The sequence below is a fragment of the Trachypithecus francoisi genome, unplaced genomic scaffold (genome assembly GCF_009764315.1).
Source record: "Trachypithecus francoisi isolate TF-2019V2 unplaced genomic scaffold, Tfra_2.0 Lachesis_group1, whole genome shotgun sequence".
Taxonomy (NCBI): Eukaryota; Metazoa; Chordata; class Mammalia; order Primates; family Cercopithecidae; genus Trachypithecus; species Trachypithecus francoisi.
Genome location: NW_022681454.1, coordinates 51,685,855 through 51,757,943, shown reverse-complemented (window position 1 = coordinate 51,757,943; position 72,089 = coordinate 51,685,855). Strand labels below are relative to the sequence as shown.

The following is a 72,089-nucleotide window of genomic DNA, read 5'->3' as shown; positions in this document are numbered from 1 at the left end:
GACCTAACTGAAACTAGAAGCCCTCCCTTTGGAGTGCATTAAATCTGAAATTCTAGTGGTTTTTTTTTTTTTTCCAGCATGCCAACTATATTATCAATATGTATTCATTCTGTTAAATATTCTTGGTCATCCTCTCTTCTCCATCCTACTACTCTCTTGTTATAGATTTCATTATTTTTTGTCTGCACCTGATTTGTCATTACCTCCAGTCTCACCTTGCCAGTTTTTCTTCCTCTGGCTATTGGAGTGACAATTTTCACAACCAAATATTGCAGCCAACGCCATCATCCACCAGTTAAACCCAACTGGGCACAGACACATGAACAAGCCTAGTATAGACCAGGAGATGAGGCTGGAGAAGCAGCAGAGTTAGTTTACAGGGCCTTAGATTTCACTGGGAGTGAGAAGAACTGACCAGGTGAGTTCATCCCAAAGTACTAACTCACAGGTCCATGAGCTAAACTATTAAGTTTTGAGGCTGAGACTACATTGAGGGAGGTGAAGCACCTAGGGTGCAAAATTCAAGGAGGCCTCATTTGCACTTCCAAGGCATAAGAGTAAATGTCTCTTTAAATTGTGTGCCCCTGTTGCCACACTCACCTCACTGGCCTCACCCTATTCACTTACCACTTGCATGGCCCTGTGAAGTTGGTTCCACAGCCATGGATGACTGATAACAAGTATTTTTTTGTCCTGGCTCCAGAAAAACTTATTCTGGTCAATCATGGCATATGGACTATGGCCACTACTCACTTTCTCCCTTTAATCTCCCTGTTATATCCAATAACATATTAATCTGTATTCCCAGTAATAGCTGATGGCCCATAGCCTCACAGTTTTCTAGCAAATTAAGAAATGTGCTGATACAAAATGTTCTGCTCAGACTAGGCCAGTGATGATTTGCTAGGTCAACCTCAGATTTTGAATCAGAAAAGGTGGGAAAAAATCTTTCAGAGAACTAAAATGATAACCCATTGGTCCTCTCATGAGATACCTACAGCACCTAGACCCTGAATCACCATCCAGAAAAGCCTCCATGAAGTATCAGTGTACCATAGATTTTTCCCTAAGATTTCCATGGGATTCCTGTCTCTCTTGAGACAGCCTATTGAAGGAAATTTTCCTGGGCACCACAAAAGTCAATCACTTTAGCTCTTTAGCCTTTTTCTTCCTATTCACTGTATTATTCCAGTAAAATTGCACCTATCCCTCTAAGCACACATCATATTCCACACCCTTGCTTGGCTGGTTCTTTTGCTAGAAAACCTGTCTCTTTCTCTTCTTTCTCTTCCTTTCTTTTTTTCTCTTTCTCTTCTTTCTCTTTCTCTTCTTTCTTTCTCTCTTCCTTCATTCCTTTTTCTTTCCTTCCTTTTCTTTCTTCTTGTCTTTTCTCTTTTATTTTCTTTTCCTTTCTTTTCTTTTTCTTTCAAGACAGGGTTTTGCTTTGCCACCCAGACTGGAGTACAGTGGTGTAATCATAGCTCACTGCCTCCTGGGCTAAAGAGATTCCCCCCCTCCCTCAGATTCCCGAGTAGCTGGGACCACAGTTGCATGCCCCTACACCTGTCTACTTTTTGTGTTTTTTTTTTAAGAGACAGAGTCTTGCCATATTGCCCAGGCTAGTCTTCAGCTCCTGGCTCAATCAATCCTCCGACCTTAGCCTCTCAAAGTGCTGAGATTACAGGCATGCACCACCACACCCAGCTAAGGCTCTCTTTTTCACGTCCCCAGTAAAGGACACTGATAACGTGCTTTCACCAGATCTCTTTAAGCATATCATGTATTCATCCTCCACCTTCTTCATGCCTTGCTGCTAATGCCCCTCACATCCTATACCTAAGACCTTCAGAGCATTGCTCTGGAGATGCCCTGCCCCTTGTATGCCTGGGCGTTTTGTATTCCAGTCCTCCTCCATCAGGGTAGCCCATAACCATGAACAGACTGGTGTGGGAGTACAAAAGTTCAGCTCCTTTGCTTCAAGGGGAACAAACTCTGAGGTGTAAATTATGCTACAGATTTCCCCAGGGGATCAGGCTGAGTCTGGGACTTCATCTGAAATTGTACCCTGATAGAGTTTGGGTCTGTGTCCCCACCGAAATCTCATGTCAAATTGTAATCCCCAGTGTTGGAGGTGGGCCTGGTGAGAAGTGATTGGCTCATGGGGGTGGATTTCCCTTGGGTAATGTTCTTGTGATAGTGAGTGAGTTATCACGAGATCTGATTGTTTGAAAGTGTCTAGCAATTCCGCGCTCTCTCTCTCACTTCCTCCTGCTCTAGCCATGTAAGACGTGCCTGCTTCCCCTTTGCATTCTGCCATGATTGAAAGTTTCCTGAGGCCTCCCTAGCCATGCTTCCTGTGCAGCCTGCTGAACTGTGAGCAAATTAAACCTTTTTTCTTTATAAATTACCCAATTCCAGGTATTTATTTATTTATTTATTTATTTATTTTTTTTTTTTTTTTTTTTTTTTGAGACGGAGTCTTGCTCTGCCACCCAGGCTGGAGTGCAGTGGCCGGATCTCAGCTCACTGCAAGCTCCGCCTCCTGGGTTTACGCCATTCTCCTGCCTCAGCCTCCCGAGTAGCTGGACTACAGGCGCCCGCCTCGTCGCCCGGCTAGTTTTTTGTATTTTTAAGTAGAGACAGGGTTTCACCGTATTAGCCAGGATGGTCTCGATCTCCTGACCTCGTGATCCACCCGTCTCGGCCTCCCAAAGTGCTGGGATTACAGGCTTGAGCCACCGCGCCCGGCCTCCAGGTATTTATTTATAGCAGTGTGAAAACAGACTAACACGCCCTTACTTGGCTTCTTCACATCCTCATATGATATCCTTAACTATTTTACTAGTTTCTCCAGGGAGCATTTTTCTACCACTTATCCCCCTTAAAAACTCTTACCTATGCTTCTAAGTTATGCTTAATTATCACTTTAGTGAAATATCCCTGACCACCTAGGGAGAGAGAATTAATCACTCCTTCCTCTGTGCAACTACAGACTCTTACAGCTACTTCAATGATTGCATGTAAGCAGATCGACATTTATAATTGAGCTGTCTCTCTCACTGGTCAGAGAGTACTTTGAAAGTAGGGGCATGGTTACGCAACTATTCACTGGAATATCTTCTGTAATCATTAGGGATGCAGGACTTAATTGCTGATTAGAAAATATTTACATTGACTTGAAATCTGCTTCCTTGTAATTTTCACATATTGGCCTCAATTGTTCCATTTTACACAGTAGAGTAAGCCTAAATAAGACAATGATTAATTTTCCAACATCCTTCCTTCAGACTTAACAACTCTGGAGCCAGGAAGAGGCTTTCATATGGCTTTAGTTCCTCCAATTCACCACCCTTATCACTGTCTTCTTTGTGCTCTTGAGTTTGTCAATGTTCCCTTTAAAGCTTGTTATTCATAACTGAAAACAATAGGATGACAAAACAATGGGATTAAATAAAAGAGATACGGTTTAGCAGCCCAGTTCACCTCTATTCTTCCTCAATCTGGATAAGGAGTTTTTCTTAATGAGACTAAGATCGTTCCTAAAAACACCTGTGTGATGTCACACTCTGGGTCCACATGAAGAGAAGGGTCAGTTAAAATCACTAGGTTTCTTTACGTGAACTTTTGTAAGAAATGTTTTTTTCCTGGCCAGATATGGTGGCTCATGCCTGTAATCCCAGCACTTTGGGAAGCCGAGACTGACCAATCACCTGACATCAGGAGTTCGAGACCAGCCTGGACAACATAGCGAAACCCCATCTCTATGAAAAAACGCAAAAATTAGCCAGGCATGGTGGTGCACACCTGTAATCCCAGCTACTCCAGAGGTTGAGGTGGGAGGATCACTTGAACCTGGAAGGCAGAGGCTGCAGTGAGCTGAGATCATGCCACTGCACTCCAGCCTGAGTGACAGAGTGAGACTCTGTCTCAAAAAAAAAAAAAAAGAAATGTTTTCTCCCCACTGAATTTACAAGATTGAGTTTTGAACCTAAATGTAAAGTTTAACTTTAGTCTGCCAAGCTTCATCTGGTTTGATTTAATTCATTATTGCATCAGAATATTTTTTGAATATTGATGCCACATCAGTTTTTTGGCCTCGCCAGTCTTCATCCTGGTCAATAACATGAGTGAGAGCAAGACCAGGCCAGAGCCAGAACCCTGCCACACCATTACAGACCTGTATGGAACTGGGTAGTGACTCTGTGGGAGCTGTTGCTCAGCAAGCTCTGCATTCTCCTAACTGTGCTCTCATACAGTCCGAATTTGTTTGTCAATAGGATGATACAAATAATTATTATTAAAAATTGCAAAAATCAAGTTTTACTATGTCTTTGGAATCTTTCTAATCTGTGGAGCAGACTTACATAGCAATTAAGAGGATAGCTTAAGAGTCTGGCAGACGGATTCATCTGAGTTCTGCCGCTTACCAGCTTTGTGAACTTAAGCTCATTTTAATATCCCTAAGCTACAGTTACTGTACTCTTTAAATAAGAATAATAGTTCCCATTTCACGGGATAGTTGTAAGTAAATGAGGTTATTTATTATATATCAAGAGTTCAACAGAGAACCTAACATGTAATAGTAACATTTTCTCTTATTATTCCAAACTAATGGGAATGTTGGAAAGAGAGTAGCTGATTTAGAGGAGACCAGAGGCCTCATGAAGAAGGAAACATACGAGCAGAGAGATGAAGAAGAGGGAATGAGCCACAGAGCTGCCTTGGAGAGATGTTCTAAGCCAAGGGAATGGCAAGGGCAAGGTCGAGCATGTGCACGATCTAGCAAGGGGAGTGTGGCTACACCTGAATTATCACAAAGCAGGATCGCAGGGGATGAGGCTGGAGAGGCAGCAGGGTTGGATCTTACAGAGCCTTGGGTTTTACTTGGAGAAACCATTATAGAAATATGAGTAATGGGATGAGTGACACAAGTGGACTTGTGTTCTGAACAGCTGTCCTAGCTGACATGTGACAACTAGACCATAAGGAAGGCAAGGCTTTAGAAGGCTGTTGTGATAATCCAGCAGAAGATGACAGTGTCTTGACATGGAAGTGGTGAGAAGTAGTCAGTTTCTAGATACATTTGAAGGTCTCTAGGACTATTGATATGCAGCGAAAGAAAGAGACACCAAGGATGAGACCATGTAATTTGTCCTAAGCAACCAGAAGACTGAATTTGTGTTTACTGAGATAGAAAGCCAGGAAGAGGCAGAGCTTTGGGAGGTGTATCAATCAGGATAAGAGGATACACTAGGTTATGCTGTGGTAACAAACAACTCCTAAGTCTCAATGGCTTAACCCCCAAAAATCTCCTTCTCGCTCATAGGACATTTCCATTGCCAGTTGGCTGGGACCTCCACTCAGAGGATTCACTTAGGAACCTAAGGGGTCTGAGGCTTCACTTTGACACTGGTTGCCTTCACCACCACAGCAGCAAGAAGGAGCATAGAGAATTGCACTCTGGTTCCCAAAGTGCCTGATGGGGAGTGAAGCTCCTTCCACTCACATTTCATCAAAGTAATCACAGAGCACTGCCTAACTTCAAAGGGGATGAAAGGAAGCACAACCTACTGCATACCTGAACATAAGAAAGTTGGAAGTATTTGATGAATAGCACCAGTGACTGCCACCGATTAGAAAATCAGGAGTTTTTTTTCTGTGTTTTGGATGTGGCCATTCCTGTGGGGGTGTAGTGTACTAGTCTGAAGTTCAGGGGAGGACAAGGAGTGCATCCAGGCTTGTCGTAACTGGAGTGTATATATTCTGGGGGGAAACGCCTTTAAGATAAGGAATGCCAGACCCTATAAAAACTAAATACAGAGTCTTAGGAGAGTACATGCAAATGAAAAATAAAATACTTAGAAACATACCCAACCAAGGAGGTAAAAGACCTATAGAAACTACAAAACACTGCTGAAGGAAATCATAGATGACACAAATGAATGGAAAACATCCCACGCTCATTGATGGCTAGAATCAATATTGTGAAAATGACCATATTGCCAAAAGCAATCTACAAATCAATGCAATTCCCATCAAAATACCATCATCATTCTCCACAGAACTAGAAAAAAAAAAAATCCTAAAATTCATCTGGAACCAAACAAGAGGCCTCATAGCCAAAGCAAGACTAAACAAAAAGAAGAAATCTGGAGGCATCACATTACCCAACTTCAAACTATACTGTAAGACCATAGTCACAAAAACAGCATAGTACTGACATAAAAACAGGCACGTAGGCCAATGTTCTGGGTTCTCTATTGGGTTCCATTGGCCAAATACTTACAAATACTTACAGCCAACTGGTCTTTGACAAAACAAACAAAAACATAAAGTGGGGAAAAGACACCCTATTCAACAAATAGTGCTGGGATAATTGGCAAACCACATGTAGAAGAATAAAACTGGATCCTCATCTCTCACTTTATAAAAAAATCAACTCAAGGTGGATCAAAGACTTAAATCTAAGACCTGAAACCATAAAAATTCTAGAAGATAACTTCAAAAAAACCCTTCTAGACATTGACTTAGGCAAAGACTTCATGACCAAGAACCCAAAAGCAAATGCAACAAAAACAAAGATAAATAGATGGGACTTAATTAAACTAAAAAGCTTCACACAGCAAAAGAAATAACCAGCAAACAGACAACTCACAGAGTGGTGGGAAATCTTCGCAATCTATGTACCCAACAAAGGACTAATATCCAGAACCTACAAGGAACTCAACCAAATCAACAACGAAAAAAAAAAAAACACACACAAATAATCCCATCATGCAGTGGACAAAGGGCATGATAGATTCTCAAAGAATCTTTTGATAAATTCTCAAAAGAAGATAAACAAATGGCCAACAAATGTATGAAAAAATGCTCAACATCACTAATGATCAGGGAAACACAAATCAAAACCACAATATGATACCACCTTACTCCTGCAAGAATAGCATAATTAAAAAATAAAAAATAATAGATGTTGGTGAGGATGTGGTGAAAAGAGAACAGTTTTACACTGCTGGTGGGAATGTAAACTAGTACAACCACTATGGAAAATAGTGTGGAGATTTCTTAAGGAATTAAAAGTAGATCTACCATCTGACCCAGTAATCCATTCCCAGGTATCCACTCAGAGGAAAAGAAATCATTATACGAAAAAGATACTTGCATACACATTTGTAGCAGCACAATTTGTAATTGCAAAAATATGGAACAAGCCCAAATGCCCATTAATCAATGAGTGGACAAAGAAAATATGGTATAAATATACCATAGAATACTACTCAGCCATAAAAATGAATTAAATAATGGCATTCACAGCAACCTGGATGGAATTGGAGACCATTATTCTAAGAGAAGTAACTCAGGAATGGAAAATCAACATCATAGGTTCTCACAAGTGGGAGCTAAGCTGTGAGGACACAAAGGCATAAGAATGATACAATGGACTTTGGAGACTCAGGGAGGGGTAAGGATGGCTGGGAGGCGAAAGATAAAAGACTACACATTGGATATAGTGTACACTTCTTAGGTAACAGGTGCACCAAAATATCAGAAATCACCACTAAAGAACTTACCCATATAATTAAACACCACCTGTTCCCCCAAAACCCACTGAAATTATAAAAAAGAAGGGGTTGTGCAAATAAGAGGCCCTAAAGTTTAAGCTCCATACATTTAAAGGTGAATTCACCTCTTGGTGAGAAGGCCTAGGGCTGTAAATGGAAGTCACCAGGTAGTGGAGGATTTTAAAGCCATAGGAATGAAAGAAGTCATCTATAAAGTGGATATAAATAAAAGAGTCCCTGAATCCTGGGAGAATCCTGTGTTTCAAGATTTAGGTGTAATCAGAAATGGAGATTGAGAAATGACCAGTGAGATAAACTTGATAAAATAATTTCACTTTCTCTTTACATTTACCTCATGCTTGCTGTCCCATAGGCTGCCATTTATTTATTTATTTATTTTTATTAATTTATTTTTTTGAGACGGAGTCTCGCTCTGTCGCCCAGGCTGGAGTGCAGTGGCTGGATCTCAGCTCACTGCAAGCTCTGCCTCCCGTGTTCACGCCATTCTCCTGCCTCAGCCTCCCGAGTAGCTGGGACTACAGGCGCCCGCCACCTCTCCTGGCTAGTTTTTTGTATTTTTTTAGTAGAGACGGGGTTTCACCGTGTTAGCCAGGATGGTCTCGATCTCCTGACCTCGTGAAAGCCAGGATGGTCTCGATCTCCTGACCTCGTGATCCGCCCGTCTCAGCCTCCCAAAGTGCTGGGATTACAGGCTTGAGCCACCACGCCTGGCCGCTATTTATTTTTATTACACCTTTTAATCTACTGCAGGATGGAGAGTCTCTGATCATTTGACTTTCAACATCTGTGTTTAAAAACTGGGAGTAGCATCAAACTAACTCAGTTCATAGTGAAATTCAGCATTAAATCAGCAGTGTAAGGAGAAAAAACTGTTTCCAGGTCAAGAGATTAAATCTTCACTTCTAGCCCTGTCACCAGTTTCTCAAGACCTTTTTGTATGCATCAATAAAATGAAGAAATATATTATTTTCTCTAGAGTCCTTTCCGACTCTGCCATTTGGCCTAGGCATTCCATCTTGAGATGGGCTGGGCCTCAGGACTAGATCACATCAGTTTCCAGGATATGTGTTTAATTGCATTCATTGATTTAAGTATACATTTCAAATTCCCTATTTGCTTTACATTGATTAAGATGTGATACAATTGAAGGTAATAAATAAACGAAATATGAAACCTTCAAAGGATATTTGGCAATAAAATGGAATGACTGTAGTTGAGCTCAAGGTCAAGTGTGGGAAGTATTGTTTAATCCCCTTATATATCTCCCCTTTATTAAAGGGATTTAATTAATCCAAGATTTTAGGTAATAAATAATTTAATCATAAAGAAACAAACTGTATTAGTTTTTTAGGGCTGCTATAACAAAGTACCACAAAGGAAGTGGCTTAAACAACAGAAATGGCCCGTCTCCCAGTTCCGGTGCCAGCTGTCCCAGAAGGTGTCTGCAGGGCCGTGCTCCCTCTGAAGGGGCTGGGGAATTATCTGTTCCAGCCCCTCTTCTACCATAGGTCCAATCTTCACACGGGTTCTCCCTGTGTCCGTGTTTATGTCTAAATATTCCCCTTTGTTAAGGTCACCAGTTATATGGTTTTAATACCCACACTAAAAATCCGTATTTTAATTTCATTACCTCTGTAAAGACCCCACCTCCAAGTGAGGTCACATTCAGAGGTGCGGGGGTTAGGACTCCCATATACCTCTTTTGTGAGGACGCAATTGGACCCACAGCACTGCAGGCTGAGAAAACGGCATTCCAAGCTGAAGGCCTCAGAAGCAGTTTCCCTCTGACCTCCTGGCCTCTTATCTCTCAACTCCCAGCCTCCCACCAAGGCAAGCCATAGAAACCAGAATCCTTTTCCCCAAAGCTAGCCATAAAACCTAAAAATACTACTCTAACCTTCCCCTTGCCTTTCTGTGCAACAGCTGATCATAAAGACATCCAGACCCTCATTTCAGAGACCCCATACCTGAGAGGAAGAAACGCTGCACAGAAAGGCAAGAAGAACCTAAACAGACGGGCTTTGCTGGCTTCCCGGCCAGTCTATTAGATTGTTCCCTTTCGTCCAATTGCATTTCTACACCATTCTCCCTGCTTCATCAAGCTGAAGCATAAAATCAGAAGCTTCCCTTGTACCTTTGGTTCTTCATTCTGAAGGCTCCTGTGTCATGTGAAACTATAATCAGGTAAATTTGCCATGCTTTTCCCTTGTTAACCTGTCTTTGTTATGGGGGTGTCAGTTGTGGCCCTTGTGGTGAGGAGGGAAGAGATCACCTGCTTTCTGCCCTACAACACAAACCTACCTACAATGGCTGCTGCCCAGCCTCAATTCCTCTTCCTCCACAAGAGTGCCCACATGGTCCTTCACCCAGGGCTTTTATCTCTACTGTCTCAACATTTTGCAAATCCATTTCCTCCTCTTCATCCTCCCTGCTTTAGCTCAGAGCCTCCTAGTTCATTGTCTGGTCTAAGACAAGACCCTCCTATCCAGTCCCTCTAATTTATTCCATGACCCTCCTTCTCCAGCTACCACTCAACCTCCACTGGGCAGCCAGTGCTATCTTGCTAAAATGGACCTCTGACTTTGCCACTTCACTGCAAAAAACCCTTGGGTGGTTTTACATTGATCTTTAAAATAAAGTGCAGTTCCTCAGCAGAGAGTCAAAATCTGGCTCCTAACCACCTCTTAAGCCTCAACTTTACCCTGTTTTCAGCCATCAAAAACATGAGGTAGTTCTTTAAATATAGCATTTCGGTAGTGTCTTTTTGCAAGGCTGCTGCTAGCATATCAAAAGCCTTTGTGCCAATTAGGAAAAGGAGCCTCCTCAGGGAGGATGAATTACAATCAAGTACCCTTCCCTCTGGTGGAGGCTGCCTCAGGGCAGGCTCAGTACAAGGCTGGAGGACTGGGGGACTGGTTGGATTTCAGTTCCTAGTCAGCCTCCTCCACCTTGTGCAGGATAAACCAACATGCCAACATGTGGCTGCCTGGCCCTGTACTCACATGCAGAAGGAGTTCCCCAGGAAAGCATTTGTGAAGTCTCAGGTTTGCAACCACCATGAAAAATCCCTGACCTTCTAAGCCGAGGAAGCTAAGATTAGAGGATTCAACAGCAGCATGGAGGAGAGATTGATTCTGAACACCTGCTGCACTGCAAGGGCAATTTCTTCAGGAGAAGGTGAGCTCCTTCAACACAGGAGCTGGGTGTTCATCACATCTCAATAGCTCTGACGCGATGCGTCGTATGTATATATAGGTACTCAGTCAATCTCAAACGAATTCCATTTTTCCTTGATAATTAGAGAATCTGTGAATTCAAAGGTACTAGAATAGCTGAAAACACTAAGAATTGCTTAGGAGAGTGAAACTGAGCAGAATCCCAGGCAGGCTGGCCTACTTTGTAGGGAATCTGCTTAGTGCAGGAGAGTAGTTCCAGATTGTGGTTCTAGTCCCAGGCTAGTCATCAACCAGCTCAGTGGCTAAGTAAGTCAATCACTTGGTAATACCTTTAAACCTCTCAGAGTTGGGGGCTTTACAAGGTCCTTCCATATACTCTTCTCCCCTTGCTGCCTGAATTTTTAAATTTCACTCTATCATATGCTCTGAAACTCTAGCAGCTAGAAAGCTGACATGAAAGGATTCTCAATCACATTACAGTATGAATTAGACTAACAATTTTAAACCACCAACTTTTTCAAATTCCTTGCTAAGATGGGTAGACCATGAGGAAACAGACGTCTCGATTTGGAGAGAAGACTGACAGGAAGTTTCAAAACATACAGCATGTTAGGAAGTAGGATGAGAGCTGGGAACTTACCAGCCTCACTGGAAATGGTGTCGTCAGTTATTCGCAGGGCTGAGTTTTCTCTCTTTATCCCCCAATCTTCTGCAGATGTGGATAGGTACATGCCCACTGACCTCCCGGGGCCCAGACCCAGGAAGCAAGGATAATAGATAGGACTCTTTGTTAAGGCAAAGAAAAGAGAGGCTCTCTAGATATCATATCACTTGGGAGTCATGCTGTAAAGGGTAGCCAATCAGCATTAGAACTCTCCTCCTTCATTCCTTTCACCTCCTGTAGAACCATAGTACTGCTAGTTTCATTGAGTAGAAAAAGAACCTGGAAATTGAAGGTCCACAGCCTACACCTGGGCCTGCAGGAAAGCTGAGTAAAGACCTCTTCAGGCTCATTCAAGATTCACAGAGTCAACCTTTGGAGAAAAACCAAAGAACTGCCTTCACCATACTGTGAACTCTCTGAATACAAGAAGTTCTACTAGTAAGAATATTTTGGTAATAGACCTGCACTCTCACCTTCCTATAAAATTTAGTAATAGACCTGCACTCTCATCTGCTCTTATAAAATGTAAGAGCAGAGCTAAGGGATCACATTTATTCCACTATAAACCTGGGCCATTGTAGGTTGGATTAATCTGTAAGCCAAATTTTGTAAAAGTATCCTAAAGGAAAGAGCATTTTACAATTCGGGAGTGTTTTTGGGGAGGTGCTAAGAACCTCCTAGGTTATTCTGTGTACTAAGTCTGAACTGGTTGAGAGAGCAAGCGCTCCATCTAGTTCCTCTTTGCCCTTCACAAAGGCCTTGCTAATTTTTAAATAGGTAGAAAGGGGTTGGTGATACCTAGTTTCCAGAATTTTATGAAATGGATTTTATTGAGTCAGTTCAGTGAGTTACTGTAATTGAAAATAATCCCCCTAATTATCTAGTTCAGTTCATTTACCTAATATATATTTATTAGCAAATAATTTGTGATCTCCCAAGAGAACATATTTCCTAGCTTCATTGTTTTCTTATTAGATTTGAAATGAGTTCAAATGTTTCAGATGCTTGGATACTACTGTCATACCTCCTCTTACTCTCCCTTGTCAAAAGCTATTTAATTTGTTATTTATATCTCCTCAACATTTTTCCTTCTCTTACTAGTTTTTGTCTTTTTCCTTTGATCATTCCTCTTTTGCAGAAGAGGCCTACCTGGAGTAGGATTCAGAGAGTATTTATAGCCCAAGGAAAGAAGGTATTCACCCACTTGGGACTGATACATGCCCTGGTTTCTTTCACTGCAGGACTCTCCCTAACATGTATGTCAAATTATTCAGCTTACCCTGACTGGACAGCCTTCAAGGAGGTCCCCGCTCTGGCCTAAGAGTGAAAGTTGACAAAATGCAGAAGTTGGCTCTGACCATCACTTCTCTAAATCTTGGTCCTTCGAGCCAAGTAGTGACTCATTTGCAAATGACTAGGTGTGACCAGGCAAGTTATATGTTATCTGTGTCAACAAGCACAATTACAACAGCTGCTATGACAAAGATGTAGTCTACACAACAACGCTATTTTTGCAGTCTTTAAAGACTATGCTTTCTTAATGTAGCACCTTTGAAATCATACAACTGACCTTTCACAAAGGTTATTTTCTAATTCCTGGCCTGGGTAATAATCACTCTTTACCATTGAGTTGTGTGACTGCCTGCAACTGGAGGGGTAGGGGTGAGTGAAGCCTTTATCACTCCATTGTGTCCTACCGAGTAGCAATTAGTCTCTTATCCCTTCCCTCTTCAAGTACAATTAAAGCACAAAAGAGTCAGACAGGAAGAGGTTGGAGGCACACATGTAGGATGCTGCATTTACTTGCTAATTTACCTTTTAATCCAGCAAACTGAGAAAGTGCTTTCCCAAACCACAGAACCCTGAAGCCCATTCCATCTCAATTAGTCCAGACCCATTACTCACAGATGAGGACCCAGAAGTTCAGAAAGGTGGGAAGGTTTCCACAAAATCCTAGAAACCTGGGGAGAGTGAGGTTTAGCACTTCGTTCTCACCTTCTTAGACAAGAGTTCTCACAGGGAGGGACTTCGCATTTATCCCATGACCCTAAACCATATTGGTCCTCGTTTTTTTTTTTTTTAATGATGGCTTTTCATATTATTGTTAGAGATGGATTTATTGTCTTGATTATTGGTACTAAATATAAACAGAAGAGTATAACAATCTAGTCAATACTCATAATTTTTTAAAAACCCTCAGTGGCTTGTATTCCCTTTGTTGATTTCTGGGAATAGTGCCACCCATGGCAATGGATTGGGATCACTTAAATTTATACTAATTTTCAAAATCCAGATGTTTCAGGGGCACATTTGAGATTTGTTACAACATATAAAGTGAAATTTGTGAATCCCCAATGATAACCAGATTAATAACTGCCTTGCTTATGCATTCAACACATATTTACTGAGCATACATTAACTCCTCACCACAGCTCACCTGCACTTAGGACTCCTAATTGCACTGCAGAACATTTAATAATGTCAGTTCTCCAACTGCCTTATCTCAACCAAGTTGACAGCACATTCTGCTAAACTTATTTTCCCACAATGATTCATCTGGAGAAAGGTGACTTTTGCTCACTTTCATTTTCTCCAAGCAGTGTGGGTGGAAAGAAAGCAAACTTTGTTTCATTGTAGAAAACCCACTGGTTTGACATCCATCAAGGAGTAATTTTCCTTTTTATTCTCAGAATTATCAGTTTCTTTTTTTCTTTTCTTTTTTTTTTTTTTTTTGAGACAAGGTCACACTGTCACCCTAGCTGGAGTGCAGTGGTGCAATCTTGGCTCAATGCAACCTCCGCTTCCCAGGTTCAAGTGCTTCCCTGCCTCAGCCTCCCAAGTAGCTGGGATTACAGGCACACGCCAGCACACCTGGCTAATTTTTTTTTTTTTTGTATGTTTAGTAGAGACGGTGTTTCTCCATGTTGGCCAAACTGGTCTCAAACTCCTGGCCTCAAGTGATCTGCACACCTCGGCCTCCCAAAGTGCTGGGATTATAGGCATGAACCACTGTGCCCAGCCCCTTCTCCTCTTTAAGTTTCTAAAGTATAAGCTACTATTACCTAGAAATCCTAAATTGGGTGATGTGCACATTTTAAGTATTCTAATAGTTAAGATTATTCCAAAACAGCTTCTTCATACTGTCCAGAATGTGATTATACACATTTGGATGTTTAATCTCCTGTTAGTAGAATCTTAGAAAAGTAAAGCAGGGTTTCAGGTTTGCAGGGCAGAGTTTAAGCTTGCTGAAGGCTGCTAGCACTATAAAGAAAATTGGCTACTTGGGAATTTCCTCATTGCATAAAGTTTAAAAATGCATCCTTTAAGAGGAATTTATTCTTAGTACAACAAAGGCAGTAGTCTATTTTGCATGGGATCAGCCTTGTTTGCAATTTTGAATGACAGGCCCACAGACTGAAAGGTTTGGTTAATAAACCGTGAACCCCAACATCTCTTTATTAGCACTGAGTAGAGTCAAGTGATCTCAATTACATGGAACAGAGAATTGAGGCAATTATCCAATCATTCAAACCCGGAAAAAAAAAAAAGTCTTTGGCTTGAATTATACAGAAAGTGCCCCAATTTCCTATTAAAACTTTAGAAGCCCAACTCTGACAAAAGTCTTTCCTTTTAAAATGTCTTAGGGGTAAAGCTAACAGAGTCGCCATCAGAGTATTGAGTTTTATATGTTGTTAGTAGTTTCCAGGTCACTAACCACATTTTTTTTTCCCCCAGGAAATGAATTCAGGAATTTCTTTGAACACTTAGCTCCATTGGAACATTAGTCTAAGCTTCTTTTTTATTCCCAGACAAGCATTCTTTATCGGAATAGTAAGACACCTTTGGAACAGGGGCAGGTATTGTTTTTTGTTCGGACTAAGGGGTAAACAAATGGCACCAAAGGAAGGTAGAGGATGTTAACAATCTACGGCTCAAAATTCTTACATAGTTTAGCAACGAAAATTCTAATGGTGGTATGTTTTCTTGGGATTCTACACACAGGTGGCATGTGGACAGCAGTTGGAAAGTACAAAAAGAAGTTAAAAGTATGCTAGGAAGAAAAGTAAATGAGGAAATGACAGAGGTGCCAGAGCCAGGTGAAGCGAAGAGGTAAAGCAAAAACCCTTCAAAGATAAAGACGATCAGATTTCAATTCTGCTGTCTTTGTTAGATGAAAGGTAGGTCACTCCTGTGTCCTCAAAATGAAGGGACATTTCAAGTACTAGAAGGTGCACTCTCCTGGTACCTTCCTAAGCCCAACCAGTTCTGAACCCTGCCCCCCACCTTCCCGGCAGTCCCAGCTCCAAGCCTGCAGCTTTGAAATGCAGGCCTTTGGAATGTACGGCAGGCCTGGACAGAACACATCCTGAATCGCAGTCTACCGACTGGCATTGCCTGATGCTGTTTATGCTTGTATTTACGCAGGCTTCTATCCAGCCACATAAATTATAAACTCATCTTTACACTCGCTGGGGAATCCAATGCACACACGGCACAAAAGAGAGAATATGAAATATTTCCACAGGTAAATTAATATAGGATTTAAAGCTCTGGCTTACGTAGATATTAAAATGAGTATGAGGATGTAACTCTTTCTGTAAAAACTTCTTGTTTAAATAGCCCTAGAATCACTTTTTTTGGCCTAATACCACTTTAGGAAATTTATTTCAGCTGCTACATTTAGCTATCTAATACCATAATAGAGCTCTCACAGCATTTCTCCAAACTATCTTTGCAATGCTTAAAAGAAACACTTAGATCAGGGGTCAGTCAAGTTTCCATCAAGTCCCATAAAGTAAATATTTGAGGCTTTGTGGGTCATACAGTCTGTTACAAGTATAAGACGCTGCAGCTGTAGCAGAAAACAGCCACAAGAAAATATATAAATAAACGTGTGGCCATGTTCCAATAGAACTTTACTTAAGGACACTGAAATTTGAATTTCAGATAATTTTCACATCATGAAATCTTCCTTTGATTTTTTTTTTCTACCATTGTTACCCTGTGGGCCATACAAAAGAAGCAGCTGGCTAGATCTGGCCATCAGCCCATAGTTTGATGACCCCTGGTGTAGGTGGTTGAAAGATCAACCTTGTTGCTGTCACAATAAGCAAAGTGGTAGAGGGATCAGGGAAAGGCAGTGCAAGGAGAAAGGAGGCAATATTGTGAAGTTGCATTCATCATGGTTTTTTTTCTGTATCTTATGATGTTCTGGTATCTTATAAATTTTGCTGACAGGGAAGAGACTCCCAGGACTAGCTAATTCTTAGAGACAGCAAAGGACTTGGCCCTGAGCATACCCAACTATTGTCAAGAACATAGCCCCAACCTTCCCCTTTATCTAACTCTCACACACCAAGCCAATACAGAAATTGCCCTAACTCACCCGAGGGTCCGGGTACCAGGCAAATGGAGACCACCCCTCCAGTCCAGAGCCTGCTGGAATTATTCAGACTTGCCAGTCCAAAACTGTTGGCCTTGCTCTGCCTTGCCTCCCTGCAGAAACCTCAAAGCCTATGCTTTCTTCTTGCTCCTGCTTCTGCCCCCAGCTGACGCCAGTGCTTCCCCTGTGGCCCTGCAGGCTTGGCATGGCATGTGCCCTTTTCTCTTGGGAAATTGACTAATATAAAGATTTCATTGTCACTGGCCTCTCTGTGTTATCACTTAGCTACTCCCATAAATTAAAATCTCAACAGGTATCATGAGGCAGAAATGCCTTCCTACTCTCAGCGGGATCCCAGGACCAGCAGCATTAGCATCCCCTGAGCCCCAGCCTAAAGCGACAGAATCTGCATCTGCATGTGAAAAAGATCTGCGGGTCATTTGCAAGGATATTGAAGTTTGAGGTGCTGTGGTGGTGTGGTTTCAAGCTTCGGGTCTGGAATTAGAAGGCCCATTTCATGTATTTGTGCCTCTCATTAGCTATGTGGCCTTGTACAAGTTATTATTATTTCCACCCCTAATAAGTAGAGATGAATCCATGCTAAACACTTAGAAAATGCCTGGCAAATAATACTATCATTCTTTTTTAAAAAATAAATGCCCATGCACAAACTGTTGAGGCAGCTTCCTCTGATACATTCTTAGCCAGTCTCTTGAACTGATCCACTGCGATTATAGCCCATGCCCGCCCCCAACAATTCCACCCATAAAAGAAAAGAAAGACGCCACAACTCCTGGCCGCAGAGTGTAAAATATATTGATGGTTGTAAAGGGACAACTTGGGGATATTTTAGGTCTGCTGAGATGATGTACAGCATACATACATGCTCTAGTTTTTGGAACCATGTCATTAAGTTTTCAAATACATCTGTGTTGAACATGGTATTTTGTTTTTTTCATTAGCACGAATTACTACTCTACAGTTTCTTCTAGAGTAAATAAATATAATGGCTGTTTGCAGAGCGACTACAGACTTACTTAGATGTTTAACAAGGTGAACAATTTCACAATTAGATCAACCATTAACAGCAAGGTGTTTTTCATCTGTTTTGTTTACTGCTATAGTGGGGGGGTGGTAACTTTTCCAATTTATTCTTTGTTGACATCTTTAGTTACCAACAGACTCCCAAAAATAATGAAAAGTCGGTTAAAAAAATTAAATTGTAATTATGCCATGGGTTTTCCCAAGATCCTTAAAGTCAGCTCATTTAAATTTACAAGAGGAAAAAAAAAAGGCATCATGGAAAACAAAGTAACAAAAAACTACTGAAAAATACATCTGTAGAACACAGTGGTCAGCTGTAAAAAGCTCAGAAGGGGAAAAAAAAAAGTCCTTCTAGCATGTTAAGCAGTCCAATGACAAACTCTGCTTTTTTTTTTTCTTTCTTTCTAGTGGCTATTTTCCTACCACAGTGTTGAGCTTCATTATTATATTAAATAACTTATATGGGTAAAAAGGAGTTTGCTAACCAGCAGCCAACTCAAAACCTTGTAGGAGGAAGGAGGAGAAAAATTTACAACACAGCACACACTAAGGGGAAACCAAGTCCGCAGTCAGCTTCCAACCAGTCTTACCCCTCTCTGGCAATACTGATTGAGCTGAGGTTTGGGATCTAAACGGGGGGATGGGGAGGGCGCGGGTTTAGATCCCCTCCCTCCACTCCCTTCTTCATTTAAGTTAACAAAAGAAACACGGGCTTCCTCAGAGCCAGCACTCAGCTGGGCAAGTCCCATTAGCAGCAAATGTTCAACCAAATAAAAAAGAACACACACACACACACAAAAGAAAACTCCATCCAGGTGCAGAGCTGTGATTCACATGGAAATTCCAGGAGATGAATCATGTGCAGAGCTGGGATTTTTAGAGGATTCTTTCTCAAGTGTCTTCAGTGAACATTTCAGTCTCACAAAATCTGAGTCTGTCAGCTGCAGGAAATAAGTTCTCCATCTGGTCTTGAGTGAGCTTGCATGCTTTGCTGACCGGGGTGCTCCAATGACTGCAGGGTCTTCATGAGTGTTCTGAGTATGAGATGCCAGAAAACAAAGGCCAGCCCCTCCATGATCTGCAGGAAGCAGCAGCAACAGCAGCAGCAGCAGGCAGGCAGCTCCCACGTGTTAAACTCTGCCTAAGAGGCTCGACCTGAGTAGTAAAAGCAACACAACCTAAGACAGAATGTAACAGACTACTTGAACTAGGATGAAAATGCCTTGTGTAATACTAATTTATCTATCCTGTGTTTTAAGTTTGATTTTACAAAGTTAAACCAGGAAAAAAAAGAAATTCAAGCTTTTAAGTTATATTGGCTCTCTGGGAAAACTGCTAGTCACTTTAAAAAACAAACATTTATTAATAGAGATGGCAAAAGCTTAAACAGATAAGTCTTCATCTTGAGTAGGTTTATATTATAACAAAAACAAAAACAGCAAAGATCATTAATAATAAAGAGCTTTTAGGTATAGGTTATCATAGGTGGGTTTACTTGGTAGATATAAGCATCTTCACCACACATTCCATGAACATTGGGAGAGTTTAAACAAGTGTTGACAATAAGGGTGTCTGCCATCAGAGGTGTATTTGTCATTGCCACTGATGAATCTACGTATCTGCAATGAATGGCTCTAGGACCACCAAGAAAAGCATCTACGTAAAAATATCTTACTGCCTTCAAAGCTAATGTACAAAAGTTTTCAGGTAGGTACAATGATTCCAGAATATAGTCAGCCTGTTCTATCTGTGGGTTTTGCACCTGTGATTTCAATCAACGGCAGATCAAAAATATTTGAAACAAAAAAGGTGTGTCTGTATTGAATATATACAGACTCTTTTTCTTGCCATCATTCCCTAGGTAATATGGTATAACAACTATGTATATAGCATTTACATTATACTAGATAAATCTAGAGATGATTTATGGTATGACACTATTTACACAGCATTTACATTATATTAGGTATTATAAGTAATCTAGAGATGACTTAAAGTATAAGAGAGGATGTATGTTGTTATGTTCAAGTATTATCTATTTCTTATTTTGAGTTTACCCTAAGAGGTTATGTTTTATTGAATCAGTAAGATTGATGGCCACAAGAAAAGAATATTTCTTCAAACAACAGCAACAGAAAGTTCCATTTCATTATACCAGGGACTGGAGTATCCTCAGATTTTGGTATCTGCAGGAGGTCCTGGAACCAATCCCCCATAAATACCAAGGGATGATTATGCTTAATCTTAGTATCCACTTAATGTATGTATTTTGTAAATTATAATAGCCTGTTTTATTTTGTTTTAACTTTTTCGTGGTTGCTATGCTTTGGCCAACACCTGCGATAACCCAGTACCATTCAATGACACTACAGGAGCACGGGCTGAGGAGTAAGAGAGAGCAAGACACCCTGTCCAGAGCTGGGGCAGACATTAGGGGAAGACCCTGTGCCTGCCCTCAAGGGGCTTACATAGCAATAGGGGAAAGAACCACAAACACTACACAAAACCGCATGGCTGGTAATGAGAGAGAAAGACTACCTCCTGACTGTATGAGTTCTGGAGAAAGTCTTTCTAGGGAAAAACCGGCCAGGGATGGGGGAGGCATTGGAGCTGGGCCATGAGAACAGCCAGGATGTGGAAAAGGCAGAGTGCGTGGCTTGAACACCAACACAGATGGGAGTTGTTCTTCAAAGCTCCTTAAAAAACAATTTTAATGTGGAAACTGTCTTTTATACCAACTTTCATTTCAACCAATTGATACGGGAGTGCTGGGAGGGGAAGAGCATAGTCCCTTTAAATAATACAGAATGGGAGAAGGGAAGTGCTGGGTAGAGAAAGGCAGGTCCCTGGCTAGGGCTCCACCCCCAAGGACCTAGGTGAGGACAGACTTTCCTGCCCAAATGTTGCATTTCCCAAGACCACCCTGGCCCGCCATGCTCCCATCCTGGGCCTATAAAAACCTGAGACCCCACCAGGCAGACACACAAGTAGCTGGACGTGGTGAGGAACACATCTGCTACAGAAGACACAATTGGCTCGTCATCGAGAGGACACTGAGGGGAGCGCACTGGTAGAAGGGCATGCCGGCAGGGCACACCAACAGACGCCAGCATACCGGACTGACTGGCGGGATGAGGCAGAGTTTGGCAGGGGCCATCTGAGGAGAGGTTGGTCATCGAGAGGACACTGAGGGGAGCACGTTGGCAGACAGGCACACTGACAGACGCCAGCATACCGGAAGGCCACTGACTGGCGGGAAGAGGCAGAGTTTGGCAGGGGCAGTCGGAGAAGAGCCCGGGCCACTGAGTGGCCCCACTCCAGTGTAAAAACATCTCCCTTTGGGCTCGCCCATCGGCGGAGAGCTACTTCCACTGAATAACACTTTGCACTCATTTTCCAAGCCTATGTGTGACCCGATTCTTCCAGCACACCGAAGCAAGAGCCCTGGGATACAGAAAGCCCTCTGTCCTTGCCATAAGGTAGAGGGTCTAATTGAGCTGGTTAACGCAAGCCACCTATAGATGACAAAATAAGGCAGCACCCTCTAGAGGTCTGAGCAGCAGGGCACTGAAGAATCAAGCCACACCATATCCCCATTGCATGCCCTGGGAGAGGCACAAGGGAACCTTTCCGGTTTCACAATCAAATGTTAGATGTCATATGTTACGTGAACAGTACAGATGTGGGAAGACATTATACAATTCAATCTTTAGCTTTTAATGTCCAATCTCTGACTTATGAACCTTTCCAATCTAACCACTGGTTAAGAGCAACACGTCATAAAATAATAAGAACTAGAAAATAATTTTGTAGGTAGGTCTGGATTAATTTAAAATGTCTGGAGATCATAGGTAATGCAGATACCAGGTATCATTCATGTGTAGCCAATCTGCTTACCAATTTTTAAAAAATCTACAAGAAAAGTAACAAAAGCTAAGCTATACCCAGGGATCCCACCAAACTTACTGTTTTTAAAATTACAGAAAGGAGGGATTAAAAAGGACACATATGGAAGGCAAAATGTATCAAAAAAGGATAACTAAAAGGAGTGATTCTCAAATCTTTTATCCAGCAAGATACGCACTCTGAGGCTCATGTTTTGCACATGAATAATATTAAATAGCACAGTGAAATATTTTAATACAAACACAGAGTAATACAAAATTTTAATTGAAATGTGCCACTGCCAGGCACAAAATTATATATATATGTATAATTAGTCAATGCATTTTAGTTCTATACATATATATAGGCATCAGCCCAACAAGCCTGTTATATCCCATGGCTTTAGGCATTGGCCAAACCTTCTTTATGTTTGAGTCTGGGGATACAAGAAACATCTCCAATCCTTCATCAATTACTATGATATCCTAAGGATAAGAATTCCAATGCCTTCATACCTTATCCCTCATTCACTGGGAGGTACAAAGAAGGCCTAAGCTTTCCCTTGAAACAAACACAACCACACAAAACCAAGTATATCTTAGATATCCTGGTTCATGAAATCATTATATCAAGTATAATGAAGGCTCTCAAATGATTCTGGGACCACAAAAAGAAGAGAAAATGTGCTTGTAAACCCTAGTACAAAAAGGTATACATTCTGAGTTTCTCAGTAGGACTATAATGATAACAATTTTGATATTATACCCTGGGCTGCTTGTGCCTATTAAAGTATCTCAAATGCTTAAAATACAAATTTAACCCTAGTTTTGTTCAAAAATACTCATAGAATAGCAAAAGTTGTAAATCTGAAAAATCTCCAGATTATGTTTAAAGTCCCAACTCTCTCAAACAAAGAGGGGACTGAGATCCACTTGGAAAGTCGCAAACCCAACTTTATAAAGCCTACTGGTACTTCTTTTTTTTTTTTTATCTTAGGTTAAATAAAATTTTACTGTTAGAAGAACTATTCAGAAATGAAGTCTGAACTGATATTTTAGACAAAGTCAATGCATTTTTTTTTTTTTTTACCATACTTTGGTTCAGCTCCTCATTCTGTTAAATAATGGGAGAGAAAAAGAACAGTCTCTGTATATCTGCCAGTAGAAAAAAAAAAAGAAAGGCAATAAAGCAGAATGATGGCAGTGAGAATTCTGAGCCACAAAGATTTGGTGTACAAGAGATAAGGTGCAGAGGACTTGGAACAGATAGACAGCAGCTCCCTATAGAACGCATGTGGCTTTCTTCAAGTAAAGCCAATTTCCTTCAGACTTGTGCAGCAATGAGAAGAATGAGACCCACCTTAGAGACTTCCACCTGTCTTTCTCTATATGATTTTCAGGTCCTTCACTCTCATAAGAAGCCAAGTAGAGAGCTACAATCAAACAAAAGAAAGTGCATTAACATCAAAGCCTTCTCCTGATATATTATCTACCGCCATCCATCCCTTGTTCAACTTGAGCCAAACTCCATAGCAACATACTCTTCAAAATATCAGGTCATGACCAAGAAGCTTCACTGTTTCATGAAGAACACAGACTATCACTTTGCCTCTGACTGACCATCTCAATGAAAACCCAAGGGCTTCTAAGCCAAAAACGCACTTAATTACCTAAGAATGTATGAGGCAAAAAAAGCTTATAAAATGTAAGCCATATGACGCTGCCATACACTTAAGACTTAATGTCCTTTACAAAGAAAGGGGTGAGGGTTCTTTCCTGGTAGCCTGAGTTGTTTTTTCCTTTTTTCTTTTTTTTTAAAACTCTTTACTTAGGTAAAAAGCCAGGTTTCTTAGGCCAATTTTCCATCCTTCTAATATTTTTCTTTCTTTTCAAATCATAAAGACTCTTCATTTAAAAATTCAAGTTTGTTATTAATCCTCTTTATAAAAGAGATTAAAAAGAATCAAATCCCCTCTGGCATAGGTGATATTAATTCAAAATGTTCTCCTGGTTGGGCGTGGTGGCATAATCTCAGCACTTTGAGAGGCTGTGGGCAGATTGCGTGAGCCCAATAGTTGGAGACCAGCCTGGGCAACACGATGAAACTCTGTCTCTACAAGAAAAAAAAAAAAAGAAAAGAAAAAAAATTAATCGGGCATGGTGGTGCACGCCTGTACTCCCAGCTATCTGGAAGGCTAAGGTGGGAGAATTGCTTGAGCCCAGGAGGTCGAGGCTGCAGTGAGCTGTGATTGTGCCACTGCGCTCCAGCCTGGGTGACAGAGTGAGTCGCTGTCTCAAAAAAAAAAGTCATTATTGTAAATACTATCAATCTACTATGAGACATTGTTAATAGGTGCTATTAATTTCTATAATATTAGGATATATCAAATCAATAAAATCAATCTCTAAATATTTTATGAGCTCACTTCTCTTCTGATGATTTTGTTCTGTATCTAATCACTTGTTCTGCTTCAAATTCCCTCATGTTTTAACAGGTTAAAATGTTCCAGTACTTTTTTAAACAGCAGGGGGTAGCAATTTACTGTTTTTGTTTTTTTCCTCCAAATTACATGGACTATCAACATGCCACAAAACACCTTTTGTCTATTCAAGTAAGTTCAAACAAGAAAAAAAATTATCCCATTTGTGGCCATAGCTTTGCAAATCTGGTATTATAAAGAATACTTAAACACAGAAACATACTGTTTGTAGGTGAATATTAAGTGCAAATATTTTAGGGACAAATCATACATTTTCTGTGACACAGAAAACTCTTAACATGAAACAGATCAGAGGACAGGCCTCACTACTATATGAGTAACCAAGCATTTCTATACTAACATCCTAAACAAAGGATTTGGGGATGCTAGTGGTAGCTCCCACTGAATGGTCTTACCATCTTCACTGAAGACTGGTACTGTGATCAGATACTGCAAGATCTTCCGGTCCCTCTCAAATGGACACTCCACTTGTTTCCATGTCATAAATTCACTCACTTGTTTGGCCAGTTCCCAAAATTTCTGGAAGATAAGTTAAAAAAGAATATAAAGGTGATCATAAAAAAAAATTATGAGCTTGGGAGAGGCAATTCCATTCGAAATGATTCCCTCTTATTTTATTAAAGAGACAGGGTTTCACTCTGTCACCAAAGCTGGAGTGCTGTGGTACAATCATATAGCTCACCGCAACCTCAAACTTCTGGGCTCAAGCAATCCTTCAGTCTCAGCCTGCCAAGTAGCAGGGACTACAGGTGCGAACCACCATGACTAGCTAATATTTTAATTTTTTGTAGAGACAGGGTCTCACTGTTGCCCAGGCTGGTTTCAAACTCCTAGCCTCAAGCATTCCTCCCACCTTGGCCTCGTAATGGACTGGTATTACAGGCATGAGCTACTGCAGCTACTTTCTGGTCTTTGCTCTTCTGAATTATATAGTTTTCTTAATTTAATAAAACTCTATTTGTGAGGTATAAAAATTTTCTCAAGCTTCCTCAAATAGTAATAATCATCATCATAATGGCTCAGTTACTCTCTTCTACTTGGTATTGTTAATTTCTTAAACAAAATAATATGGAAAGAGATAATTTGTTCTGAAACTGCAGAATTGGCTTTGGCTCCCTGGCCTGGAATGCAGTGCTGGAGAAGCTGCCCCTCTCCTTGTGCTCGGATTTTTGTATCCTACTTTATCGCACTCACCTCAAAATTGACATGGCCATTGGGAAGGCGGTTGGCACAACCCTCATTGAGGAAATAAATATCTTTGATTAAGAGACTGAAGAATGGTATCACAATCTAGAGGAAACAAAAGATTCTGATTTGTCTGGGCAAACAAATATTTAGTCTCTCATAAAAATACACGAGATTAATGAACAACATTAATTTTTGATTATATGAAAGGCCACAAAGAATTAAGGTACAGTATTTTGTTTCTTACACAACAGTAATTTCTTCCTTTACATAATTTTGCTTACAATACAACTGCTATTTATAACCAAAGCACAGCAAGGACAAGTAGCATTGGGAAGTGAATAGGTTAGTACTTTTATTACAATTTTTCCTATTTTTCTCATTGTAGTAGTATGCAATAAAATCTGAAAACTCTAGCTATTAAGAAAGAAAAAATACCTAAAAGAACTCTTGCCTTTCATTTAGCAACCCCTTAGCAAAATGTTAATAGAATACCTATCACTGCAGGCACCATTTTTTTTTTTTTTTTAGAGACAGGTCTTGCTCTGTCACACTAGCTGAAGTATGGTGGTGCAATCATGGCTTACTGCAGCCTTGAACTCCTAGGCTCAAGCAATCCTCTAGCCTTAGCCTCCTACGTAACTGGGACTACAGGCATGTGCCACCACACCCAGCTAATTTTTAAAAATTTTGTGTAGAGACGGAGTCTCACTATGTTGCCCAGGTTAGTCTTGAACTCATGGTGGTCAAGCAATCCTCTTATCTCAGCCTCCCAAAGTGCCCAGATTACAGTCATGAGCCACCAAACCCAGCCATGTACCAAGATTTTAAGATGCATGACCCATCTCCCTGCTAGAAGCTGTACTGCTTATTATTTAGACATCTACATTTAAGACAAAACTTTTTTTTTTTAGATAAACATTTCTTCTTGAAGACATTCCTCAAGATAATGTGAGAGCTCAAGGTTTTAGAATAGTTGCTACAAACTTTCTATTGTAAACCTGGTCTGTGTATGACGAACAAGTTAGCACCTGCTCTCCCGGGAAATCACCTAAGAAGTACCTTGCACAATATGTTTTGAGACAAATGTGCCCGAGGTGAAGGAGGAAATATGAATGTATAAATTAAAATTAATAGTTGTTTAAAAACAATAAACCTTTAAAAATACTTTCCCATCTGAATTCTTTGGCTTGATGAGGTAGTGTTTAATTAATTAGCCTAAAGCAATAATCTCTCAGTAAGTACCCCAAATCATACTAAACCCACAAGAAACAGAGAAAAAGGCTCACATACAGTAATTTCCATTTTCTCTCAAATGTCAACATATTTTTAAAGATTCTAAATTTCCTACAATGTAAAAAATCAATTAAACACCGATTGTGGGTCTATCTTGTTTCCCCGAGGTCAGATCTTTGAAGTTTCCTAAGCTTATGACTCAGGTGGGTACCTCTATATTGAGTGAACAGGAAAACATACTTTTGGGCTCACACACAAAAATATTAAGTATCAATTCCCTTCTAAGGAAAAATTCAGATTTTCACCGAAGTCATTTAAAAAACAAGTTTTGATTATTTTTGTTTCATTGATTTCTGAAAATAACCAAAATGAATCTTCCATTTTGACATCTTTGGACATCTCACCTAAATATACTTTTAATCATTTGTTATTATCTCTGAAAGTCTCTAAAGCCAAATTAGTAAAGATCTCATTACCTTTCCTTCTAATATGATTGGCTATTTTCTATTATGTTAGAACTAAACAACATAGTAACAATAGTAAAAGTACAACCGAACCTTGCTTCTTTGAAAGACTATTTGTGAATGGGAATGCTGGACTTTGGATGCTGCCAGACAACAGTAAAAAATTTGGCCTCAGAATTTACTGGTGATATAAGCTAGGAGTTGGCAAACTGTGGCCCTCGGGCCTCTTTTTGATGGCCTACGAGCCACACATTTTACATGTGTAAGTAGCTAAAAAAATCAAAATAATAATATTTCAAGATGCATGAAAATTATATGAAATTCAAATGACAGTGGCCATAGAGCTTTACTGGAAGAGAACCATATTCATTCATCTTCATATTGTCTATGTCTGCTTCTGTGCTACTGTGCCCAAGGTGAATATGCACTTAGAGGATAATAAGGATACATCATCATAAGACAGCCCCAGGGAAACAAGAACAAAATTATAATCAAGATGTAATATTTGTATACTGTAGCGGCTTTTAAACAAGAAATTTATTTTTGTACTCTATTCTTTGGTGCTGAGCTGTGAGATTCATGAGGTGTTGATCATTGACTATTTCTTGCTGATATTTAAACTTCTTGTAAATTCACACCAAGTGCCTACAGCTGGAATAGAAATTCTAGGTGGCAGGGGCTATACCTTACATGATTTTTGCATTCAGGGGTGCCTGCAAGATGCTTGACTCCTGACTATCTCAATCACTCTTTCATAAAAATAAAAATATAACTAATCTTACTTATGATACTTTACTGCTCTGTTCCTTATGCCTGTATACAAGAAAGAAGTCTTGCAGGCTTCAACTTTTCGTTTATTCATGGATAATTCCCTTCAGATCTGTAGCCCCTATACAAATCTAATACAGTGAAAATCAGATTATAAGGACTTCCATGAGCTAAGTGAATGTACACATTATTAATAGGACAAAGCAAAGGTTTATTTTCCTGAAGGTCTTGTCAATGATGTTTTTAGCAGGAGAACTTCTCAAGTAATAGTATTTTTGAATTTCCTTTCAAAATATTGTAGTTCAGAAACCCAGCAACTACACCATAAGGGTTTTGCCAGTTCCACACCTAGAAATGAATGCTGATAAATAGGACCAAGTAAGTTCACAGGAGCAGAATTGGAATGGCAAGAGGATTTAAAGCCATGTAATCATATGAGGAATGGTTAAAAACCTGGAGACACAGGTACCTACAGAAAAAAAACCCCAGCTATTTAAAGAATATTTAAGGGCTGCTGTGTGGAAGACACATTTGGTTTGTTCTATATTAGGTACCTAGAGATGTGCCACTCTGACCACACAAACTTGAGATTTAAAAGGATACAAAAGATTCACCATATTGGTCAGGCTGATCTCGAAATTCTGACCTCAGGTGATCTACCCGCCTTAGCCTCCCAAAGTGCTGGGATTATAGGCGTGGGCCACCACGCCTGACCAAGAATCCCAATTTTCTTGAATAAAAGGTGGATTTAACTAGAAATGCTTTCACTCTCAGCCTTTGAGACCAACTGTAAAAAGAGATGGCAGTTTTTAAAATGGCTGTGATTTTTTTTTTAATTTTACTTTAAGTTCTGGGATACATGTGCACAATGTGCAGGTTTGTTACATAGGTATGCATGTGTCATGGTGGTTTGCTGCACCCATCCACCTGTCATCTAGGTTTTAAGCCCCACATGCATTAGGTATTTGTCCTAATGCTCTCCTTCCCCTTGCCCCCCAGCCCCCTTCTGGCCTCAGTTATGTGTTGTGTCCCCACCCTGTGTCCATGTGTTCTCATTGTTCAACTCCCACTTATGAGTGAGAACATGCAGTGTTTGGTTTTCTGTTCCTGTGTTAGTTTGCTGAGGATGATGGCTTCCAGCTTCACCTGTGCCCCCACAAAGGACATGATCTCATTCATTTTTATGGCTGCATAGTATTCCATGGTGTATATGTACTACATTTTCTTTATCCAGTCTATCATTGATGGGCATTTGGGTTGGTTCCATGTCTTTGCTATTGTAAATACTGCTGCAGTTAACATACGTGTGCATGTGTCTTTATAGCAGAATGATTTATATTGCTTTGGGTATATACCCAGTAATGGGGTTGCTGGGTCAAATGGTATTTCTGCATCCTTGAGGAATTGCCACACTATCTTCCACAATTATGTAAATTATGTTGAACTAATTTACATTCCCACCAACAGTGTAAAAGTGTTCCTGTTTCTCCACAGCCTCACCAGCATCTATTGTTTCTTGACTTTTTAATAATTGAATGGATGTGCTTTCATTTGTTTAATGAACTACAGAGTACAATTTATATGTTCACATAGAACCTGTTTAAAACAAAACAAAACTAAAGCAGACACAATGTATTAAATGATGTAAAGGGTAAGTACTTGGGACTTTTTGTAGAAAAAAACTTAGAATTCCACAACTGAGAAATTTTGGAGGGATTGCTCTTCAGAATTTCTTTGGCCAACGCTGCAGCTCCCTACTCACAGATATGATTCCACAGACTTCTGGGGCAGAGCCCACCAAGCCCTCACTGAAGCCCATGCAGAGAGAACCTTGCCTGCCCTGCAACACAGAGAAGGTGAATGAGGCCACATACAGCCCCTTCAGTGGGCTTACTCTTCAGTGTGCTGCAATTCTCCCATATGTGCTCGCTGTTTGAAGCTGAAATGACTTCATATTAGATTCTTTTCTCAATCTAATCACAAACATACTGGGATGGAGCAAGTAAAACTTAAAAGCTGGCAAACCCTGTCAGGCTACAGTAAGACTGTCATCTCTGCTTCATACCCCCTCCGATTTTATAAGTTCCTTTATTTAAAGAAAAAATTGGAAGGATTTACAATACTCCTCAAACATTGTTAGAACTGATATTTCAGATCTGATTGAGAACCAACTTAGCATTTACTAAAGGTGGGGTTGTGTGTTTATTTTTATTTTAGATCATTGAGGCTGAAGCTTTTTCAGGGGACGTGATTGGGAAGCTGTGAAAGGTTTTTTACCTCATTTTCTTTTATTTGTGGAAGATATAGTTTAAGTTAAAAGATGGATGGAATTGAAACCGAAAATAACCTCCATCAAGCAACCTTCATTAACCCAGTTACCATAACTAAGCATTCACTTCTCAAATAACATGACCGCCAAATGCCGAAACAGCTTATCCTTCCTCTGTAAAGAAATATGACACCGAAACGTGCCAAGAAAGGACCCTCAGAATCAAGAAAATGGCAGATGCAGGATGGTACTAATTTGTTTAGGAGTATGGTAGAGTGAGAAAGGACCATTAATTTCTCAGACATTACCCCTGTACTTTTTCTGCTACCCCCATAATCCAATTAGTAACAGCACGCCTAATGTTACAGCAACTAACCTACTTTCTGAAAATAAATGACTTAACCATGGGAGGTAAGCTAATTCTTTTAAAAGAAAAGGTTACATTAAGTCAGCTACCTTGTGCAGAGCTTAAATGTCTATTTTCCATTAAACTAAATTACTCTTTAATGCTATTAGTCATCTTAACATATGACTTAATGTATTGCTTAAAACAAAATTAAGAGGCACTACAGAGTAATTATTTAAGTAATGTAATAATAACACAGCAATATCCAGTCTAACAAACTTTCTGGTAGCATTCTCCATCTCTGTGTGGCAAGTGGTATCATTTCTAGAGTACATGTCTCTCTTAAATCTCAACAAGTAAAAAAGCTTCAGTGTAGTAGTTCACATAGCATTTCAGTATAAAACACAGCAAGTCTACCATAAGAAAGACTTTAAGTGCATACCTTTTCTCTACTACTATGAGCAGTTAAAGACCTTTGTGCTGCTCCACGAAGAGCTGTTCGATAATTATAGAAATTGCTTGAAGGGTCCATCTGATGCTATAGATAAAAGACAGAAGAATATTAACTCTTTATTTATTGTAAACTTCTGTAGGAAGTTTACGAGATCACACATTTAGCTACACATGAAATTCAAAATTAGTTAGGAAACTCAGTAGGAATATGATTTATCCTTCTCATACACACAAATGCACAGGACACACATTGCACAAGTGTTTTCTTTCCTGAGGTTTGGTTGTAATTATGTGACCTGATGTCAGCTTCAATAAAGTTAAACCTAAACCACATTCTTTCTAGGCTAATTGTTGAGCTTAGACGTAAAACTAGTAAGAGTCAAACACCAGCAGCAGAAAAATGTCCTGTTTGCATCTGAAAGTCAATGGGCCCTCTGATGGTTAGCCATGTACAGTGATCCAACACTTTGTAGTGACAAATCATGCACAAATAATTGAAGCATATCATTTTGCAAGAAGGAAAAGAGACGTATTAGGTTGTATAAATAGATCATAAAATAATAGGCATAATGATAATTTCCAATTTGGGAGAAAACTTGGGAAAGAACGCTTTCTTCTTATCTCCAAAGATAGTCATTCAAAGCACTGGCACACCAAGGTAGTGCTCAGATGAATATGATTCAAATACTCATACTCTGGCACATGATTTTTTTTTTTTTTTGAGACAGGGTCTCACTTTGCCACCCAGGCTGTAATGTAGTGGTGTGATCTTGGCTCACTACAGCTCCCACCTTCCAGGTTCAATCAATCCTCCTGCCTCAGCCCTGCAAGTAGCTGGGACTACAGGCACGCGCCACCACACCCAGCTAATTTTTTGTATTTTTCATAGAGGTGGGGTTTCGCCACGTTGCCCAGGCTGGTCTTGAACTCCCGGGCTCAGGTGATCCTCCTGCCTCAGCCTCCCAAAGTGTTAGTATTACAGGCATGAGCCACTGCACCTGGTCCACAATTCTTACTATCCTCAGAATTGTATGGGAAGGGCTTTTTCACAGGTCAGCTAAATTGCTGAAAGGATGAATAAATGTTACTCTAGGGATGGGGAACACTTCCCCTGAGATTCTGAAGATAAATGAAGCTAATAGGCTCACAGTGAAGTAAAACTCTCAACTGCTCAGGACCGAAATTCCATTCTGGCATATAAGGTGATATGACTGACAGCTCACTATTTCTCCAGTCAATTAACCCCAGAATGGACATATCTACCTATGAAACAACCAGTACATAACCTGATTTATTTTCCTCTCCAATTCTACCCACTTTCCTTTCCCGGGGTCTGTAAAGATGGATGGGCTTTTTCCCCTGTCATAGTCTGATGGAAAGGCAAGACCACATAAAGGAATTCCACTTTCCAGGTGTAAAGTGTTACTTAACAGCAAAACATCGGCTTCACATACCTCAAGAATGTCAAATTTTGCAGTCTTCACTTTGGCCCAAGTTTTTTTTAGTCGAGAGACTGGGCTCATATTCATACCAGCTTCCCATTTGAAATGGAGGGGAAGAAAAAAGGAAAATTGAAAGAGAGAAATAAGAAAAACCATCAACATATACTTCTAAAAAGCATTCATTACTAAGTGAGAATTCTAAAATTAGTAAGTAACAAACTCCAATTGTATAACTTTTTTTTTTTTTTGCAAATTCTGAGTCGAGAAACAGCATAAATGCTACCATTGACTCTGTGCAGAGGTGAACACATTTTCTCTATAAAGGAAAAAAAAGTAAGCATTTTAGGCCATATGGTCTGTGTCATCACTACAAGACACTATCACTGTCGTGCAAAGACAGCCAACATCCAGTTATGTAGGTAATTACATATACAAATGGTTATGGTTGTGTTCCAGTAAAACTTTATGTGCACTGAAATCTGAATTTATATTACAGTCACGTTAGAAATGTTAATATTATTATTTTCATTTTTTTCAATCATTTAAAAAGATAAAATCCATTCTTAGCTCACCGGTCATAAAGAAACCAGTGGTGGGCCATATTTGACCCACAGGTCAGTTTGCTGACCTTTGACCTAGAAACTAATGTGTCAACCATGCTTTGTGTGTGTTATCTCACATATCCCCTCAACATTCTTAAAAAATATGCTAAAGTTCTAGGGAGTAAGACATTTTCCCAAGGATATCCACTTAACAAGTAACAGAGATGGAAGCTCACACGGAGCTAACACCATAACCCACACTCACCCCAACAAGCCAGGCTGCCTCTCCTGAATGATACTTTATGTACTATAACTATTCAGAAAAATATTACCGTGGCTGTTGTACAGAAAAGGAACCCACACTAGCCTAAATGAGTACATATATTAATTCCACACCACCAACATTCATATTTTAAGGACAAGAAGTGGGAGATTGCTTCCTAATTGAGGTACAATTTACATATAAAAAATACACAGATCTTAAACACATAATTAGATGAATTTTGACTAATGTGTAAGTCCATGTATTACCACTCCAATCAAGATAAAGTAGCACATTTCATGATCCCAGAAAGCTCTTGGGCCTCTTCTGGTCACCTTTGGACCCTCTTCTGGTCACCTCCCCACCACCACAGAAATCAGAACACTGGCTACCTAAAACCACAGATTCGTTTTGTCTGTCCTAGAACTTCATATCAGTGAAATCATACTGTATCTACTCTTGTGTCTGGCTTATTTTGCACAACATGATTCTAAAATTAATCCATGTTACTTATATGTATCAACTGTTCATTTTTATTGCTGAGCAGTATTTCATTGTATTAATATGCCACAATTTATTTAGCCATTCATTTGTAAATGGGCATTTGGATTGTTTCCAGTCTTGGGCAATTATGAATAAAGCTGCGTTCTTTTACAAATCTTCCTGTGGACATGTGTTTGCATTTCCATGGAGTAAATACATAGGTGTGTGCAATCTCTGCATTGCAGGGTATAAATATGTTTAACCTTATAAGAAACTGCTGAATAGTTTTCCAAAGTAGTAGTACCATTTTATACTCCTGCCAATAATGTATAATAAGAGCACCACTTGTTCCACATCTTCAACACTATTTGGTGTAACCAGTTTTTAAAATTCCAGTCATTCTAGTGCATGCAATGGTATTAATATTTTGCTGTAATTTAATTTGTATTTCTCTGATGACTAATGATATGGAACACCATTCCAGATACTCGTTAACCATTAATATACAGTATCTTCTTGCATGACATATCTGTTTCAGTCTTTTGGCCTTTTTTTCACTGGGTTATTTGTCTTTTTATTGATTTGCAGGGTTCTTTATAGATTCTGGATACAAGTTATTTGTCAGTTCTATGTATTACAAACATTTTCTCTGATGCTTTGGCTTGCCTTGACATTTTCTTACTAGTAGAAGAGGGAAATTAAGTAATCTATTATCTAAACTGTGAGCCTTTCAGTCCCTGATTCAGATAATCTTTCTGTTTGCTATTTTCATGGAGTTAGTCAGATAAATAATAAGCTGAGACTTGGCCAGTAATTTTCTGGGGGAAGAGAAAGAGGAAATGGTATGTAAACAAAATGGAAAAATAAATTGGTGGAAGGGAGAATTTATTAGATTAAGATTCTTGAATTAAATTTGGTAGACTCTCTAGCTTTAAACTGATCCTTCAAAAAGACCTCAACGCTCTTCTTCTTCTTTTTTTTTTTAAGACGGAGTCTTGCTCTGGCGCCAGGCTAGAATGCAGTGGCATGATTTCAGCTCACTGCAACCTCCGACTCCCTGGTTCAGGTGATTCTCCTGCCTCAGCCTCCTGAGTAGCCGGAATTACAGGCATGCACCACCATGCCCAGCTAATTTTTGTATTTTTAGTAGATAACAGGGTTTCACCATGTTGGCTAGGGTGGTCTCGATCTCCTGACTTCATGATCCGCCCGCCTTGGCCTCCCAAAGTGTTGGGATTATAGGCATGAGCCCACTGTGCCCGGCCTATTCTTTTATTGAAATGTTTATTGAGCACCTATAATTTGTAAGATGGCCATATAATTGATCATACAAACTAGGACACTTTAATGAAAGAATTATTATCAAAAGCTATTATCAATAATTAAGGCAAGACAACAGATATAAATTGGAACAACTAAGACATATTGTTACCACACATATTTATAGAATGAAAGGAAAGAAACACGGTCTCTGATGTTAAAACCTCCATAATATAGAGGAGTGAGTTTGTATACTAGAGTGATAAGGTCTGTGGGTGATAAGTACTAGAAACCTGAACAGTTAGAAAATGTGCCAGTTTCTTAGGCCACCCTCTTGTCCAAGGAATCAGATAATTGAGTCTTGGATCATTATTTCTATAATACTTGATATGCAAGCTGCCAAAATACTTTTTAAAACTCTTTATTTAGACAAGTATCTTACCTACAAGTCTTTGTAGATGAATATTTAGCTAAGGTTAACTTAAAACATTCCAAGAATTCTTGCATACTTAAGAAACATTACACACCTACTCGCACCCATTTGCCTATTTAAAGCATTTTGGACATTCTCAAGTAACTCAGGATTAAAAAATACAGCCTGTACTAACAAAACCATACTATTTGCAAATTTTCTGTGGGTCACTTTACAGGATTTGTAAAGATAAAGGACATGTATCCTCCACAAAATACTCACAGATTATCGCCATCAAGGAGTTGAAGTTGCCAATGTTAAAACACTCCCGAGCTACGTCAATGAAATACTCAATCATTCTTGCTCGGTGTTTTTTCTTAACAGGCTATATAGTAAAAGACAACAGAGGGCAGTTATCCAGTATAAAGGCCCAACAGTTCTAAAATAAGTAGGAAAAAATAATATTGAGAGCTAGGAGACAGAAAATTCATTTTCTCACCATACAGATTTCTGTAGCAACCAAGTAGCTGAGGCGATTAAACCATTCCACGTAAGCTTCTAAGTTTCGTGTTTTCTTCCGTTCACTGTAGCAACTCTTTAGAGAAAACAAAGTAAACGGACGAGTTAGAGGAAAAAAAGAACGTATTGGACTCTCATTTTGTGAAATACGAGCCTTTATTCTCAGTTTATGGATTAGGCAAGCTTTTTAGAACAACAGAAAGAGAGAGAAAGACAATCACTGGCATTTTTGATTATCCTTACAGAAATATCGAAGGCTTTTAGGATAGTCCAGTGAAACACCTGAGGTCTAGAAATGTACTCTGATGCATTTATAAAAGTGTCCTTAGGCCGGGCACAGTGGCTCACACCTGTAATCCCAACACTTTGGGAGGCTGAGGCGGGTGGATCACCAGAGGCCAGGAGTTCAAGATCAGCCTGGTTAATATGGTGAAACCCCATCTCTCCTAAAATACAAAAAATTAGCCGGGCATAGTGGCACGTGCCTGTAATCCCAGCTACTCAGGAGGCTGAAGCAGGAGAATTGCTTGAACCCGGGAGGTGGAGGTTGTAGTGAACTGGGATCACGCTATTGCACTCCAGCCTGGGTGGCAGAGTGAGATTCAGCCTCCAAAAAAAAAAGTGTCCCTAACCCCTCTTCCCGAGAAACTAAGTTAGTCTGGATTGTATCTTCAGAAACACAATTCAGAGGAAGAGTTCTGGCTGCATTCCAAAACGATTCTGACTCAGTTAATGGAGTGCAAATACCAACTGCTATAATTGATACAGCAAAAAGTGGCTACCAGTACAAAGGAGTAGAAATTTTTCTCTTAAAATTAAGCATAGGACAAAATTTTACAACATAATGTTGCAACAAACTAAGTATCTTCCAAGTAGATAAACAGAAGTCTACACCATCATGGTCTTTAGTAGGGTGAGTAACACATTGTTCAAAGGCAAAAAAGTTAATCTCATCTTGAAGTTCAAGGCCAGCTTGAAGAGGCTAATTACACCCCTCTTTCCTTCCTTCCAAAAGAAACAAACAAACAAAAAGTCCATTAGCCTTCTATGGCAAAACAAATTCTTCACTTCCTGTATTAGGAGACACTATTCTAAGTCCGGAAAACAGCTGTTGCCCCTACTCTCAGAAGGGGGCTTTCATCAGCGGGTGTTGTAGTCTTTGCCTAACAATTCAAAATGCTTCCAGGTCACTGGAAGAAAAAAATTTTCTTATATGTGTACGCTGATTTGACAATCCATGCCCAGCATTAATTTATTTAATAGTGGGCTGCACCTAGGCAATGAACGTCTCATGAGAGATTCACCTCAAAACAAGAGGCAAAGCAGTCAAGCCCTTTACTCAGCAAGCTGGATGTGCATCCTGTCCTTCCTGCCCCTGCTATTGTTGAATTATGGGCAGAACCTTCTCAGCAGATTCTTAATCTGCTAAAACCATTATGCTTTCCTCTCCTATTTTCATCACCACAAATGCCTGCATCTACTTACTAAATTTCCCAATAAGGAGGAAGAAGAGGCTACAAGTTAGTGATGGGGCAATATTGTGAAGGAGCTTGGAGACTTCGCTCAAGAAAACTGCAATGAATCAGACATGGCTGATGGAAAAAAAAAAAATTCTGATTTTAAAATCTAAAACCGAATATAGTTCTAACTTCTGTCCCTTATACCCACTATCACAGACTGAGAAATCCCATTTCTGGTTTCAGTGTTGACCTGTGGGTCGACTGATTACCTTGTCATTATCCAAAGGGCCCTTCTGTACGAACGCCTGAACAAATTCTTCTGGCCCAATATAATTGAGCCTCTCCTGAAACACAAACCCAGAAGGTCAACAGTATTAAAGAAAGTAAAAAGAAATGGACTGTCAACTCCCTCTATGACTTTTGGCACCACCTTCCATTTCTTAATGAAGATTATAAAATAAGCCTTTAACCCTAAATACTTTCATCATCTTCAAGGTCTGTGCAGAGGCAATTTTCTGCTTGGGTCAATATTCCACAAGATAGTGAAAGGCTGAGCAGGTTTTGGAAAAACTGATTAGAGGCAGGAGGTGAGGAAGGTCAATAAACTCTTTGCTCTTCAGCCTTGTTTAGTATTTATTTACAAGTGAATCCCCAGAATATCAGAAGCATTCCTACTCAAATCCATAAACACCGTATGTTTCAGCTGTCTCAGATGATTTCCCACTTGGATTATTCTAACCTCTCCTGTGATATTACTGTTGACAAATATATTGTCTGGTTGCCAAAGCAAAGCAAATCTGTGGTTGTAAAGGGCAAAGATGATAACGGCCTTACCAGCTCTATATGAGTCAGCTGCTGGGCCAACGTGTAAGGGTCATTGCAGACAGTAATGATATCCCTTTGTATGGACTGTGGCTTGGTCTTGAGAACTGTGAGCCGATCTGTGGATGTGGAGCTGATTTTTGCCAGGACTTCTTCGTACTGGCTAAGCGCAGCAAGTTTGCGGATCAGACACTGCATCATCTGCTGGACATTCTTTCTGTATGTCTGCTAGGGAATAAGTGAAGAATTACATCCGTGCTCTGCATGTCTGGTTTTGCCACTATGCAAACTCAGAGACTATGTCCTCAAATGATTTTACCTGGACACTGGAGAATCAACTGGGTTAAGGGAAGTTACAGGAAGATTTGGCTAGCTCTAACAGTTTGAGACACATGCATAAGGCATTTTCAAACCTGTAAGGTTTAGTTCTTCTTTGGGGTTGCGACTGAGAGTACAATTCAGGTTGGGCCATGAAAACACTAGAGTGACAATCTAGATTACCTCTTGAGGGAATCCAGTGTAATGAGTACTAAGTATAACTGAATGTCCTCTGTTCCAGCAAAGAAATGTACCTACCAGTTTACTGCTGGTGGGTTGAAATACATTGATTGCAAGTCAATGTATCCTTTTCCTAACACTTTTTCTTTAGGGCCACCCTCTTGATTTCTCTAGTCCTATCATTCTCAATCTCATCAGTCTGGCTACTTAGCAGAAATATACCATTATTTCCCACTCACCCCCTCGAACCACCTTCTTTTTGTTTTTGTTTGTTTTGTTTTGTTTTGTTTTGTTTGAGACGGAGTCTTGCTCTGTTGCCTAGGCTGGAGTGCAGTGACATGATCTTGGCTCACTCACTACAACCTCCACCTCCTGGGTTCAAGTGATTCACCTGCCTCAGCCTCCCGAGTAGCTGGGATTACAGGCATGCGCCACCACGCCCGGCTAATTTATGTATTTTTGTAGAGACGGGGTTTCACTACATTAGCCAGGCCAGTCTCGAACTCCTGACCTTGTGATCCGCCTGCCTCGGGCTCCCAAAGTGTGGGGATTATAGGTGTTAGCCACCACGTCCAGCCTACCATCTTCTTGACTTACACATAAAATGTGGATTACCATGAGGAAGCAGTAGATATTCATTTCTGGCATCTGACCTCCACTGGGCTCATATTCATTTATTTTGCACTCATGACTCACTATTAATGTTCACAACCAAACTCTTCCACGTGGCAATTCTCCCTGCAACACTACTCCCAGGTGCCACTTTGTTTGCTACTTCATAATGCTGCAGCCTCATGCATAAGATAAACTGGTTTAAAAAAGCACTGCATGGGCCGGGCACGGTGGCTCAAGCCTGTAATCCCAGCACTTTGGGAGGCCCAGACGGGTGGATCATGAGGTCAGGAGATCGAGACCATCCTGGCTAACATGGTGAAACCCTGTCTCTACTAAAATACAAAAAACTAGCCGGGCGAGGTGGCGGGCGCCTGTAGTCCCAGCTACTCGGGAGGCTGAGGCAGGAGAATGGCGTAAACCCGGGAGGCGGAGCTTGCAGTGAGCTGAGATCCGGCCACTGCACTCCAGCCTGGGCAACAGAGCAAGACTCTGTCTCAAAAAAAAAAAAAAAAAAAAAAAAAGCACTGCATGTAGTTTAGATAACTGTCAACCTCCTGACTTTTAAAACATTTGTTAAATCAAGAAATGACTTCACAATCCATCAATCCCAGGGCACAGCTATGACATAAGTTGCAGGTCCATTTAGTCTTTCTTTTCTAGCCAAAAATTTCCAAAACAATGTTCTTCCAGGTAAATTGTGATGCCTGTATCCGAGAAAGGCACACAGGCGGATTCAATGCTAACACGGTCCTTAGGTTAAATCTCCAAAAGAGGATGGCCCCAGTAAACCTACAGATATAGAAAGGCCTAGGTTTATGGCTCCATTGCCTTTTAAAAAAATACCACAACATCATTTGCTGAAATTAATTATCTGAAAAATAATGGCATTTACCTACAAGTATAAGAGCCACAGTTTTTTTTTTTATAGAAGCAATTTTGTTTATTACAGTATATTACAAAAACCCAAATGAAGAGATATTTGCTTATGAGGAGAATAACAACATATCTGGAAATGGTTAATTCTCGCATACTCAAGGTGTAAAAAGCATACACAGACTTCTTTTCCTTTTCTTCTCTGTTAGTGTATATTCTGCTGAGTTATTTAAACTGGTCCATTAGAAGACCTCTATTTTTCTCTACAGTCATGGATCACCCTGAAATCACTAATGAATCACCTATGTATTTAAAAATTGAACCGTCAAAAATCCCACCTTCCATACAGCATTCAGGTTATCAGTTTAGAAAACGCTATTTGGTAGTATGTTTGTCACTCAAGGGAAATGTCTCTTTTTTGGAATTCAAAGCTGTTCAAGGATGAGCTGAGGGTTATTTGAAATCTCTCATTCCTATTTCCCCCTCCTCTTTTACTTTTATAAACTTGAGTTACATTAAAAATCTATGTCCAGGCATGGTGGCTCACATCTGTAATCCCACAACTTTGGGAGGATGAAGCAGGAGGATCCCTTGAGCGCAGGAGATTGAGACAACATAGTGAGACCCTGTCTCCACAAAAACTTATTTATATATTGATTTGACTGATTGATTGACTGAGACAGAGTCTCACTCTGTTGCCTAGGCTGGAGTGCGGAGGTGCAGTCTCAACTAACTGCAACCTCCCCCTCCCAGGTTCAAGCAATTCTCCTGCCTCAGCCTCCTGAGTAGCTGGGATTACAAATGTGTGCCACCACACCCAGCTAATTTTTTGTTGTTGTTGTTGTTCTTGTTTTGCTTTGTTTTTGTTGTCGTATTAGTAGAGATGGGGTTTCGCCATGTTAGCAAGGATGGTCTCGAACTCCTGACCTCAAGTGATCTGCCCACCTCAGCCTCCCAAGATGCTGGGATTATTAAGCACGAGCCACTGTGCTCGGCCTCTACAAAAATTTAAAAATTAGCTGGGCACCTGCAGTCCCAGTAACTTGGGGGAAACTGAGGTGGGAGGATTGCTTGAGCCAGGGAGGTTGACGCTATGGTGAGCCCTGATGGTGCCACAACACTCCAGCCTGGGTAACAAAGCGAGAACCTGTCTCAACAAACAAAGCAAGCAAACAAACAAAATCTATCAACTTCAACTGTTTTATTCAGTCCTTTGTCCCAAATGACATAACAAATGACTACATGAGAGTTAGATACTACTTCTAATAATTATGCAAATATTTCCCAGTGTATTACTCAGACTGGTTTCTGAACACCTTCTTGGAGATACCTTAGTTATAGCATATACTATCCAGGGTAGAATCGCTTCTCAGCCTTTTGGCTAGAACAAGTGCAGAGTAGAAAATACATGTTACGGCCGGGCGCGGTGGCTCAAGCCTGTAATCCCAGCACTTTGGGAGGCCGAGACTGGTGGATCACAAGGTCAGGAGATCGAGACCATCCTGGCTAACATGGTGAAACCCCGTCTCTACTAAAAAATACAAAAAACTAGCCGGGCGAGGTGGCGGGCGCCTGTAGTCCCAGCTACTCAGGAGGCTGAGGCAGGAGAATGGCGTAAACCCGGGAGGCGGAGCTTGCAGTGAGCTGAGATCCGGCCACTGCACTCCAGCCTGGGTGACAGAGCGAGACCCCGTCTCAAAAAAAAAAAAAAATACGTGTTACAAAGTTGAAGTTTCACAGTCAGTAAAGCCTGTTTACAAGAGCAACTCACAACTATATGTTACTACTTTACTAAACAGAGTTTGATATGAAGAAGGGACTTAATCTTCTTTGCTAAGTCTTTCTCAGAAAATGCTGAGTTTTCGGTATAAACAAATTTAACTTATTTGTGTCCAATAGAATAATTTTTAAAAAGAAAAAGAAACATGGCCCAATCACATACTGGACTACTGTGTAGCAGCTGAAAGAAGATACAGCTACTTGCACTGACATGGAAAGGTTTCCAAGACATAACACAGAGAAGACAAGCAGGGTGAAGAATACTAGGTGAACACACACGGAAATAAAAGCCATACACACTACTTTCTATGAACACCTGTATACGTAGGAGCAGCTCTGGAAGGATACACACAAAATTGACAACAGCTGTTACCTTTAAGAGAGAAGTTGGATTGATGGAAGTTTTTTGGCCTCTTTTGCTTTGTATGAATTTTCGAACAAAATCCAAGTGAATATATTCCTATACTACTTGACATGTTAAAAATAAAATGTTTTAAAGCTTTCCCACAGAATGGGATTTCTTGGATAACACAGGCATGAGACATGCACAAGGAAGTTATTTTCACTTAAAAAAACCAACAACTCACTTTAAAATATTCATTATTCTATGCCTCAGCTGCTATTCTATGCATGCTATCATTCCTACATCACGCACCTTTTCCTCACCCCTTCCCAGGATCCACGCAGAGAACACTTTAGCTAGAAATTATCACTTCTCTTCAGGGTACCACACAAGGGTACCAGCTGGGAAGCAATGAACAGAACAAACTGCTGAATGGGGGCAGCCTGGGTTCCACCCCAGAGATTCCGATCGACTTGGTCTGCAGTGCATTTGGGTCACATGATCTAGATGCGTCTCAGCTGATCCTTGTATAAGCCAAGTGTGAGAAGCAATGCTTTACTGGCATATCTGCTGAAAGATTTTTATTCGGCAATTTTTTTTTTTTTTTTTTTGAGGCGGAGAGTTTCACTCTTGTTGCCCAGGCTGGAGTGCAATGGTGTGATCTTGGCTCACCACAATCTCTGCCTCCTGGGTTCAAGAGATTCTCCTGCCTCAGCCTCCTGAGTAGCTGGGATTATAGGCACGCGCCACCACGCCTGGATAATTTTGTATTTTTAGTAGAAATGGGGTTCCTCCATGGTGGTCAGGCTGGTCTCGAACTCCCAACCTCAGTAATCTGCCTGCTTCAGCCTCCCAAAGTGCTGGGATTACAGGCGTGAGCCACCGCGCCCAGCCTATTCTGCAATTTAAAAAAATTTATTGGGGGAAGAGGCAGAGGAATGTACAGTGAGGTTGTTAGCAAAAAACTGCATCAAAATATAATGGAAAAATGCATGCAATAGAGTATGGGGGAAGCTATTCAACAACTAGTATGTGAGCATGGGAGACAGTGTATGCACGCCACCTCTTTTAAAAGTTTCCTGCTGCCATTTGATTCCATTTGAGAAATCAAGCTTTGTGTTGTTAAGCACGGTTCCTCACTGAGTCATGAATTACTAAATATGTACTTATTCTTTTTTATAACTTCAAATGCCAGTGACAGTAATTACCTGGCAAATAAAGATAGAAGTTCTTATTATAAAGACCAGCCCCTTAAGGAAGAGAAAATTGCCTTCTATCCACCACAGTCATTTGTCATGTAATTCAATCATTAGTTTCATTTCATGTTTCTTGCAGGCAAGTCCTAATAAACCACTTCATTTTGGGCAAATCCCCAGGGGAGAAACATATTAAGCCAAATTATGTAGAACTGTCCTGGCAGATTCAGAAGAACCTGACTAAATTATATATAGGGCACACCTGGATTCACTGACTGCCAAAAGGAAAAAAAAAGTCCCAGGCAAGAAGCAACAAATTCCAACCCAGGCCCATATTCCTTCCAGTAGAGGGAAATAATGTTTCCCTATTCCAGTAATTCATTTGTTCATTCATTCATTCATTGACTCATTCATTCAAACACTACTGAGAGAATACGAGGTGCCAGGTACTGAGCTAGAAGTTAAGGATGCCAAGGTGAACAAAGAGGGCACAGCATGGGGTCTAGAGAGGAAAACAAGCAACAAAAATGCAAGCACAGTCATCCCTCAGTATCCTCGGGAGATTGGTTCCAGGACTTCCCTGCAGATGCTCTCACATCTCTATCAGATGGTATAGTATTTTCATACATCTGCACATCCTCCTGTATACTTTAAATCATCTCTACATTACTTATAATACCTAATGCAAAGTAAATGCTATGTACATCACTGTGATACTGTATTGTTTAGGGAATAATGACAGGAAAAAAAGGCTATATATGTTTGGTACACACTTAATACTTTTGAATATTTTCAATCTGAGGTTGGTTGAACCCATGGATGCAGATCCCACAAATACAGAGAGGGGGCCAGCTATACTTACTCATCACAGAGTGCTAGGAACCACTATGAAGGGAAGAGCAGTGAAAGCCAATAATGGGAGAGGGGATGATCATAGTTGGGGTGCTGAAGGAAGGTCTCTCTGAGGAGAGACACCTAAGCACATGACTGATAAGGAGCCTGACAGCCAAAGAACTGGAGGAAGGACATCAATTGTATAGTTTCAGACCTGAAAGGGCATTAACACAAGGCAGTTACTTCTATGATTTATAGAGATGAGGAAGGAGCAAGGATTTAGAGGACTAGCCAAAACACACTCAGATAAACCAGCTGGCAAGTGTGGATTTGAATTCTGAATACTGACTAGAATACGGAATACTGAATAGAAGCAACTAAAGAAACAGGTTCCCTGTGAAACTCAACCTGATCAAGGCAGGTGACATCTCTCCACTCAACCCTTAGTTTAATCAATTCCTCAGTTAGAACTGGCTTGTCTTCTTATCTCCTCTTTTCATGCTCAAAACCATCTGAACTTCACAAGGTTTCTATCAAGACTGTTATTCACACAGAAGTGTTGAAAAGAAGCCAGGGTCACAAGGCTGTTTGGCCCTTCTCTCTGTTCTACCCAGCTCTCAAATAGCTTGATTCTGTTAAACAGAAAGACCAATTTTCATCAGGTAAACACAGATAGAAATGATTTCCCCTTTGACTCCCGCAATAAGAAGGACCATCCATTTGGTATTTTCAAAACACTAACATTTTATCTGAAAATAAAAAGATTTTTAAGGCGTTTCTTTTGGAAAGAACTAAGTTATAAAGGCAATAGAGGGAAGATAAGATGATTGACATATAATGTTAAGTAACTAAAGACAACCTAACTGAAATGAAAACTGTCTGACTTAGGTCTCAGCCTTCACACAAGAAAAAGCCCTTATGATGTCACTAATCTTTTGAGCAGCTTCAGATACATAAACCAAGGTCACTGAGCCAGCACTGACCCTGCTGAGGAACTCCCCGGCTAACCCCTCTAATATAAGATTTGCTACCAAACTACACCATGATGCTTAATTTTTGCCTTTGTAAGCAAGGGACCTATCAATTCATACCCGGCTGGAACCTGTAATAGGCAAACTGGCAAAATGATTATAACCGTCATAACTTGCACAATGACTCAGGAAATGACTCATTCAGCCCAGCAGAAATAATGGCTGTCTCGAGCACTTGGGTTCGTAACAATATAATGTCAAAAAGTAACAGTAAAATGGCTAATTCCATTTTCATGAGAACATAATACAGGAAAGCCCATACACATTTTTCAAGAGCTAGCCTTATATAATTTTAGTCTGATTTTGTAAAATTGGGAGAAATTGTATTAAAATGTTTATATCTATTAAGATGCCATTTATTATTACCTAACTAGCTGTGTCAAACCTTTTTGGAAGGAAAAAACGTATAAGTAAAATTAAAACATACTTGCAACATAAATCCTGTGCATGAGTTGACATGAACATAGCCCCAAAGTTATTCAGATGAAAGTTTTTAAGTTTTTCACTTAATTCCCTCAAGAATTAATACACTTCCCCTTTTCTCACAAAAATTACAGCTGGGCGCAGTGGCTCACACCTGTAATTCCAGCACTTTGGGAGGCCAAGGCCAGTGGATTGCTTGAGACCACAAGTTCGAGACCAGCCTGAGCAACATAGTGAGGCTTTGTCTCTACAAAAATTAGAAAAAAACTAGCCAGGCACAGTCGTATGCACCTGTAGTCCCAGCTACTAGGGAAGCTGAGGTGGGAGAATTGATTAAGCCAGAGAAGTCAGGGTTGTAGTGAGTCATGATGGTGACACTATACTCTAGCCGCCTGTAAAATTCCAGCACTTTGGGAGGCCAAGGCCAGTGGATTGCTTGAGCTCGAAAGTTCGAGACCAGCCTAGGCAACATAGTGAGACTTTGTCTCTACAAAAAATAGAAAAAATTAGCCAGGCACAGTTGTATGCACCCGTAGTCCCAGCTACTAGGGAAGCTGAGGTGGGAGGACTGATTAAGCCAGAGAAGTCAAGGCTGCAGTGAGCCATGATCACAACACTATAGCCTGAGGAACAGAGCAAGGCTCTGTCTCAGAAAAAAAGGATAGGGTATCAAGTTATACGCTGTAGCACACCACTGAAAGAGTTCTCAAGGAAGGTTATTCATAATGGAAAATGCATTTTAAGACGAATGAAATGCACCATCATTGCCAAATGCTTCATCTGCTTTTTCCAGGTCAAAGTGTATCTGTGCCTAAACGACTTGTTCCCAGAAGTTGACCTGCAACATGGAAACTACAAGGACATCCTGCCCAGCAAGTCTCAACACAGAATACCAGCCCTTCAGACGTGCTTCCAAAAGGATAACCTTGAATTTACACAGCTAGTAGTTAGTGCTTATCAAAGACTCAACTGAGGGAAGTGATATTTATGAAAGACTATCTAAGAGACTTACTTTTAATCTCCACCTATACTAGACTCTATCTTTAAATCAACTTCTGAGCACTGGAAGACTTGCCTCATTTCCTCAGTCTTCTCCTCCCCCAAGAATTACCTTTGCTCATTCACACATGAATCTATGAATTCAGTTTCTATCCAGGAAGGTGTTGTAAACACCATAAAGAACAGTTTCTAGGATCTCATTCTATGACCCTATACGAAGTTCTTCAGAAAAAAGTTTTTAAATTTTTCATCTAATTCCCTCAATAATTACTATACTTCCCCTTTTCTGACAGTGAATATCACATGACCAGCTGTTTTTCCCTTTTACCTGGAACTTAAACTCATACCACAGCAGTCCTGTCCTCCTCTACTCATTCTCAACAGAAGCATATTTGTTTTCTTCCTGCCACAGCTCAGAATGTCTATTTCTATTTATGATTTATTAATCTACTATTTATCATTGGTTAATATATTAATGTTATTTACTTTGTAGCCACTAGTGTTTATATCTATTAACATGCCATTTATTATCTAACTAGCTGTGTTAAACCTTTTTGGAAGGAAAAAAGGTAAAAGTAAAGTAAAATTAAAACACACTTGCAACATAAATCCTGTGCATGAGTTGACATGAACATAGCCCCAAATTAATCACATAACATTCTAGATCATATCCCTTTGAAGTGGGATGGTATAATCATTCTCACTTGTGAGACCAATATGTGATGTGGAGGGCTTGCCCAAAGGCAAAACAGAGAGGAAGCAGTGGAGATTAGGATGCATAATTCAGCACCATTTCCCACCCAGGCTCTGCCTGGGAATTCCAGTGGCCGTGCTAAATTCAGGTTACCAACCTCTTCGCCACTGGCTATCCGGTGAGCCAGATCTTTTAAGTTTCTCATCATTCTTTCATCCCGAAAATCATAGGGAAATGTTTCCGTCCATTCTGTGAGGAGCTGAAGGATTTTGGGCGCAATTTTTCTCATCTGGTTCTAGGGAGAAAAAGCAAATCTAATTCAGTGATATTTATCACTATGGACTACATCAAATAAATAGTTACAAACAGTGTCACTGAGAAACTTCTAGTGCAAAGTCTTTAGGGATGAAGAAGAAGCTCCAGCCCCTCTCCCTCCATGTCAATGCCAAGTGCCACCAACTTAAGGCAGGACCTAGGGATCCTCAATTGCATTTAATTAATTTATTTTTTTCAATTTTTAAATTTTTAATGTCTTTGATTTTTGAGACAAGAGTCTCACTCTGTCCCCCAGGCTGGAGTGTAGTGGTGCGATCTCAGCTCACTGCAACCTGCCTCCCAGGTTCAAACGATTCTCCTGCCTCAGTCTCCGGAGTAGCCAGGATTACAGGTGTGCGCCACCACAGGCAGCTAATTTTTGTATTTTTAGTAGAGACGGGGTTTCATGTTGGCCAGGCTGGTCTCAAAACTCCTGACCTCAGGTGATCTGCCCACCCTGGCCTCCCAAAGTGCTGGGATTACAGGCGTGAGCCACCTGCACCCAGGCTGCATTTGATTTATTCTGTGTTCTTTTTTATACCATTCACAATTCCCCTTGCATAGCCGCAATGCCATTTATGCACTTCAGCCTGGGGATAAGCCCCGGTTACTTAAGGAACCAACTTCACAAAAATCTAAGCCATAGAGTCAGCATTCCTAATAAAACAAATGGTAATATTATAATATTAAAAATGTACCATTACCTTATCACTATCAGGATCACTGAGTCTCTGGTGCTCAACACATAAGTGGCAAACTTTGGCCATTAGCTCATAAGGATGCATAAATAACCGAGAACTGAGTAGGAAGGTAAATATGTATGTTCTCTGCAGCAAGAGAAAAAAGTCATCATTGTTACATTCTCTCTAAAATTAATATCTTGCCTTTATACTATACATCTTATTTCATTAAGTTCTCCTGATCAAGTTAATATGCTGCAGTTTCAAAAGTAATGCCTACTAGTAGTAAAACGGTGTAAGATTAATTTCTCCTTTACCTTCTGATGTATGTTTTCCCTTAAACCATACTAAAAATAACAGAAGTACAGGATAAGTTTGGCTCCTGGAATTATTCAGAGCACGTTTTCACATCCATCCTCAGGGAGCCAGGATACCAAGACACATAACTTACTTTAGTAAAGAAGAATGAAATTCAGCCCAGAGAGATAAATCTTACTTGAATATACTACCCATACAAAACATGGTTGTGTGTCCAAATACTCTGTAACTCAACGGAAACCAAACAAAAAATAACAACAAAAAAACCTACCTATCCAATGCACATAACACTCAAGAATTCTCCAGGGTGTCTAGCATGTCACACTAAAGTGTTTGTGTCAGAACATTCAAAGGCAGGCTTTCAAGTAACCTATTTATTTGCTTAAAGGCAAAGCAATTTAATAAAGCACAATATAACACTATATACTTTTCTTTAACCACATTGTCTCCCAAGAAGCCAGTCATGAAGTAGTGCTTATTTGTTATAACAATTTCAGACTCTCATTGAAAAGAGAACTTCTATGGGATTTTTCTTTTTTCCTTAGGCGCCTTTACTAGCTCATAAACACTTACAGGGCTGAACAAGGGATTCCTTTTACTTTTGGTTACAAGTCTTCCCTGTGTGGCAACATATCTGAAAATGCCATGTAACAAAATACACAGAGAGATAACTCAGTAAGAAACACTATGGTGAATTACTGTGGCAAGCACGAACTATCCTTTGCACACCAACGTTATCATTAAATTTATAAAGACAAATGAATGCAGTCTCTAGATATTTTCATGAGATCTTTATCAATAACCAGCTGCTCAGCAAATCTCCTACTACTAAGCTCAATTCCATAGAGGTAGCTGTAGCACAGGGAAGGGGAAAAAGTCATTTGTCCCAGAAAGAAAACCTATGTTTGACTGCTGATGCTGGGAGTGAGACCATGAGCAAATACTCAACACTCTGAATTAGTTTTCTCCTCTCTTCCCTCTTGGAATTACTATAAAGACTGAGAAAACATATAACAAATTCCCTAGATTCAGTTATATAAATGTAAGTTACCAAGGTAAAACAAAGCAACCATGTCACCTGATGTTGAATCTATAAAGAATTACATCTTGAGCATAAACCTTGTTTTCTCTTCCATATACTTTCCTTGGTTACATTCACTTTTCTTAGCATAGTGATGATCTTGGAAACAAAAAAGGCATTATATATTCTGGGAGCATCCAATGTTCTCTGACATTTCTATTTAAGGATTAAGCTATATGCATGAATCAACTCTACAGATACTTCATTTAGATGGTATCAGACTGTCTACAATGTAGTAACTAACCTGAAAAGAAACTGATACGCACAGTACACCAAAATCTGATCCTTATCCAGGCTCAACTTGATTTCAATGCACTTGATAATCAATATGCAATTTCTTATTAGAAAAATTCTCAGCAACCTAAAGATAATTCTGTATTATCTATGGTCCCTGCCTACTGTACTGTAATTTCTACTCATTGCCAAGGATGTGTTTCAGAGAAACATGAATACCTACATCTGGATAGTAATCCACATTAGGTACTAAGTGCTGGATGAGTGCTTCCAGGGATCCAGAGAGGAGGTTGTTGTCATGGTAATACAACCCTCCACAGCTGTCCTCTGCAGACTGATAGAGGTTTCGATTGTAACCACTGCTGTCAAACATTGCTGAAAAGGGAGGAGTCTGAGGCATACTTTCCTAAAAGGAATAAAAAAGAAGAAAACATAATGTCAGCAATATGCAGTATGAAAATAAAGGTAAGCTTTAATAGGCACTAAGATTTAACAGTAATGAGAGAATAGGCAATTAAAATAGTAGTTCAGGTTCTGACACAATATCAGAGCCCATCGAGAACCAAACTGCTCTCTGAGTACCACATGTAATCATACTTTTGAGTACCACTCCCATCAAATATCATACAACGCTTAGACCAAGGGGCCCACTCTGGACTTAAACTCAAGTCTCTGGCTGTCATATTTAGATGTCACTCCTTCACATCAGATTATGAAAGGGGCAAGGGAACTGACCGTTGATTGCTTTATCGCATGGAGTCAACAATTTTCCTAAGGTGGAAATGTGTACACCTTAAAATTTGGTTGGGAAAAGTTACCTAACACTGAAGATCTATTTGAAGGACTTGAAGACAACCAAAATTGAAGCTGAAAACACTAAATTGCAAAGTAGGCCTAGAATTAAAGTACACTGTGTGCGTGTTTATATATGTATACGTGTACACACAAGATTTCATGTAGACTCCTCAGTTATCACTGAAAGATCAGATGCTGTTGACTTTCTCCCCTTTGTGTTAAATTCTCCTGGGGCTGTGGGGTAGTATCTTGTAAAGCCTCAGTTCTCAATAAACATGCAGGCTGAGAAGGCACCCGATTTGGGAACAAGGAGCACTGTGACAGTCCTGAGATAAGTTGCTCCTCTCCATCTGTTTACTTTGCAATTCACAAAGGCCTTGTCAGAGGGTGCTCTGCAGACGGCAGAGGTTATTAAGTTATTACTTGTTCCTAGGGACGGCACCCGGCCCTGAGAACAGACTCCCAGTCTCTGGCACCACTCTGCACAATGGAGGCATTGAAGAGCTGCAGAGACTGCGGGCTTCAGAAGGCAAACAATGAGGGGGAGCCATACTCCAAGTCGTGGACTGACGGGGACAGGGTGTGTGGAGGCAGCAGGAGGACACAACCTGGACTAATCTTTCTTTTCAAGATGCTAAAAGATATTTGCATCTCAATGTGGGAGGGGCGTGGAGCCCTGTCTGAGAAGTCACATCCATCACTCCTTGAGCATCTGTTCCAGCTACAGCTGATGGGTATACAGAGCACCACAACCTGTGCACGTGCCTCAGCAGGGGGCGGCCAGGGGTGGGACATTAAGAGAAAACATCCATCATCAAAGCCAACCTGGCCAGTGAAAACCGAATTAGAGAAAAGAAACATTAAGAAAAATAAACAGGAAATAAAAACCAACTTCTTTTCCGGGTATTTTGTCCCCTCCACAAACCAGTGCTGAGGGACAATTTAAAGGGATCCATGAAAAAACCACAAATGGGAAGAAGGTGTTGACTGAGAACCACTCTATCCACAGGGATTTGTGACTAGTGGGGACACTGGCTCCATGGCGCTCCTTTAGGTAGCACATAATCATAACAGCCAAAGGGTCAGGCACTATGGGATATAACATTAACACAAACAGTCTGCACACACCCTTAGTTGGCAAGACCTCACATGTAGGAACTGCAGTTAAATAAATAAATCATTCAATGTTAACATTTTATAAGGCAATAGACAAGGTCCATTTCTTTCCTCTTCAAATTGCCAGGTTTCTACGAGTACAACTCCTGTGCAATATAATCATTGCAAACTGGCCATCCTTGGTGGGAAGAAAAAGAGCCAGTCTGTCCTTGCCCTGAGAAACTCATAATGTCCTCAAACTAGGAGGCAGGGACCTGAGATTAGAGGCACCTAAAAGCTCCCTCAGATAACTGAGAGAGAACTCGTTGTCTGGATTTGGTTGCCTCTGGCTTACAAAAGCTTTAGATGGTTATAACCACAGTGTCCTTCACATACAGCATGAGGAACGTCATGCCCTTGGAATTGGGATTTTTTCTTTCAGGAACCACACAGTTTCCTTCATTGGAGCACTTACTCATTGCTAGTACAACCATTCTAACAAAGCACTTTTGGGAGATGGTTGGCCTCAGGATTTGGGAATTCCAAAAAATCAGAAAATCATAAATATTCAAAGGAACCACAGAAATCACCTGGCCCAGGATCTAGAAAACATTTCATTTCACTTTCCAACTGCAAGCAATTCAAGTGGTTGTCTAAAGGCCTGAGGATGAGCAAGGAGGATATGCAAGCTGTAACTCAGTGGGAGAATGCAGGTTCTGAGTGATTAGCAATGACTGTCAGACAGTCATGGAAGGAGACGCAGCCCATGTGCCATCACAATCTAGTCCAATCTCCTCTTCTTATAAATGTGCACACTGAGACCCAAGGGGGTAAGATGACCAGGCTAAGATGACCCAGCAATGAGGCCACAGCACATCGCTGCACTCTTGCTGAATGGAACTCCCTTGCATCAAGTACTCTCCGGCCACGGGCTAATTAGCAGTAAGCACCAACCCATAAAATGGTCGTGGGTCACTCAGATTTTGTTTTCAAGGAATCAGCACCAAAAGCCACCAAGTATTTGCACTTCTTAATTATTTACTCCTGCAGAGTAGACAAGAGCTCAGATCTGGACAAAGATTCAGATTTAATGAAGCCCTCATTCGGGCACTTAATGGCTGTGAAATCTTCAAACCCTCAACACCACCAGGTATGTTTTCCACCTGTTATTTCCAATTTTGCTTATCCCTTCCAAAATCCTAAATAATAACAAAACTACTTATCATCTTTAGCGCAAAGTTCTTCTTAGAGCATTATGATTAGAGCAATGGCAAAAGACTGTGTATTGTTTTTTGGAACTATATCACTCGTAGTATTTCTCTGAAGAGGTGCAAAGTATCAATACTTAGAAAACTCCCTCCAACAAGGCACCAAAAGAAAATAATGCAAATAGCGATAGAAACCAAACTGAGGTAAATGAGTAAGGGTTATGGCTTACTGTATTTAAAAATCAACTGTAAGAAGAGAGTTATGTCACAGTCTATTTTCTGCCTTCTAATGAGCCCAAAGTTATGCTTCTAATTAGCTGATTTCATTTTCCCATGAAACCACCTTGATTGCTGACCTTGCACATGGCAATAACTAACTCCTGAGATTCAAGTCACTTCAGTCCCTTATTTATTATGCACAATAGTCTTATTTTTCTACCTCCCCATATACTCCAGACAGAACCTTTTCAATTCCTTAATCTCTTCTCCCTTCGTTAGTCATAATTCTTCTCACTATGGGATACTGTGTGCTGGAGAATGTCTTCATATGTCACAGACCTTTACTCTCTGAAGCCCCCCCCCAGGTCTCTCTCACGACATCCGTGATGCAGAAGGCTCTGAGAATTTCAATGGTTCCACTTGTGTAATTGTTTACTGACTACAAATGCCTTCCTGGATTCTACAACCACCTCATCTGGCAGGCATCCTCATCTTTTTTTGACTACATAAGCAGCTGAGGTTCAGAAAAACTGTAATAACTAGCTTGGGGTTAGACATGGAGTAAAGGACAAGTGGGGTAGGGTTTCAGAGTTAGGTCTTCTGATTCCAGGTTCAAAATTTATTACACTACATCACGATATGCTGCAAATGGTCTTCTTTGAACTTCTAATGTTTAATCATTAAACGAAAATCCTGTCAGTCTGTCTCAAATTGTAGGCTATTAGGATAATTCACACGTTTTACATGTTCCACATAAATCCTTGCTCCAAAGAAGTATTAGTACCATTAATTACTCTTATTAAAAAGTTCAACTGTCAACAGCAGTATTTAAGCTACTGGCCTTTGCCATCAAAGCACGGTGTCATCAAGACACAGAGATTCCAGAGATTCTAGTATGGACTTTAAAAAACATTATAACATCCTCAAAACTGGGATGTGTGTAAACAGTTGAATGGTAAAAAAAAATGTTTACTTAACAGTCTTTTTAAGAGATATACGCAATGACAGAGCATCTAACAATGGATAGCCTCTTAGACTCAATGAAATATAGTAATATTTGCTCATGTGCATTTTATAGATTTCCAGCAAAAAAAATTTAATGAAAGAAATGACCCAGAGAAAAATCATGGCTCACAGTATTCATCACTCATTGCTGGACAATGTCTAACAAGTGGACAGTCTAGCTGTTTTTGGAAGGATCAGCTGCCTGTGTAATAGACGCACTTGATAATCACAAGGAAAAATCAGCAGAATGGTACAGAAAGCACTGTTTGTGGAACAGAATTCTAAATACCTAAGAAGACAAACATAGTAGTCTGTTTTCTCTAAAGTATCTTCCCTCTTGTTAACCACACACCAAGAGCTACTGTTCGTTCCGTATTCCTCAGACTTGATATCTGGGTCTTTTGTTTTAACTGCTTCAGTTCTGGAATTGAAAAGTGAGGACCAAAAGACTAAACATTGGTTTAGCTCTTGTTAAGAAAATAAATCCGATATTCAAAGTACTGGGCATGAGAATCCAGACAAGTATTTATCCCTGGGCACTATTAACTCCAGGAATCACTTCCTAATGATTTTTCCAGGGAAAGAAAGGCTCAGGGTAAGGTTGTTCATAACCCGTAACTTCTATTTATTTCATTCAGTCAGTGCAGTTCTCATGCCTTCCTTATTGGCAGCAAATCTTCTCCTTTCAGCTTCCACAACTAATATTTTCTGTCTCTGAGATCCTATAAACTCTCAACTTACTCCTCTCTACACTCTGCAACACAGCCTCAAAACTAGCCTCTCCACTGTCTCCCATCTGTCGTTAGTACAAATTTTGCCTAACTCAATATACCTATCAATGGGGACCAGCTAACGAAAAATTTTGTTCAGGAAAAACTGACTCTTCTCCAAAATTAGAATATGTGGATGGAACAGCAAGTTAAATACTGGCATTAATTTACCATAAAGTCCAACTTCAAAGTAGCTAATTCCTTCAGAAAAAAGAGATTTGTATGAGACACAAGAAAAAGCTGCTGACTTTATTCAAATCCTGCCAATAATACATAAAGCGGAGAGCAGGTTCATCTCAAAAGCTATTCTCACCTTACGAAGTTGCATTTGTAAGTCAGTTCTTTACAACTCAGAATATATTCAATTCAGTCAGTGGCTCTTAACTTTTTAGGGAGATCACAAACCTCTCCCCATCACCACCCCCAGAGAAATGTACACACCAGTTTTCATATATTTTCAGGGAATTTACAGACCCCAGATTAAGAATTCCATGTGCTGGCCTGTACAGAACCTATATATTATTTCTCTATGCCAAGGAAGGAGAACATGGTGGCTCTGACAGTAACCTTGGTCTAACACTTTCAAGACTGGCCCCTTAGAAAACAAGAAATTCTTAAGCCAGGCGTGGTGGCTCACACCTGTAATCCTAGTACTTTGGGAGGCTGAGGTGGGCAGATTACCTGAGGTCAGGAGTTCGAGACCAGCCTGACCAACATGGAGAAAGCCCATCTCTACTAAAAATATAAAATTAGCTGGGCATGGTGGCGCATGCCTGTAATCCCAGCTACTCGCAAGGCTGAGGCAGGAGAATCTCTTGAACCTGGGAGACAGAAGTTGTCGTGAGCCAAGATTGTGCCATTGCACTCTAGCCTGGGCAAAAAAAGCAAAACTCTGTCTCAAAAAAAAAGAAAGAAAAAAGGAAAAGAAATCAAGGAATTCTTGTATTTTCAGGTAGTACCTATCAAACTGAGTTAAGAGAATAAAATAATCATAATTATTTTGGCTTGGGTACAGCTATTGAAATGGGCTTTTTCTTTTCTTTTCTGCATAAATTGAGGCAGCACTTTAGGATGTGAGGAGATGCAGGGAGATAATGGGAAACAGATTCTGGTTTTAAAACAATGAACCAGGCGAAAAGAAAGTGTAGAGCCACCAAAATTAGCATATAGATTACAGGTTATGCTGGAAAATCTTCCAACAGGAAGTCAAGATATACCCAGCCCAGGTATACAAGATGAATGTTCTTTGTTAAAATTAATTTGGTAACTTGAAAAGTTAGTTGACAGACAAGACATCTTACAGAGGCAGCTAATTTGGTCACAAAGATAGATCATGTTCTTCCAAGGACCCTGAAAAAGTTCAGCCTGACATTGATCCAGCAGCAAGGAAGCAAGCTCTGGGTGATTTACGATATGAATGGATTTGAAAGGCATGCCTAATGATTTCAAACCCACTAAAGCGCCAGATGAAAAGCTGCCTTTTTCTAAACAGCAGACTGTGTTTGAATTAGCGACTGCTTTTGCACAATGTTATTTATGATGAAGCAGGTGCACCAGGATAGGGTGGTTTCAGGTGACAATTCAAATTGGAAAAGAGGTTGAGGAAAAGATGGGTATGGGAACTAAATCAAAAGCTATCCCTCAATGTCTGCAATAGGTGCTTTGTAAATCTCTACCAGAACGTCGAGTCAGCATTTCCTCTACACTTGGAATGAGATAGAAAATGTAAGAGTCAGAGAAAAAAAGGTTTATTTTTTTCAATCCCTATTTCATCATACATAGAGTGCTTCGGTGAAATATCTAATAAATCCAATGCCTTGATGTTGACCATAATATTTTAGATTCTGTTCAAATGTTGGGCATGTGTCCCAATTAAAGAAAAAGAAAAAACACTTAAGTAGACAAAGGCCTCCGTATCACAGCTGAACTTTGAAAGCTTATTTGTTTAGTGGGGAGAGGTTTAATTTAATATCCTGGAATTACTGGTTCCTGAATTCCCATCTAGATGCCAGAGAAACTTTGCCCTTTGGTGAGATTCATCTTCAACAACTTGCTTCTTCCTTTTCTCCCTTGAAGTTGCATAGATCTGAATTAAGAGTTCACATATTTCAGCTTTACTCCAGCTGTTATCTCAAGTACTTGCAGCCTGCCTCCTTTTGCCCTGCTAGAATACCAAGATTGACTGCACCTTCATAGGGTGTATCTAACTATGGATTTGAGCCAGGGTGAAAGGTAAAACTCAAGTTTCTGACACTATCTAAAACATGACTTAAGTTTGAAAATGTCTAGATTGCCAGGTGCGGTGGCTCACACCTGTAATCCCAGCACTTTGGGAGGCCGAGGCAGGCAGATCACAAGGTCAGCAGATCGAGACCATCCTGGCTAACCCGGTGAAACCTCATCTCTACTAAAAATACAAAAAATTAGTTGGGCATGGTGGCGGGCTCCTGTAGTCCCAGCTACTGGGGAGGCTGAGGCAGGAGAATTGCTTGAACCCAGGAGGCAGAGGTTGTAGTGAGCCGAGAATGTGCCACTGCACTCCAGCCTAGGTGACAGAGCGAGACTCTATGTAAAAAAAAAAAAAAAAAAGAAAGAAAGAAAATTTCTAGATTATCTTCTCATTTCTGTCCTCATTCAGAGGAAGTCCTAAATCAGAGATTTCTAACAGCATCTCTGGAAACTGCAGAAATGCTACACCTCTGCTTACCTCCTTTATTAAAAAAAAAAAAAAAAAAAGGTATCGTATTGAGAAGGTAAACAACACAGAGAAGACAACTCAGAGTCAACTCACATCTTTGGTATGTGAACAGACAGAAACTCCAAGACTCCAAGATAAGTACCTTCTTTGAAAGTGAGTCCCACGGGCTTAGTAGATTTCACAATTAAGGGAGAAAAAGAAAAACATCAGTATTTTTGAGGAAGGAAGATCCTATTTCTCTCTGCAATGAAAGAGTGATATTATTTCCTGATTTATTGGCATCCATACAAAAAGTGAATTTGCATTCTGCTTCATTTGTCTTAGATGCTACTTAAAGATTTCCTTACTAATTCCTAATTGATGGAGGAAGGGGATTCTGACTCAAATAGTTTACTATATTTGGTTTCCTCGGAAGAAAAATAAAGCTAAGATTTGTCATCTTTTGTCTTGGGGATATGTTGTTAGCAGTTTATTAAAACACAAATGACATTTCAGCACATGACCTGGAGAGTCAATTAAAGCCCTTCTATGAACTAAATCTTTACTACGTGGGAACTGAACCCAGGACATATTGAATGTAAATAATGTAATGCATACATTCTTTATGCATTAACTTTTTATCATCTACATCTTCCATGCAGTTCCTAAACTGGACAGTAGATGGCTCCTCGTTCCTTGTCTTTCAAAGGGTTGGCACTTTATAGCAGTAACAGTGCTGGTTTAGAAAAGCAAAAGGATAACTAGAGTTATGGGGAAATATATTGAGAAACTGGTATTTGTGATCTTGGCATATTATTGAACTATGCAGCTCATACTGTACAGGTGAAGACGTACTGGCTAATGCCATTTGCTCATAATGCCTTACATTGTAGGTGCTCATCTATAATGAGAATTAAATATTTCCTTTTCCTAGAAGAATAAAAATGATCTTCTGGACAATCAAAATCATCATTACCTAATTGAGTGCTGTCAAAAAGAACTTTCTGGGATACTGAAAATGTTTTTCTTTTGCACAATCCAATACAGTAGCCACTAGCCACAAGTGACTACTTAGCACTTAAAATGTAGCTTATTGCAACTGAAAAACTAAATTTTAAATTTTGTTTAATTTTAATAAACTTAAGTTTAAATATTCCCATATGACTAGTGGCTACCATACTGAACAGCACAGATACGAGTAGCTGAATCATCATTTATACATGGTAGATCTCAACACAAATTAAGTAATATCATATGGAGAACACTCTTTAATAAAAGGTTTTATTTTTCTATACCTAATTCATCTCAAGAAAATGATCTGATACCTAATGAGGATGTTTATTAAAAAGTAGAGTTTTCTATTTATATTTTAGTATGTAATATGGTTACTGGGATAATTTTCCAGCTGTGAATTTTTGAAAAACTATATTCATCCCTCCCCATTTTTCTCTTTTAGAGAAACAGAAAGATGTTGGTACTCCAGGCTAATTTGTACTTTCTCTGGGTTAAACTAATTTTCTAAGCAGGGTTTCCTAATAAAATTTGAATCAACTGAATCATTTCCAGCCACAGACATACCCTGAAATGAAATAATAAATATAAACCTAAGAAAAAATGGTTGTTCAAAACAAATTTAAAATTTAACGGATAGTAATATTGATTTAATAGGCCAAAAAAAAATCTGACACCAACCTTTTTAATAATCATTTTTAATATTCATACCTAGAGAACAACAAAAGCAAAAAGCAGTTTAATATTAAACTTCTACATAAATTAATCAATAAAAAGAAATTTCACTCTCCTCTCTTCATTTCCATGTACCTAGAAAGTAGGTGAACATCTAACCGCAAATCACTTCACCCTTCATTAGTCCACCCTTAAGACAGGGTGTAAATGCATGAAGCAGTAATACAACAAAATAAAGCAGTTATGACAGACCTAAAGAAACTAATAAATCACTCCATTCAACTCCCCACAGTCGTTTTACAGAAACTGCAGGCATAGAGAAAAAATAAATCACTGATTAGGGCTCCAGATCGGCCAGAACCCAAGTCTCCTTATTTCCAAAGCAGAAATATGCCCGCAGCACTAGGCTACAACATCTGCCACTTTAGGATAAGCAAAGGTCGCATGGGTCTTTTTTGTAGTTTTAACTGGAGAACCAAAAAGGACAACTATAGGTCTGAAAAAGTGAGGGGAGTGGGCTGGCAATACCCAAATTCAACTTCTACTAATACAAATCCCATAAATCTTAAACAGCATTTTCGACAGTGCAATTGGCCTCTTTAAGAAGTCACAAAGTGTTTTCACAGCTTTTTCATTTATTATGTGTGGCATCAGAATCAAGTTTCCTAATCCCTGCTTCAAGGATTCTAGATTCTTCTCCCAAGCAAAGGAAAAGACACTCCTTTCACCCATCTCCTTTCCAAGGAGGTGCTCTCCTGGGGCCATCCCAATGTTCCTCCCAAGTCCAATTCTTTCAGGTACTCTGTGGATATTGACAAAGCTGATCCCAACACTCCTGAGTCATACTAGGGATCCCAGTTTCTCCCCTTCAATTTTCTTAACATGTCTTTTTCCATCAGAAAGGTGTATTGAATTGTTTTTATTTGGTCTATTGTACTCTATTAACTAGTAGTTAATTTTAGGTTCTAAGAATAAAATGTCATATAAGAAGTATGTGTTGTTAAAATATTTTGATTTATACATATAAATACACATGTGTATATATACATATATGTGTATACACACATATAAAAAATCTATTAATGCTAAGCTGTAGGGGGTTAGTGGGAGACAATACATGTGAATGTTTTCTGGTGATTCTCTTCTCCAAAAGACAGTATGATTCCCAGGTATTAGATGTGGTAGTATCAGATAAAATATCCAATGGAGCACATAAAATGAAGCAAGACTGAAAATGCACCATAGGAGAAATAAATTCTAAGAATGTAACACTTCGTTAGACAACTGGAAAGTGCAAAGCCAGTATACTTAGTAGTCAGAAATGTTGCCACCTACAAGAAAACAAAGGATTGACCCCACATGCAGTGGAAGAATGCCAAGAAACTTGTTAATCAGTGGCTGATCTCATCTTCACCAGAAAATCTGCTTGAAAGGCATAATATAACGTTGTTTGTAAACCCTGATGTCTGTCAAAAGTGCCCTAAGGTCCTCCTCTCTACTCCACCACTGCCCCTCACTTAAAAAAATAAAATTACCTTTAATGATAGGGTTTAACAAGCTGCCATTCTTTTTCTTCTGTTATGAAAAACTCAACAGCAAAGAATTTTTATTTTTATTTCTTTTTATAAAAGAAATCAACTCTATTTTTGTTCTAAATCTCATGGGACCAGTTATTTTCACCCAAATCGCCAACCAGGTACATACGCTGCTTAACTGTAAACCTCCTTGTTTCTTAGTAGAGGCTTATTGCCATGGTCCAACTATGTTTTAAATTAAGGCACAGCCATCACATGCCAAGCTCTAGCTACTGTTTTCACGAGGAAAGGGCAATTATTCACCCCATCTGAGTGTGACTGTGCCAGACATCATTCAAAAGTGCACCACCCTGATCCCTAGACTCTTCCCCTTTATGCACCCAGTTCAGAGACCCTCCCCTCGGCCATTAGACCATCTGAGCTAAATATAGATCTACACACACCAGCAGTTCCTGATCGTCGTCACATGGTGCTGCTGACGAAGGACTCCTTGGAGACGCGTTCGGCCCAAACACATACACAAATTTGTGTGCATATTCATCTATATACACCATATCCACCGAATTCATCAGGGAGGATGGACACATACATCTACATTTCGAAGAGAAAATCGCAGTCTAGACAATCTCCTTGTGTTATGTGCCACACTTGTGCCACCCTCGGCAGTGTCAGAGGACTAAGCTACGTTGCTTTTGCCTGAACTGCGCCGATTTGGTTGGGGCAAGACAGCAAGCCGTATTGAAATGGTACGTCCATACACACACACAATGGCGCGCGCACCCCAGCCCCTGTCTCGCCCTTTTCCCTGGTGCAGCACTGAAGTTGTTTTTCACAGCTCCCTTAGAAAGAGCCTCCCTTAAGCCGATTGCCCGCGAGGCTCCCAGATACCTCTAGCTCATCTTAGATTCCCCAGGCAGGTGACCCGAGGCTATTCAACTGAACTCTGACAAAAGCAATACGACTCAGTGTCTCCCAAGTTTGCCAGGTGAACACCGAAGGATGACAGAACATCACCTTGTCGGTGGGGAGTATGTGACTTCTGTTCCCTTGTCCCTTCCTACGAGTCAGACTTTAGATTACATGGCACTGACAACAAAAATAAACAGCTCCCCCTACACACACACACACACACACAACTAGTCAAGAAGTGGAAGAATCAACGTAGGTATGCACACGAAGGAAAGAAGGGATGAAAAAAATGATGGACGCGACTACAACTCAAGACAAATCCTCAAAAACCACCGATCTCGAGACAGAAGGCCTGGATGCAGGATCAGGGAGAAAGAGGGAAGGCACAACCCAACCCAAGCCCGTCCCTACCCGGGTTCCAGCGGCTCGGCCACGCACCTGTTGGGGCCGCGGCAGTCCCAGGTGCCCGCAGCGGCCGGGCAGGGGCCCTCCCCGGTCCCGGGCTGTAACCCGGCTCTTGGTGCCCGCGTTCGCGCTCACTCGCCTCGGGATCTCCCGCCGCCTCGGAGCGCACCCAGCCGGTGCAGTCTCTGAGCCCAGCTCGCTCCCCGCGCGGCCCCGGGATATCCAGGGAGAGCGCAGCGCTCAGCAGGGTCCCGAGTTCCAGCTACCGGGCTGTGGTCCCCCCGCCGGGAGAACAACCCAGCCAGGGAACAACCTACCTGCAGGTGGACTCTGAGTCCTCCGCCTCCCGGCTGCGTGCCGCGCGCCCACAAATGCGACCAAAGGACAGGGAGCGAAAGCGCGCGGGAAGAAGAAAAACAAAATCTTCCTAACCAGTCGGGTTCCTTGTTTATACTGAAACTACGGCAGCCGCCGCCGCGCACGCCCCCTTCGCTTGAGCTCCGGCCTCCGGCCGCCAGCCCCGCCCCCCGCCGCCAGCCCCGCCCTGCCCCGGCAGGCGCGGGCCAATCACCGCGCAGCTCACCGCCCACGCCGCCGCCGCCCGACCCGGCCGGCAAGTCCCAGTGGGCCCTAGACTCCCGCAGCGCGTGGACCTGGGTGACCTCCCACGCGGCAGAGGCCCGCGGAGCCCAGCGCAGCGGTGTTTAACAGAGCTGGTCGGGCTGGCTCCGACTGTGCGCGTTTCCTCGTAAGTGCACCTGCCCGGGGCTGTTGTGCAGTTGTGTGTGTGTGTTCATTCACGTGTATACTATCTGTAAATACCGGCCCGACTCGTTACACAGTATCTATTAACATAATCGTGAGCTAAAGGTTACTGTCCATGTAACTTTCAGAAGAGAGCGGAGGCGAACCACAGAACATTTGCTCAGCAAATATCACGTAGATCCTGGTGCTAAGCACTGTGCAAAACGCTGGGGGCACACTGTTGGCAAAGTAGGCTGGTCCCTGCCATTGTGAAGCTTACATAGTCTGGTGGAGGAGGACATACATTCAGCAAATAACCACCCAAACAAAATGTAGAATTACAGCTCCTAGAAGTTCCACGGAAAGGAACCTGTTCCCTGAAACATGATTCCGGAGGCAAAGCAGAGAGGCTAGTCCTTAGTAAGGGCTGTGTTGTCATGGTAACCACATACTCCATCACGGGATATTTGATAACTATTTCAGAAAAAAGGTAAAAACCTCAGTACTTCACTTTGTACACATAAAATGAGGCCAGAGGGAAGTAATGATGGAAACAAGGGAAGAGAGAGACCTATGGAAAGAAAAAAATTTACAGAATGAGGAGACTCTTACCAACTGTATGTCCTTGAGTAAGTGATACAGCTTTACTGAGTTTCCGTTTTCTCATATATAAAACAACACTATTCATACCTGTCCTATACTACTATAATTAAGATTACTGAGGGGGGAGGAATACTTTTCCCTCCTGCTCCATGGGCCCCTCCCCCTCTCCTTCCTGGGGTGGAGTCTCACTTTGACACTCACTTTGTCCGTTCTTAGGAGATTCCTCCTTTATTTTCTTCATTTATGCCTCCGTTTACTTTTCTTCCTCTTTATCATACGCCTTCCCTCCTTTCTGTAAATAGGACTCCCCTGTTTCAGTAATTCACTCTAACCTAGCTAAGCCTTTGACTTAACCATAGCTTCTTTGCAGTTTAAATGAGAAACCATAAGGCCAACGGAGTTTGGTGGGCCAGCCATGCGGAGTGAAACACACAGGCTGGGTGGCCCTGCCTTGCTGTTGTGGTTGTGCTGGTTGGTTGATTTTTCAAGCTCAGTTTTCCCATCCTGGTTCTGTAGCAAATGAGCTATATGACATTGGGCCAGTCACTTACACTCTTGACATTACTGGTCCTGTAGCAAGAAATTAAGAGTTGCGGGGGATTGCCGGCAAAGATGGCTGAACAAGAACAGCTGCGGTCTGCAGTTCCCAGCAAGATCGAGGCAGAAGACAGGTGATTTCTGCATTTCCAACTGAGGTACCCAGTTCATCTCATTGGGACTGGTTGGACAGTGGCTGCAGCCCACGGAGGGTGAGCCGAAGCACGGAGGGTGAGCCGAAGCACGGTGGGGCATCACCTCACCTGGGAAACACAAGGAGTCAGGGGTTTTCTCCTCTACCCAAGGGAAACCGTGAGAGACTGAGCCTGAGGAACTCCGGCACAGATACTGTGCTTGTCCCCCAGTTTTCGCAACCCACAAACCAGGAGATTCCCTCCAGTGCCTACCCCACCAGGGCCCTGGATTTCAAGCACAAAACTGGGCAGTTATTTGGGCAGACACTGAACTAGCTACAGGAGTTCTTTTTTTTCCATATCCCAGTGGCGCCTGGAATGCCAGGGAGACAGAGCCGTTCACTCCCCCTGGAAAGGGGTGCTGAAGCCAGGGAGCCAGGTGGTGTGGCTCGGTGGGTCCCACCCCCACAGAGGCCAGCAAACTAAAATCCACTGGCTTGAAATTCTCACTGCCAGCACAGCAGCAGTCTGAGATCAACCCAGGACACTCGAGCTTGGTGTGGGGAGAGGCGTCTGCCATTGCTGAGCCTAGAGTAGGCAGTTTTATGCTCATAGTGTAAACAAAGCTGCTGAGAAGTTCAAACTGAGCAGAACCCACTGCAGCTCAGTAAGGCTGCTGTGGCCAGACTGCCAGGTTTCCCTTCTCTGGGCAGGGCATCTCTGAAAAAAAGGCAGCAGCCCCAGTCATGGTCCCATAGAGAAAATGCCGATCTCCCTGGGACAGAACACCTGGGGAAAGGGGCAGTTGCGGGCGCAGCTTCAGTAGACTTAAAAGTCTGCCTGACAGCTCTGAAGAGCAGCAGACCTCCCAGCACAGCGTTCCAGCTCGCTAAGGGTCAGACTGCTTCCTCAAATGGGTCCCTGACACCCATGTATCCTGACTGGGAGATACCTCCCAGTAGGGGCTGACAGACACCTGCTACAGGAGGGCTCTGGCTGGCATCTGGCAGGTGCCCCTCTGGGACAAAGTTTCCAGAGGAAAGATCAGGCAGCAATCTTTGCTGTTCTGCAGCCTCTGCTGGTGATACCCAGGCAAACAAGGTCGGGAGTGGACCTCCAGCAAACTCCAGCAGACCGACAGCAGACAGGCATGTCAGAAGGAAAACTAAAAAACAGAAATAGCACGTCCACTGAAAGACCCCATCCGAACGTCACCAACATCGAGGACCAAAGGTAGATATATCCACAAAGATTGGGAGAAACCAGCGCAAAAAGGCTGAAAATTCCAAAATCCAGAACGCCTCTTTTCCTCCAAAGGATCACAACTCCTCACCAGCAAGGGAACAAAACTGGACGGAGAATGAGTTTGACGAATTGACAGAAGTAAGCTTCAGAAGGTAGGTAATAACAAACTCCTCCAAGCTAAAGGAGCATCGTCTGACCCAATGCAAGGAAGCCAAGAACCTTGAGAAAAGGTTGGATGAATTGCTAACTAGAATAACCAACGTAGAGAAAAACATAAATGATGTGACGGAGCTGAAAAACACAGCATGAGAACTTTGTGAAGCATACACAAGTATCAATAGCCAAATCCATCAAGTGGAAGAAAGGATATCAGAGACTGAAGGTCAACTTAATGAAATAGAGAGAAGACACAATTAGAGAAAAAAGAATAAAAAGGAATGAACAAAGCCTCCAAGAAACATGGGGCTATGTGAGAAGACCAAATCTACGTTTGATTGGTGTACCTGAAAGTGACAAGGAGAATGGAACCAAGTTGGAAAACACTATTCAGGATATTATCTAGGAGACTTGCCCAACCTAGCAAGATAGGCCAACATTCAAATTCAGGAAATACATAGAACACCACAAAGATACTCGTCGAAAAGAGCAACCCCAAGACACATAATCATCAGATTCACCAAGGTTGAGATGAAGGAAAAACATGTTAAGGGCAGCCAGAGAGAAAGTCGGGTTACCCACAAAGGGAAGCCCATCAGACTAACGCAGATCTCTGTGCAGAAACCTACAAGCCAGAAGAGAGTGGGGACCAATATTCAACATTCTTAAAGAAAAGAATTTTCAACCCAGAATTTCACATCCAGCCAAACTAAGCTTCACAAGTGAAGGAGAAATAAAATCCGCTACAGACAAGCAAATGCTGAGAGATTTTGTCACTACTAGGCCTGCCTCACAAGAGCTCCTGAAGGAAGCACTAAACATGGAAAGGAACAACCAGTACCAGCCACTGCAAAAACATACCAAATTGTAAAGACTATCAACACTATGAAGAAACTGCATCAACTAACGGGCAAAACAACCAGCTAGCATCATAACAACAGGATCAAATTCACTAATAACAATATTAACCTTAAATGTAAACAGGCTAAATTCCCTGATTAAAAGACACAGACTGGCAAATTGGAAAAAGAGTCAAGACCCATCAGGGTACTGTATTCAGGAGACCCATCTCACGTGCAGAGATACACATAGGCTCAAAATAAAGGGATGGAGGAATATTTACCAAGCAAATGGAAAACAAAACAAAAAGAAACAGTAGGAGTTGCAATCCTAGTCTCTGATAGAACAGACTTTATACCAACAAAGATCAAAAGAGACAAAGAAGGGCATAACATAATGGTAAACGGATCAATGCAAGGAGATGAGCTAACTATCCTAAATATATATGCACCCAATATAGGAGCACCCAGATTCATAAAACAAGTTCTTAGAGACCTACAAAGAGACTTAGACTCCCACACAATAATAGTGGGAGACTTTAACACCCCACTGTCAGTATTAGACAGATCAATGAAGGGTTTTTCATGTTTCTATCGTCTTCAGTTTTGCTCTGATCTTAGTTATTTCTTGTTTTCTGCTAGCTTTTGAATTTGTTTGCTCTTGCTTCTCTAGTTCTTTTAATAGTGATGTTAGGGTGTCAGTTTTAGATCTTTCCCACTTTCTCCTGTGGGCATTTAGTGCTATAAATTTCCCTCTAAACACTGCATTAGCTGTGTCCCAGAAATTCTGGTATGTTGTGTCCTTATTCACCTTGGTTTGAAATAGCTTATTTATTTCCACCTTAATTTTGTTATTTACCCAGTAGTCATTCAGGAACAGGTTGTTCAGTTTCCATGTAGTTGTGTGGTTTTGAGTGAGTTTCTTAATCCTGAGTTCTAATTTGATTGCACTGTGGTCTGAGAGACTATTATGATTTCCATTCTTTTGCATTTGCTGAGGAGTGTTTTACTTCCAATTATGTGGTCAATTCCAGAATAAGTGTGATGAGGTGCTGAGAAAAATGTATATTCTGTTGCTTTCGGGTGGAGAGTTCTGTAGAATCTATCAGGTCTGCTTGGTCCAAGCTGAGTTCAAGTCCTGAACGTCCTTGTTAATTTTCTGTCTTGTTGATCTTTCTAATATTGACAGTGGGGAAAATCCTCAATAAAATACTGGCAAACCAAATCCAGCAGCACATCAAAAAGCTTATCCACCACGATCAAGTTGGCTTCATACCTGGGATGCAAGGCTGGTTCAACATATGCAAATTAATAAACGTAACCCATCATATAAATAGAACCAATGACAAAAACCAAATTATTATCTCAATAGATGCAGAAAAGGCCTTTGACAAAATTCAATACCCCTTCATGCTAAAAACTCTGAATAAACTAGGTACTGATGGAAGACATAATAAAATAGCTGTTTATGACAAACCCACAGCCAGTATCATACTGAATGGGCAAAAACTGGAAGCATCCCCTTGGAAAACTGGCACAAGACAAGGATGCCCTCTCTCACCACTCTTATTCAACATAGTATTGAAAATTCTGGCCAGGGCAATCAGGCAAGAGAAAGAAATAAAGGGTATTCAGATAGGAAGAGTGGAGTCAAATTGTCTCTGTTCACAGATGACATGGTTGTATATTTAGAAAGCCCCATCATCTCAGCCCAAAATCTCTGTAAGCTGATAAGCAACTTCAGCAAAGTCTCAGGATACAAAATCAATGTGCAAAAATCACAAGCATTCCTATACACTAATAACAGATAAAGAGCCAAATCATGAGTGAACTCCCATTCACAATTGCTACTAAGAGTTATGATAAAATACCTAGGAATACAACTTACAAGGGATGTGAAGGACCTCTTCAAGGAGAACTACAAACCACTGCTCAAGGAAATAAGAGAGGACACAAACAAATGGAAAAATATTTCATGCTTATGGATAGGAAGAATCAATATTGTGAAAATGGCCACACTGCCCAAATCAATTTATGGATTCAATACTATTCCCATCAAACTACCATTGACTTTCTTCACAGAATTGGAAAAACCTACTTTAATATTCATGTGGAACCAAAAAGAGCCCACATAGCCAAGACAATCCTGGGCAAGAAGAACAAAGCTGGAGGCATCACACTGCCTAACTTCAAACTATACTACAAGGCTACAGTAACCAAAACAGCATGGTACTGGTACCAAAATGGATATATAGACCAATGGAACAGAATAGAGGCCTCAGAAATAACCCTACACTCTACCACCATCTGATCTTTGACAAATGTGACACAAACAAGCAATGGGGAAAAGATTTCCTGTTTAATAAATGACATTGGGAAAACTGCCTAATCATATGCAGAAAACTGAAACTGGATCCCTTCCTTACCCCTTATACAAAAATCAACTCAAGGTGGATCAAAGACTTAAACATAAGACCTAGGACCATAAAAATCCTGGGAGAAAACCTGGGCAATACCGTTCAGGACATAGGCATGGACAAAGACTTCATGTCCAAAACACCAAACGCAATGGCAACAAAAGCCAAATTGACAAATGGGATCTAACTAAACTAAAGAGCTTCTGCACAGCAAAAGAAACTGTCATCAGAGTGAACAGGCAACATACAGAATGGGAGAAAATTTTTGCAATCTATCCATCTGACAAAGGGCTAATATCCAGAATCTACAAAGAACTTAAACAAATTTACAAGAAAGAAAACAAACAACCTCATCAAAAAGTGGGCAAAGAATATGAACAGACATGTCTCAAAAGAAGACATTTATGCAGCCAACAGACATATGAAAAAATGCTCATCATCACTGGTCATTAGAGAATTGCAAATCAAAACCACAATGAGATACCATCTCATGCCAGTTAGGAGGGCGATTATTAAAAAGTCAGGAAACAACAGATGCTGGAGAGGATGTGGAGAAATAGGAATGCTTTTACACTGTTGGTGGGAGCATAAATTAGTTCAACCATTGTGGAAGACAGTGTGGCAATTCCTCAAGGATCTAATACTATTTGGCCCAGCAATCCCATTACTGGGTATATATCCAATGGATTATAAATCATTCTACTATAAAGACACATACATATATATATGTGTGTGTATTGTGGCACCATTCACAATAGCAAAGACTTGGAACCAACCCAAATACCCGTCAATGTTAGACTGGATAAAGAAAATGTGGCACAGGTACACCATGGAATACTATGCAGCCATAAAGAAGGATGAGTTCATGTCCTTTGCAAGGACATGGATAAAGCTGGAAACCATCATTCTAAGCAAACTAACACAAGAACAGAAAACCAAACACTGCATTTTCTCACTCATAAGTGGGAGCTGAACAATGAGAACTCATGGACATAGGGAGGGGAACATCACACACTGGGGCCTATTGTGGGGTCGGGTGCTAGGGGAGGGATACCATTAGGAAAAATACCTAATGTAGATGACAGGTTAATGTGTGCAGCAAACCACCATGGCACGTGTGTACCTATGTAAGAAAACTGCGCGTTCTGCACATGTAACCCAGAACTTGAAGTAAAATGATAAAGAAAAAGAAATTAAGAGTTAGAAAAAATTAGGATTTCTTAATGAGAATATCTGACATATCCTTTGTAACCTCTGGATATGCACAGCAGACCAGCAGATATTGGCCAGTTTTACTTTCTAAAGTATCCCCCAACCAAGAAGTTTGTTTATTTTAGATTCTTAAGATGTAAAATGGATACCATGATAATATTAATGCAATGCTTTCCAAACAGCATTCTCACCCCCTATTCTGGCAGATCTCTCTGGGTTCCTTCTAGCTTTCTGCATGCCAAGTATTAAATAAGGAGACAGTTCTGGAGCCAGGTATCCTGAACCCTAATCCTATCTCTCTCACAGAGCCACCTATAAAGCCTTAGAAAAGGCACTGATAGACTCTGGACCAGCTTACTCATCTGAAAAATAGCATTATGGTTAATGAAAGTAACTTTTTCATAGGATGTTGAGAAGACTAAAAGAGATCATACAGGAAATGAGTTTGAAATAATGTTTGAAGGCTCAGAGAAGCCTTCCCTGACCTCCCTATTTAAAATTGCAGTCACCCCTGATTCCATGTAACCCTTCCCTGCTTTCTTGTTGTTGTTTCTTCCATAGGACGTATTGCCACTTAACATACTATATATTTTACTTATTATTGCTTCTCCCCTCTCACTAGAATATAAGTTCCATAATAGCAGGGAATGTTGCTGTTGTCATTGTAGTTGTTGTTTTCCTGCTGTATTTCCAATGTCTAGAACAATGTCTGACATATAAGAAGCAGTTAGTAAATATGTGTTGGTTGAACAAATGAATGAATGCTTAGCACATAAGTACTCAATAACTAATTGCTGTTATTATCATGTCTGAATTGTTTTCTATCATGAAAAAAATTTCCTTTCTCTACTCCTCAGTTTCTTTCTGATCTTTTTACTCTATTGGCTCAACTCCTATCTGTAAATGTCAGTAAGCTCAATAATGCCAATCAAACTGATGCAAATCTGCTAAGTAGTAGCTCACTCCAGTATTAAAAAACAGCCACCTGTATTTAGAGCTTCTGCTATATGGCAGGCTCTGTGCTAAGCATTACTTTCTTAGTTTCCAGTCCTCTTGCAGCTCAAATGCATAAAATCAGAGCAATCATCATGACCGATCCATGTCCAACCCTGTTTCTTTTATTTTAGTTCCTTTCATTCCCTATCTAAAATTCCAGTTTTTACCACACAGTATTTAGTGTGAACTTTTCAATCCACCTTTCATGAACAATGATGGTATTGTCTTATGTGAGTACACATGAGTGTATTTACATAAATGTTATTGTGCAATCAATCTCATTCTGTTTCTCGTTTTCCCCACAACTTAGACTTTTGATCATCTTTCTATGTTGATATATGTTTGTGTTGCTCACTCTGTTTATCCACTGTTGAGTGTTTCACCATATCTGTGTAACTCTGTTAATAGCTCCCTGTTAGCAGGGAGCTATTTTTTATTCACATTATCATCAATCCTCACCCAAACTCTGAGAGATAAGTACTATTATTTCCATTTCTGAGATGAAGAAATGAGGCTTGGGAAGGTAACTCACCGGCCAAGGACACTCAGCTGGAGAAGCCATGAACTAAACCTGTATATCTCTGTTTAATCCTCCTGCCTTCCTAGTTCATAAAATTCACTCAATTACTGTGGGACTTATGAAATAATGTTTAAAACTACTAGATATGTGTATTTAAATTAAACTGGAAGCCAGTTTCTTTTTGCAAAGCAATGTTATTTGTCTCAAAGACACAAGTTTAGTTTTCTTCATAGACACGAATTTAATACTATTATTTGTGGTTTATAATGTCTTTAAAACACTTGAAGCTTCCATGAAAATCTCACAATGCG

The 72,089-nt window shown here is 40.6% G+C and overlaps 1 protein-coding gene across 3 annotated transcripts; it reads right to left on the bottom strand.

Moving 5' to 3' along the window:
• Positions 1-17,600: 17,600 nt before the first annotated feature.
• RASGEF1B (RasGEF domain family member 1B) lies at positions 17,601-62,863 on the bottom strand. 3 transcript variants are annotated; one of them, XM_033214291.1, is made up of 14 exons: positions 62,693-62,863; positions 50,295-50,477; positions 48,463-48,585; positions 47,601-47,738; positions 38,171-38,386; positions 37,606-37,680; positions 35,857-35,952; positions 35,640-35,742; positions 32,411-32,490; positions 30,946-31,041; positions 25,430-25,525; positions 24,631-24,754; positions 23,095-23,167; positions 17,601-19,005 (listed from the first exon to the last, which is right to left on the bottom strand). In XM_033214291.1, exons 2-14 carry the CDS (start codon positions 50,469-50,471, stop codon positions 18,981-18,983), a joined length of 1,422 nt encoding a protein of 473 aa, XP_033070182.1. In that variant the 5' UTR covers positions 50,472-50,477; positions 62,693-62,863; the 3' UTR covers positions 17,601-18,980. The 3 variants fall into 3 exon arrangements, with proteins under 3 accessions (XP_033070182.1, XP_033070184.1, XP_033070183.1); XM_033214293.1 differs by having other exon boundaries at positions 38,171-38,383; XM_033214292.1 differs by lacking the exon at positions 62,693-62,863 and adding an exon at positions 62,409-62,629.
• Positions 62,864-72,089: the final 9,226 nt, after the last annotated feature.

Excerpts from the sequence above, each read along its gene's own strand:
- RASGEF1B (XM_033214291.1), bottom strand. The coding sequence starts at position 50,471 with ATGCCTCAGACTCCTCCCTTTTCAGCAATGTTTGACAGCAGTGGTTAC. Across the intron at positions 32,491-35,639 it reads CTCCTTGATGGCGATAATCT|CTGGTATGAATATGAGCCCA; the intron begins GTGAGTATTTTG and ends TCAAATGGGAAG. Across the intron at positions 24,755-25,429 it reads ATGGCCATGTCAATTTTGAG|AAATTTTGGGAACTGGCCAA; the intron begins GTGAGTGCGATA and ends CTTATCTTCCAG.